Raw genomic sequence first — 70,837 nt, 5'->3', positions numbered from 1 at the left:
ATTTTAAACAAGACTAACTCTAAACTCTAAGTGATGAATGGATCTTGGTGTGAATGAGACATGAGATGGATGGTGTATGTGTGAGTGATGTTAATCAGAACTCTCGTATCCGGAGAAGCAAGTCTGAATGATGTTGTGATGGTTTGCTCTTAAGCTATGATCAGAGTTTGATTATAAACACATGAGACGCCATTTTGTCGCTCTACACATACCCTTGATGAGACCTCCGTACAGATCCAGAATGCCAGGTCCTCGGACCCCCCTTTCGGTACCGGAGCCGATGAAACAGTGTCAGCAGTACGACAGACTACTCTTTGGATTGTCTCCAGGTAAAAAGCGACAGTTGGTTGACAGCGTCAGATGGACCTGGAGGGTCAGTGAGTTCAGCTTTTATTCTGAAAGGAACTGTTGCTTGGTTGGTAAAATGCAACAGATTTTATCCAGCTTGTCGTTGGTTCTAGGAAGTCCGGGTGGCCGGTCCGATACTTCTCTTAGAATGCGGTGAACTGGCTTAAGATGGCGTGGGGACTGGTTTTATCAATCTGGATGTTTTGATTTCTGGTCGAATCAAAGTTGGCAGATTTATAAACACCACAGAGACTATGACACGCTTCAGAAAGGAAGGTTCCGACTGGATGAGTAAAAGCAGTGTGTCATGCGTTTACATTACGTGTCATCAGCATGTCTAGTGCAGCTAGATTAAAGTCAAATTACTTATTAAAACTTACTAATCATAACATTGTCATTTCACAGATTGGTCCACATTATTATTGGACTAGCACTTTGTTTGATTAGCTTTATTAAAAATAGAGTTCTTTGATTTACTAAAAAGAAAGAGTCTTTTGTCTTCAGTCTTCTCTTAAGCTGGAAAGGAAGCAGTTTAGAAGCAGATGCATGAGACCTTGAGGCTTGAGGGGGGGGGGGGGGGGGGAATGGCTTTTAGGTGGAAAACGGTCATTTCATTCTGTTACATATATATTCTGTTGTTTCCACAAGTACCAGCTTCCTGTTTACTAAATTGAGACAATCTGTAATTTATCTTTCAGTTGGCAAGAGAAGTAAAAGCCATGTAAACACAGAAGGAAACGGTTGAATCCATCCTTTGGTACATTTTGTAATATCTCTGATTTCTTCTTTCCAGCTTCTTCAACAACGTCGTAGGAATAACCGACCCTGACCTCTTGATCCCACCGTCTTTCTGTAAAAATGCAGAACTTGAGAATGAAGAGGAGACAGTCACCTTCTTTAGCTTGTTTTAAAAGATTGTCCTCAGAAATCTGGTGCAATGTGATGAGCACTGAACATGAATCTTTGCACTAAATCATCACTTAAAATAAGCTGTAAGCTGGATAAATCAGTAAATAATCATTTAGAGTTCATTTCCCTTCTGCTGCTGCTGATTGAAGCTAAATGTTCTTTATTGTTTTCCTGTCACTGAAACAATAAAAAAAAAGTTAACAGGAATTTAAAAAAGTTCTGGATCATTAGTTTAAGGTTAGAAGTTTAGTTTAAAACATCCTAAAAAGACAAACAGCCTGTTCACTGATTGATGGCAGAATAATTTAAAATGCGTCCTTTTTCTTCTCAGTGTTTTTTTTTTTATCTCTGGCTTTATTCCTGACTAAATACACAGAAACTGATCAGTTTCTCTCATCCTCTTATCTGAAATAAGTCCAGAGAGACAAAGGGCGTTTCTCAATCAGTGCGTTTACATGCAGCCAGTAACCCTTTTAAAACCCGAATATTCACAATAACCCGGTTCCGCAGGTCCTTGTAAACACCGCCAAAAACCCGGATATGCTCATACCCGGGTTTTTAAAAACCCGGTTACTACACCTGGGGTAACCCTTTTCTAACCCGAATGTTTGGTCGTGTAAACGCATACCGGGATATCCCCATCAAAGCGTGTGTTCTGCGCATGCTCTGTTCGCAAGGAATCTTGGTCTTTTGAGTAGCGAGACGTCTTGTATGCGCCAGAACACCAGAAGTAAACAACAAGTTGGGAGCAACATGGCAAGTCGCGGCACAGCACCACACTTTTGGAGTGACGAGGAAACTAAAGCGCAAACAAACGCGGTCGCTATCTCTTCCGAACTGGGAAACATGTTGTTGTTTTCACGGATACCGGAACAAGAAGAACCGGAAATGACGCATATTGCGTCTGGACGTAGTCCATACGTCCTGACGCTACCCCAACGTCCGCATTTAAATCGGGTTATGCAAGTTAGGGGTAACTCTTTCTATTTATGCTTGTAAACGGGTTATTCTGATCAACTCAGAAACCCGAATACCGACCTTAACCCGATCATAACCCGGATATTGGCTGCATGTAAACGTACTCATAGTCAAGGAACCTTGCTTTGATGTCTTGGCCCCGCCCCGGTTGCCTAGGAGATATGTCATCAGGAGCCGCTGTGACATCCAGCAATGGTCAGTTTTTAGGTACAGTTTGACCATTCAACATCTGGTCAAAAAGGAGACACGAGACTGCATGTGTCCCCTTTAAATCAGCCTTCCTCCATCCCATCAGCTGGAGCTCAGAGTCTCTGCAGCTCTGAACACATGATAACGAAATGTCAACAATAATGTTCTCTCCTCCAGGTCCAATCTTTCAGGATTCTTCATGCCTCCATATAAGGAACACTCACAGCCCGGATTAGTTGCTAAATCGAAGAATGATTTCCTAATTCAGATATGAACTTCTAAAACTTACAAACTAGATAATCATTAAATAAATGTTTGTTTATTGCTACTTATAATAATTATAATATAATGAAATATGTCATTAATCTGTGCTCAATGATTGAAGGTTGAAATGAATGTTATGTCATGATTACAGTGATTTAAATGTGTTTCAGCATGTTTATATGAAGAGGTCATCACCACTCGCACTCACACAAGAACAAAGAAAGGTTAAGTTAAACTCATGACTCATAAATAATCTTTTACCCAGATCAGAGCATCCGGTATCAAAGAAGGCGTGTTTCTGAGATTCTTAGTAATATTCCTCAAACTTGTCAACCTCTGGTTGGCTACACAATCATAACATGAGAACATTAAAACCGGATCACTCTGGTGATTCATCAGTTCTAGAGAAAGCTTCAGACTGGCCATCTGAAGCAAAACCCTCTTTAACTCATCAAAGCTTTGACACGTCGTCAGTAGCGGTTTTACCATTAGGCATAGGTCGGCAGCCGCCTGGGCCCCCCTTGTGTTGCGGGGGCCCCTAGCCCTGACCGCCGGCACCCCTCTGTTAATGCCACAATATTCTTATCACCAACCTGGCGCCGCCGACGGGATTGGCCATGCGCACTTCTCATTACCATAAAACCATTCAAGATATCATTAAAATTCTTAAAGTGTTGAAAAGATTAAAAATGGGGCTTTTTGTGCATATACAATACATTACGGTAGCCCCGGGATTCCCCGTCTTGAGCACAACGAATCACAACACAGATTCAGAGACGTGCTGAGTTTGTCATCCAAAATGCTCCGTTTTATAACTTTTGAATGGCTGATCAGGTTCAAAAAATTCCAACTGTTCCTAAAAGTACAAAATAGCAGCTTTCCAACGATCTATCGACCCTTTGCACGTGACGTCACGCCACTCATGTGACCGCCCCCTTCCCCATGATGGACGGCAAAAAGACCGTTTACACCTGTAGAAACTCAAGTGAAGCTAGTCAAAACAAGCCAGTTTGTAGCTTTTTATGGCTTTTATTGAGTTGATTTGACAGTAAAATGGGTTTAGCTTGCTGCGTGGTCGGCTGCACTAACAGACGAGGATGTAAACTCAACTCGTTTTGTTTTTTAATAACTCTGATGGAGACTGAGGACGGAGATGAACTGCAGCCATCAATCAAGCGGACTAGCAGCCCTCAGATTTGCAGCGAGCATGTTTTTACTGGGTAAGATTAACGTTCATTTATTTCACGAGGAAGACAGGGACAGGGAAAAATGTGATGTGTTTATACTAGTTATTGATAATCCTGATGGACGGGTATTTCACCACGGAGGCTGCGCTCCATCCACTGTAGTGTAAAGCGGGACAATTATTAACAATATTAAAGCTCCGGTGTACGATTACGTGTGTTAAAATTACGTTATTTATTTATATGAGCGTCTGCATTCAGAGAGCTTCTCATTCCGGTGTGAGAGCAGCAGCTGAACCCGGTAACACCACCAACAGAAGCTGGTAGGGATCCGGACTTTTTAACAATCAGCTTTGGTGTGAAGTGAAATGCTGTTTATAACATAAAGTTATAAATCCAGAGGGGTGAGTTTAGGCTAAGTCAGCAACGTGTTTACATCGCGACAGCTGCAGAGAGAACGTAAGCTAACGCTGGTAAGCTAGTTAGCATACCGCTCTCTATGAGCCCCGCTAGATGCACTACGTCTTCTGGTAACTGAACTGGGCATGAACTAGTGGAAGGAATGCTGGAGGAGTTTTGTTTTTGTTTTGATCGCAAAAACAATTTCAGGCTCTACTTTTCTCTTTGTTTAGTACTCGTGTCGCTCACTGTTTACATGCTTATGCCGTCCAGCATGGTGGACCCACGTGATTAGGTGACGTTGGTGCAAAGGGTCAATAGCCTGAAGCAATCAGAGTTATGGAAAATATCGCTACGAGGGGAAATCCTGCTGTACAGCCTGATTGAAACGGAGCGCAGCGCCGCGGTGAAAGCGGATAACGGAACGGGGAAGCTAATTAGAATAAAAAGCCAGCATGAAATTATGGAAATGCCTCAAAGAAAATCAACACAATCTATTAGGTGTCCCAGAAGGCTTATAGCTATCTGAAGACTGACCACGAAGAAGGACAGATCTCCGATGAACCAGAGTATGAATGTTTGTTCACACTTTATTTTTTTATTTGAACACCCTCAACTATTTGCTAATTGTAAGATTCAGCTTCATTCCAGCATTATTTATCTTTTTACAATAAATAATTATTTTTTCTAAAACAAAAGTTTTTGGTGTAGCAGTGCACGGTGTGCAAGAGAAGCACCCCATGGCGGTGTGAGGTGTGCAGGACTCTGCCTGCAGCTGGAGAGAAACTGCTGGTCCTCCCACTACTCCTGCAGCTACTGCTGGTCCTCCAGCTGCTCATGTAGCTGCAGCTAGTCTTTTGCTGAGGACGAATTGGCATTGTTGATAGACTGACCAGAAAGAATTTCTGTGCCTAGTACCCATCCTAACTTGGACTGTGCCCTAAGGCAGCGAGTAGAGGATCAGTTTGACCCTCTAAGAGGTCCCAGCAGAGACGATGAGATATTAATTCTTAATGACCTGATATCTTTTTGGAGGCTGCAACATGGGAGGTACATGTTGATTAAAAGTATTTAAACAATTGAAAAGACTTTGTTTTATAGATTTTGGTATTTGAAGTTAAAAGAGGTAACTTTTTTAGTCTCTGTGGGGACAGTGATATTCATCTATTTGCAAGCATTTACCAGTTTATCTCATTGTTCTACATCACTATTAATAGGCATTTCTTTCAGTAAGTTAACTTGCTCATTGAAAAAACACAAAGCTGCCTAATCAGAACTGGTGATTATTGAATGAATCTTTGTTAAATAAAAGCAAGTGCTCATCTTGGAATTTTGAGAATCATTTGTTACTGCAGATTCATGTTGCTTTCTAATTAAATATCAACATATAAGTTGGCAAATCAGTATAGCAAGACTTCATTCATTGGCACAAAAGATGGATGCCATCAAGGAGAGAGTGGACGAATCAGCACAAATTGGGATAGATTAATGTCCATTATTGGGATTTTGAGAGGTTGAGGACCAACAAACTGAAAGACAGAGAGGAAATGATCTCTGTCTGGCCCCAAAACAATTTCTAATCGGAATCTGGCGCCCTTGAGCCTGCAAGGCTCCAACGAAAACTCCCCCCTCAGAAGATATGTGGAATGTGCCGTTGCTATGGCAACTCAACTCTGTCTCCTTTCCCAGCCTGGGCGGGACTGCGGGAAGGCCGCTGAAACGTTCCAGGGTCACTGCAACCCTCCAACCCTCAATGCTCCTGCCCCTATCCACACTGAAGTGACATGTGCTGCTTATCGTGGCTGCAGGAACTGAAGTGGGGATAGTCCCAACCCACCACCCCACCTAGTGGACACTTATGTTGTGTTGTCTGAAGTCTGTTGCATATCTGTCTGAGGTGGGGTTTTTTTTTTGCAGAGCCTGATGGAGGGTAACTCTGAAGTGCCTTTTTTCCCTCCACCTGAACCAATCCTCATGTTACCCTCTGACCTCTATTAAGGTAGCGCGACTCAGGGTTGTGAATGACCACAGTCACCAATTCTTGTCATGTGTCTTGCCCATGTATGTCTGATCTCTGAATTGTGTGTACTGAAACTCTAATTTCCCTCTGGGATTAATAAAGTATCTTTGAATTGAATTGAATTGAATTCAAGTGCTTCTGTACTGTAGTGGGCACAATGGGATTAATAAAGTATTGATTGATTGATGAACAACAGAGACTTTTTTCAAGAAGGTTGAAAATCGTTTCGGGATCATGAAGAAACTTGTAGAGCATCGTGTCTTGGTAAAGCTGCCATAAAATAGCCAAAATTAAGTTTTTATCGGCAGAATTTATGTACATAATAAATCTGCATATTTTGCAGATAAATCTAATTGACAATAGAATTACATTCCATTCAGTGGGCAAATCTTCCCATTGAGAGATTAGCAAATTACAGTTTAAGGAAGAAAGGAACTCTACAACAAGCAGAGATGTTTCATATACAGTGGTCCTGAGTCGGGGAACTTTCTGGAGTAGCTGGTCTGAAGATCTGACATCTCTGGGTGGAGCGTGGTGATGGAGAAGACAGAAAAAGACCTTCGGGAGCTTCTGCAAGACATACACCATAACAATAGTTAAAAAACAGTTAGTCAAAGTAAATCAGTACAGACATCTGTTGAGAGAAGATAAACTAGAGGCAGCCGACGGATGAGCTGGAGAAGAATGGAGTTGTGAACTGATAACTGGTTTTCTATCTGGACTCACTATGAAAGAGGACAGACGTGTGACGCCATCTAATGGCCACATGCTGTTAACTAATCATCAGGTCTGGCTCGGTGCGTTTCTGTCCTTTTCTACAGGTACTGGTCGTAAAATCAGAATATCATGACAAAGTATATTTATGACAGTATTCCATTCAGAAAGTGAAACTTGTATGTTGGATTCATTCATTATACACAGACACGGACATTTCAAATGTTTAATTATTTCCATTTTGATGATTATAACTGACAACTAATGAAAGTCCAAAAGTCAATATCTGTAAAAATTAGAACATCGATTAAGACCAATGCAAAGAAAAAAAGGATTTTTAGAAATGTTGGCCAACTGAGAAATATGAGCATGTACAGCACTCAGTATTTGGTTGGAGTTCCTTAGGCCTGGATTACTACAGGGATGGCATGGTCCTAAAACCAGCTACTGGACTGGATTATAGACAGTCGTGTCAAGTGCTGTACACGAGCGGGTCGTTTCAAGTTTGTAAATGATCACATTTGTATGCATGTTGGGGATCCTTGCTCGTCTTGGACACAGCCAAGGGGGTCCCAGCAGAGAGAATGTGTTATCCGTGCTTTGTGACCTTATATCTGTTTTGGAGGATGCAACACATGAATAATCTTGACTGAATGGGCTTAAAACACATTAAACACCATTAAAAGGGTTTAAATGATTGAAAAGTCGGGGTTGTTTTTATTGAATTTTGGTTTTGAATTTTTCACGAGGATACTTTTTGGAGTGTCTGCAGGCACCAACGATCATTATCTACTTGACAACATTTACTCAAACATGTAAAGAACATGTGAAAGGGTTCAGTAACAAGATGATCAGCAAGATCACATGGCCGTAGAATGGTCATTTAGCATGAGCTGTGAGCTTTTGCTGAACTCGGCGCTCTGGCAGGACTGACTAAAACAGGAAGTGAGTTCACTTTTAATGAAATGGTCATTTATAAACTTTGACCAATCAGATCTGATAAATGAGTGTAGGTGTTCACCAAGACCCTCAGGCACTCCCCTTTCTGTGATGCTTAGAAAGCTTATTTCACTTAATATATGGAGTAAGTCTGTTAAACATTCATTTGTTAATACACTGATGTTATTATGTGAACGTAACTGATAATTAATTGATCATTAAATCACTTTAGGTGGAACATTCATGGTAGATGACACCATGGAGGTGACCAAGGGCTTGATTTTTCCACATTGGCACCGCATCAGAAGGCGGTGGTCACTAACCTAGGGGTAAAGTTGGACGCAGAGCTCAGATTTGAGGCTCAAGTGAACGGAATCGTGCGATCTCGCTTCTTTCATCCACGCCGCAGCGAACATTAAGTCATGTCTGTCACGTAGTCATTTGGAAACTGTGATCCGTGCCTTTGTTACCTGCAGGCTGGATTATTGCAACTCACTATATGCGGGGCTTAGGCAAGCTCCACTAGCACGCCTCCAGGCGGTTCAGAACTCGGCTGCTCGGTTGTTAACATCTACCAGGAGGTCTGAACATATAACACCAGTCCTACGTGACTTGCATTGGCTCCCTGTCTCCTATCGCATCAGGTTTAAGGTCATCCTGGTTGTGTTTAAGGCTTTAAACTCAGGGGCACCTAAATACCTTTCTGACATCATCCACCGACATGTCCCGGTGCGTTCCCTTAGGTCAGCTGACCAGAGACTACTAACCGTGCCCAGGTACAGCCTGAAGTCTCGTGGGAGACGTACCTTTTCAGTGCTCGGACCAAGTCTTTGGAATGAGCTACCAGCCGACGTAAAGCAGGCCAAATCACTGGAGACCTTTAAAAGCCGACTAGAAACACATCTGTTCTCGCTGGCGTTTGGACATTGAAGTTGGGATTGCGTGGGCAGCGTCGCTTTGAATGTGTCTGGATGTGATTCTGGAAACAGGACTGATACGGATTGTGAACTTGTACTCGAGATTTCTTATCCTATTTTAAATGGTTATAGGTCTGTTTTATTGTTGTGCTTGTTATTGGTGTACAGCGCTTTGTTTGTCCGTTTTGGGCATGTGAAAGCGCTTTATAAATAAAGTTGATTTGATTTGATAACACAGAATATGATTGAAAACCTGTAGATTGAAAAATCCTTTTATAAGGAGTAAAAGTCTCTTCTTCTGCATGGACCTTGGAGTTGCAGCTCAGATAAGGGAGTCAGGAGGAGGAATTTATTGAGGCTACTTTCTGGATGTGCTGCCAGGGTTGGTTAAGCCTGGAATTGTTTTGATACAGCGAAGAAAACAACATTCCTATCAGAGGTAGCTGCTGGACACCCGATGGTCTATTTGACCTCTGACATTGCTGTGGTCAATAACCGTCTTGGCCGTTCCCAACGTTACAACCATATAAAGCCCCGTGGCCTCTGCGCTCCACTGGCAGCGGTCTCCTGGTTATCGCTGAAGTCTGGACACATGATCGTGGCGAGGCGTCTTTCCAGTTTTATGGCCCTCGCCTCTGGAACAGGCTGCTGGAGGGCCCCGGGGCCGCAGAGAGAAACGTCCATGTATTAGGAGCGGGCTCAAGACTCACCTTTTTAGCTTAGCTTTTATTTATTATGGTAGATTACTTGCTTTGCATGCGTATTTTAATTGATAACATTTTACCACAGTTTTATTGCACATCTTTATTATTGTAATATCCATTACATTTAAATTAATTAGTTACTTACTTACATTTACTATTATGTTATCTACAGTTATTTTTATATTTCAACTTATATTAAACTTTCTTCCAGTGGTTCCTCCGTGGGGGCCCTCTGCCTCGGGGGCAGTGGTAAACTGTTGATACCTGGGTACTCTCCGGGTAGTGCTTGGGTGGAGGTGGGGCCTATGCCCTCCCTCCCCTTGTCACTCAGTGTTGGTACCTCAGCTGCTGTGGTTGGCCTGCTGCTGCCGGGGCAGAAGGCTCCCGTGATGGCATTTCCTTGCCCTACCATATTTGGATCACCTGAACCCAGTTCTATATAATTTTTAATGATGTTCTTAAACAAATGTGTGTACAGGAGTTGGGGGGGTATGGTACAACTGTGCCAAATGCTTTTAATTGGTGTGGGAGGGATAAGAACGAGGGTTATGTAGAGTCATTTGAATCTGTAAAGCACTGTGTTGCATTATTTTGTAGGGGAAACTCTTTATAAATAAAGTTTGATTGGTGGGTTATAAATATCATTTGGTTTTAATTAAACTGCTAAATTGTCCCGGTGCGTCTTTTGAACATATAGCATTAGTAAATTGTGGGTAATCAGAATGCCCACTGGCATTATTGGGTTGGGAAATAAAAATTCCTCCGTTAAGTTATTTTATTTCCTGTGCTTGCCACACAGAGCTGGTGCTGTCCAGTCCTCATACCTGAGACACTGTTTGATGTTTGCTATTGTGATGTTTACTGGACTTTGTTCAAGAAGATTAGTGTGGTTTGGTCTCAAAAACATCACGTCAACCGCGCGCGTGTGTGTGTGTGTGTGTGTGTATGTGTGTGTGTGTGTGTGTGTGTATGAGGAAGCCTGGGCGTTGACTCAGATTTTTTATTTAATATGTTTTCTTTTAACGATGGGATCTGAATTATTCCTTTCTGCAAATAATTCCTTTAACCAGCTGGATTAAATTATAGGAACGGACATCAAGATTTTATCAGATGTTTTTTACTCTATCTTTAATTTTAGGTTTTTATATTTAGTTTCAGTCGTACCCCCCCCCCCCCCCCCGACTGAAACATGTTTTTTTTTTGGGGGGGGGGGGGGGTTCCCCCAGTCTGAGTTAATGAATAACAGAAACCAGTAAACGCTGCAGACTCTGGAACTCATGGGAGCAAGCGGGACATTCCTCTGCTGTGATGCGTTCAAGGACCTGTTTGTTAAACACAGCACGCTGAAAATCAGATTTTACTGAATTAGGAAATAAATGTGTTTAAGGAAAACTGAAGAAACATCAAAGGAAAAATTGGAAGTTGATCAGTGGTGGGGGTTATTTTATAAAAACTAAAGAATTTCCACTGATGGTGAAATGACAAAAGCTAACAGAACACCTGATAAAATTGTTAAAACTCACAGCTTGTCAGTGTCTAGCGGAAAATCATAGAAATGTACTTTTTCCCAACAGAAACATGTAATTGTTCCATTTTCAGAGTAGGACCTGAAAGCAGCTGGGTCAAGGGGTGGGGAAAGAGGAAGATGACACCAACAGTCTCAAGGCAACAGTCTCTTCCTGTTTTTGCTGCCAGCAGCTGAACTCTTAATTCTGTCTCTCTCTCTAGACCTAGTTCTTGGTTCTGGTTCTCTTCTGGTGCTGAGAAAGAATCTCTATCTTCATCTTTAGGTAAGAAACAAACTTCCAGATATTTTAGTTTAGTTTATGTTCTGCCCAACCAGACAAACTGCTGCTTGACTCTAGAAACCCTCTGTGTTCTGACAGGATTTCATCACTTCTGGTCTCTTGACCGGTTCCATCAGACCTTCATGATGAGCATGTCTCAGACTATGGAGACAGAGGAGGACCTGCTGACATGTCTCCACATAAAGTTCTACCACCCTCTGCAGATCTCTAAAGACCTTTATGGTTTACTCCCAGTGGGGACCAGGAGGAGACACTCAGCGGATGATCCAGTCAGACTGGGCCGGGACACCCAGTCCTGCTCCTACTCCCTGGTTGACCCGCGGGTGTCCCGCAAACAGCTGGCCCTTATCGCCTACCGTCTGCCCCAGAACCCAGACCTGCTGTTCTCCATCCAGAACCTGAGCCAGAGAGGGAGACTTTGTGTGAACAGCTCAGCTCTGGGATTCCTGGAGAGGATGGATCTCCCCGACAAGGCTCTGATCCGGTTTGGGGAATACGAGATGCTGATCCTGCGTGAGTCTGGGGAGGCCAAAGCCAGCTTTGAGGTGGACTTTGATGTGCTGGCGGTGCCTCCATCCAGAGAGACGTGCAGCTGTGGTCCTGTTTCCACACCAGTGATGGACACGGGTTTAATGAACCACATCACAGCTGAGATCAGAGGACTTGGACCCCAAGAGACCGATGAGACCCTGATCTGTCACTCATAACAAAGAATAACTTCTACAGTTTCATTCCAAAACTGAACTTGAGGACAGAAACGTGTGTATTTTCGTTCCATTTAGGTTCAGACAAGCTGACATCTATCTTCTGTCATGGCTGCATCAAGCAAAAAATCTGCGTCTTGTTTTCCTAACAGTTTCTCTTCGTACCGACTGACATTTTAGATAGTTTTCAATAAAAAAGCCTGCAGATATTGTCTCACTGCATCTGGACACGACGATTCACAAGTAAAATTAATTGGTTATAGTTATGAGATACTGTATTGTGTACGTAAACAGCTAGCGAGGGTCCGTCCGTGGACCGTGTGTGGCAGGAGAGGCAGTTAGCTAAAATTGTAATGCAAAAAGTTCCTTTGCCAAATTTATAAAGTCTACATACCTCTGCTTTGGGCCCGTTTTTTTTTCTTCCTCCTTCCTTCGCTTTCGGAATGCTGATCCCGATGGCTTAAGCCTGGTTTATGCTTCTCCGTCAGCTCCGCAAGGGACAGACACGCACGGATTGACGGAAGCGTTTAGCTCTCATACTTCTCCGTCTCCTGGAGAGTGTTGCAAAGCAATTCCCCGGCAGGACACCAGAGGGCGTAGCGCTGTTCTGTGGTATCCTGTCATGTATCGGTCCAAGATCGTGTTTATATTGTGTTTTTTGTGTATATAAGAGACTTTTAACACGGACATATTTGTCTCTCATTCTCCCACCTCTTCATGCGCTCCCCACCTCTAAACCCACGTTTCCTGTCATTTCCGTCCACAAATAAAACGCTTGCTGCGCATCTTTTCACTCCTCCAGTCACGGGAGAATTAAATGTTCATATTTTTAGAGTTTTTTCGCGAGGTATTCTTCAAGCTTCTCTGTGTCTGCCGCTAGTTATCCTCGGCCCTCTTTGCAATGGCGGCGCTGTAAACAACAGCGGCGTCCTGACCAATCACAAGCTTGCGTAATCCGTCTCGTTCGGCGGATGTAAAGTGGGCTCGACTCCGTACGTACTTGCGTGCCTGCCGGAGCCCTACGCAAGGACGGATAATGGCGTTGCGTGTCTCCGCACTGACGCAGACGGAGAAGCATAAACCAGGCTTTAGGTGTTCTTTTCATTGTAAAATATCAAAAGTTTAAACGCGACGACAACAGGATGTCCTTCTACAGTGCTGCCCACGCACGTGATGTACGGCACCCTTAACGGTCAAATGCATTGGAGCGGTGGCCCAAGCGGGAGCTCGTCATGCAGCCAGATCATTAGAATTTAAATATTGATTTTTAATTTCATGTCATTTCAGAGAGGAATTTTGAGTATGTAGAGAGTGCATTTCATATAACAAACATAAATTTAATAAACTTTTTTTTTTTTTTTTTTTTATTCTTTGTTTTTTTTTTGTTGTAATTTTGCTCCCTATCCATCAGATGGCGCCCCAGGCGGCCGCCTGTCTGCAAAGCCGGCCCTGGCGAGCAGAATCGAAAATTCTCGCCTGATGAGAGCAAAACGGAAGTCATAATACTTAGTCCTGGCAGAAGAAATGGCTCAGGTGCTGATATTGACCTTGGCCCATTGACCCCCTCTGAAAAGAAAATAGTAATTTGGGGATAAAAATTGACTCCTCACTTAATCTTGACACTCACGTAAATACAGTGGTGAGGTCCTGTTTTTTTTAACCTGAAACGACTATCCAGGATCAGGCCTCTGCTGTCCAGAGCTCATCTGGAGTCTGTGTTGCATGCTTTCGTCCTGTCCCGGCTGGACTACTGTAACGCTCTGTATGCCGGTCTGGCCCAGTGCACAGTTGCACGGCTCCAATTTGTACAGAACTCAGTGGCTAGGTTCCTGACCGGTACTAGATGCCGAGATCACATTACTCCAGTGCTGACCACTCTGCACTGGCTCCCGGTGCAATATCGAGCTAAATTTAAGATCTTAACTCTTGTTTATAAGGCCCTCCAGGGCAGTGCCCCCTCTTACATTACTGCACTTTTGCACAAGTATGCTCCATCTCGGTCTCTTCGCTCAGTCGAGCAGGGACGTGTGGTGGTCCCCCGGTCGAAATATCGATCGAGGGGTTATCGTGCATTTTCTGTTTTGGCTCCAACTCTGTTGGAATGAATTGCCATTGAGCATTAGGCAGGCGCTGTCCCTTCAAGTCTTTGAGTCTCGCCTAAAGACTCATTTCTACTTGATAGCTTTTCAGCGCTAGGGTTCATTGAATTGCCCTGACATTATGGTTTTTAATACTTCTTCTTTTTGACCAGGATGCTTGATCTTATTTTGTTCACCATTTGCTTTTCATTGAATAGTCTCATTCCGTTACCTCTCTGTATTTGTAATACTACTTGCTTGTTATTTTATGATTTTATGTTTTTATCTTGCTCTTATGCCCAGGTACTGGGAATGTTTTTATGATGATGCTGTTCAGCACCTTGGGCGTCTGATAACGTTGTGGAAGGTGCTCTACAAATAAAATTGATTGATTGATTGAACAAAGGCGCAGCGGATAGCGCGCAAACCTTGTGAGCAATCCGCTTTGCGGCGCTTCGAATCTGATGTAATCCTGTCTTTTGCACTTGAACCTCACCTTTAAAAAATGACAACGTGGGCTCGTTGATGATAAGTTTGTTTAGTATTCAGTAAACCTTAAATGCTTGTCTGTAAGAACAAATATGACTGAAACTTAGAAGTCCGTTAAGCAAAAAAGAACAATCACAACCGTAACAAAGCAGAACTTTTATTATATGGAGGTAATTTATGAAGAAATTGAGTCCATGTTACATTTTACTCATGCAAATCAGAATACAGCAGCATAATGTACTGTCTACAGAATAAACATCTAAAATAATTTAAAACAAATAAATAAACAAATCAAAGTCCTGTTCTTGTAAATCTACTGGCTGATTTCTCCAAACCTCATAAGGCTGGAAATACACTTGCTGTTTGCCGACAGGTACTCGTGTTTAAAACGGCTGCTTCGCATAAATTACACTGATGTGAAGCGTCATTTGTGCGCGTACCTCGAAGTTAATGTGACGCATTTAGGCAGAGTTGACAAAACGAGGGTTTTGGTCACTCCATCTCATGTTTAGTGGTCTTTTGTACTATGTACAATACCTCTGCTGTCATCTCAAAATTAAGCAGTTGCTGATCTCTTCTACTGATGCCATGTTTGTTTTGGTTGTACCCCCTATACCCGACTCTCTAACGAGTCTATCGTACTCTACTGTGCCCCCTAGCGGAATTGTCCAGTTCTCCAACGCAGTGCAGTGTCGTGCTGAAGCAAGTATGTGAACGAAGATGCAGCCCGCTGTCTGCGCCAATCAGAGGTTAAAAAGCAAGTATATTCCAGCCCTTAGAATGGATCTGAATACTGATGGCTGAACTCACTTCACAGATGGGTGACAACAGAAAAACAATCATCATGCTGATTTGTGCTACAAGTAAACCTGTTTCCATTTCAAGTCTCGGGGATGCAGGACGATCATATTCTAGAATGTGTTTATTCAAAAAACACACCATGATTATGCCACAGATGTAGAAATATACTTGTTCTTGACAGTTGAATGTCAACAGTGGGAGTACATTAATATGGTTTTCAATAAGCATATTTGAATCTTCGGCTGCATAAGTTGGTGGAGTTTAGATGATTAATTAGTGACTAAATATCCACCAGGGTCTTTATGGACCTGCTGGTAACAAAAGGTTGAAAATAGCGAGGACATCTCACTCAGATCGTCCTGTATTTATTTTCAATAGTTATAAGACAGAATGTGGACCAAAGCCTCTGACAAGTTAGGGATTTAGCTTGTCCACTCCTTTACAATAAACATGTACATTGGATCCTTCTGGTTGTTTTGGGAGAGGTTAAGATTTTCATTAGATGTAGGGGTCAATTAGCTAAGAAATCTAGAAAGACTATAGCAGAAACAAAGGGATTTTTCTCAGTAGGTTGGTCTGGCCACACTCCATAGCAGCAGACCTGATTATTTTTGTGTCTTGGAGCGCCATATTGGTTTTGTGAGCCATTCACAGTGCCATAACGGTTTGGTGGGGAAAATGTTGCTGCAACGGGGCGAAACAACAAAGATGGCGGCGTCTTTTTAAAACAGCTTGAGCATCAACTTTGGACTATTTAGACTTGATCTCTCGATTTACCGGTCAATCTATGTTCCAACCATCACCTATGGTCACGAGCTTTGGGTAGTGACCAAATGAATGAGATCGTGGATATAATCGACTAAAATGAGTTTTCTCCACAGGGTGTCTGGTCTCCCCCTGACCCCGGTTTCACACTGGAGGCATCAGAATCAGCTAAAGAAACGACAGCGGAATGTTTTACTTGAATTTTCAAAGAGGACCTTTTCACACCAGGCGTCTTGGCAGCGGCACGGACTCCTGGCTGTGCTCCTTGCTTGACTTGCGTGATCACTAAATCCCTTGAGACTTCTGCCATTCCTCCTTGCTTGCTTCGTGAGATCACAAGATCCCTCAAGACTTCAAAGGTCACTGTTTGTTTATGCAATCCACCATTAAACGAAAAAGAAGGAAATCACTTTTGATATTGCTGTTTGATGTCGTATATGATGTTGTTCCTCTCCACTGCCAGGATTAAAGTAGTAAAAACACACCGCTGCACTTCTGGAACCACGCTGGGAGTAAACAGGTCGTTAGGTCACTTGTATTGATGTAATTTACATAGATATAAAATTGCATCACTGCAATGGACTACTATTTAGAAAATTACAGGGAGGTTTTACACTGAAACCGTGTGTGATTTCATGTCTAGCTCCGTTAACTGCAGAAATTGTCACGTCCTAGAAGCAGTTTGCAGCACAAAGAGAACCTGATCCTATTTTTATGTTAATTTGTACCCCTGCTGTTAAGTAGTTCATGTTAACTTCCTACACTGACGTAGATCATAACGATGATGGCAGGAGTCAAGCACCTGCCCCATAACCAGAGGACTGCAGGTTCGAATTCCACCTGTCATGGTCATTGCGTCCTTGGGTAAGACGCTTCACCCTCCTTGCCTGCCAGTGGTGATCGGTGGGATGGGTGGTGCCTATGTATGGCAGCTTTTCATTTGTTAGTGAGGCCCAGGGCATGGCTATTGGAAAAGTAGGATGTCCAAGGAAGGTCCCACTTTTCTCACCTTTGATTGGCTAAAAGGGCTCTCCTACGATTGGCCATTGCACTTAGCAGCAAGCCATTGTGTCACAAATAGATAAGCTGACTTAAATTTTTGAAGAAAATGTGAACTTAGTGCTATAATAACCATTTTGTCCTTTTTTGCAGCATACAGGTTTTAAGTTTTTTTCCCCATAAAATACGAAAAACATAACATGTGAACACATAATAAATCTTGTTGCATTTGTCACTGTTGCACAGGCCCTTCTCAAAAAAAATTAGCATATTGTAATAAAGTTCATTATTTTCTGTAATGTACTGATAAACATTAGGCTTTCATATATAATAGATTCATTACACACAACTGAAGTAGTTCAAGCCTTTTATTGTTTCTAATATTGATGATTTTGGCGTACAGCTCATGAAAACCCAAAATTCCTATCTCAAAAAATTTGCATATCATGAAAAGCTTCTCTAAACGAGCTATTAACCTAATCATCTGAATCAACTAATTAACTCTAAACACCTGCAAAAGATTCCTGAGGCTTTTAAAAACTCCCAGCCTGGTTCATTACTCAAAACCACAATCATGGGTAATACTGACGACCTGACTGCTGTCCAGAAGGCCATCATTGACACCCTCAAGCAAGAGGGTAAGACACAGAAAGACATTTATGAACGACTAGGCTGTTCCCAGAGTGCTGTATCAAGGCACCTCAGTGGGAAGTCTGTGGGAAGGAAGAAGTGTGGCAGAAAACGCTGCACAACCAGAAGAGGTGACCGGACCCTGAGGAAGATTGTGGAGAAGGACCGATTCCAGACCTTGGGGGACCTGCAGAAGCAGTGGACTGAGTCTGGAGCAGAAACATCCAGAGCCACCGTGTACAGGAAATGGGCTACAGGTGCCGCATTCCCCAGGTCAAGCCACTTTTGAACCAGAAACAGCGGCAGAAGCGCCTGACCTGGGCTACAGAGAAGCAGCACTGGACTGTTGCTCAGTGGTCCAAATAGTGGCGGCTCCAGAAATTTTTTTCAGCAGGTTCTATGAAGGAGCCAGTCTTTTTATTGAGGGTGCTATGAAGGAAGTGGTCGTGTGTACCTATTGTTCTCTAAAACACCTTCAAAACTAGCAGATACACATGCGTGCACAACACCTGAAACCATCATTAATATACATCATAAACATATGAACAATCGCTGACTTGTCCATGAAATCATAAACACATACAGCCACACAGAAAACCATCTATAGTGTTGCAAGGTTAGCTAACGTTAGTGTTAGCATTTCCAGCGGCAAAACCCTGGACTGCTGCGGCGGTTGAGGGTTGACTCTCTTCATCCAGATCCGTAGGTTTTTGTGGGTCTGAGATCACTTTCAAACATTCATTCGTGTCTGACTGAACCCGTGGAAATGTGGGCAACAAACACTGATCCATTTTACCGCTAGCTCTACCTTTCACTCGTTCACAGGTGGAAAATGAGGTCAAAGGTTAACATCCATTTCCTGTTTTGGTTTAAGTTTTTACTATCTATATGATAATTTACTGAGTATTTTTGTTTTGTGTGTTAAATATTATCACATCCACACGTTAAATTAAAATTAATTGTAAAAAAGAAATAAAATAATATTTACGTGGGGGTGCTATGACTAATCCAGGGGTAGATATAGTGCCCCCCTGGCGCCGCCACTGGGTCCAAAGTACTTTTTTTGGATGAAAGCAAATTTTGCATGTCATTCGGAAATCAAGGTGCCAGAGTCTGGAGGAAGACTGGGCAGAGGGAAATGCCAACATGCCTGAAGTCCAGTGTCAAGTACCCACAGTCAGTGATGGTCTGGGGTGTCATGTCAGCTGCTGGTGTTGGTCCAGCTAGCTATCAGGAGATTTTAGAGCACATCATGCTTCCATCTACTGAAAAGCTTTATGGAGATGAAGATTTCATTTTTCAGCACGGCCTGACACCTGCTCACAGTGCCAAAACCACTGGTAAATGGTTTACTGACCATGGTATTACTGTGCTCAACTGACCTGCCAACTCTCCTGACCTGAACCCCGTAGAGAACCTGTGGGATATTGTGAAGAGAAAGTTGAGAGACGCAGGACCCAACACTCTGGATGAGCTTAAGGCCGCTATCGAAGCATCCTGGGCCTCCATAACACCTCAGCAGTGCCACAGGCTGATTGCCTCCATGCCACGCCGCACTGAAGCAGTCATTTCTGCAAAAGGATTCCCGACCAAGTATCGAGTGCATAACTGAACATAATTAATTGAAGGTTGACTTTTTTTGTATTAAAAACACTTTTCTTTTATTGGTCGGATGAAATATGCTAATTTTTTGAGATAGGAATTTTGGGTTTTCATGAGCTGTACGCCAAAATCATCAATATTAGAAACAATAAAAGGCTTGAACTACTTCAGTTGTGTGTAATGAATCTAATATATATGAAAGTCTAATGTTTATCAGTACATTACAGACAATAATGAACTTTATCACAATATGCTAATTTTTTTAGAAGGACTTGTATTGACTGAATCTGATGGCTCCAGTCCCCAGCATTGAGGTCAGCGTGTCTACTTTTAAGACTTTTTTTGGATAGACCTTACGGTTAAAATCTGATGTTAGCCCAAATCTGGACAAGTGGGGGAGTAGAGGGAGGTGGAGTGTACAGTCAGTAAAGACGACTCTCCCTTGCCCTGCCTCCATCTAAAAGGCTAGATTATCCAGAGTTATCTCTGTAGTTATGCTGCTATAGGCTTAGACTGCTGGAGGACACACTGGCCACTTTCCACACTCGACTACTTTCTTCTACCACTACTCTCTAATTTCCCTATTTTTGACACTTCAACTGTTAACTTTATTTTCTCTCTGAAGTGTTTTTCTCCCCAGAAGAAGCTGCACTGGTGTACTGCTGAGCTGTGGTGGCCTCATACAGGGGGCTGTCAGCTGGCACATTGCTGCCAACCACTTAACATTCTCCCTCTCCCGACATTAACATTTTGCTTTTGTTAACATTGAACATGCTACTACTAGTTTATGTTGAATTAGACGCATTCTAATAAAATAAAATATCTAATAAGAAATAATGTAGCCAAAGAAATACTACTTGGTATATTTTGTGTGTGGCTAAAGGTTGGTTTATGCTTGACGCGTGAGGTCCGCACAGCTCCACGCGGAAAAGTTGCGTCATTTTGCATCCTTTTAACAACCACGCCCCTCCACCGCGCCTCCGCACGGACCAAACTTTCCACACAGCGCACCTAGGAAATTTTCAAACCACGCGGACGGTCGGACGCAGAAAAACATGGCGGACCGGCAAGAACTAGTATGGCAGAGGTTGGTAAATACAGACATTTGTATGATTCAGCTCTCAGAGATCACCGTGATCAACATGTTGTTAATAATTCTTGGAGAGAAATAGCTCGCACTGTCGGAAAAGACGAGGACGCTGTTAAAAATGCTGGAATGCCATGTTGTAAACAGTAATTTCTACTTCTACTATGGTGTAGTGTTGGATGCATGCCGTAGAGCTCCATGCTGCCCCCTACAGTTTGGGAGAATATTGGCTCACCGCAGAGACGAGCCGCATGAACCATAAACGCTGCGAGTTGTGAAGCGCGTTCCATCCACGAGCCGCATCACCAAGCGGAAAGTGAACGCGTCAAGCATAAACCAAGCTTTATGGGGTGAGCATCTGCTCTGTCTTCTCCATCCCCAGTGAGTCATGGTGGATGGCTGCTTATACTGAGCCGGGATCCTCTGGAGGTTTCTTCCTGTTAACTCATTTACTGCCAATGACAACAAAAGTCGCCATTTGCATTTTTTTTACTGTGTGGGCGTCGGACGAGCCCCAGCAATGTAAGAACAAACATCTCGGCTCCAAAGCCGATCTTCATCCGCATACGTCACACATCACGTGATCAGGAAGCAGAACATCCATGTGTTAGATTGTTTTGGGCCGCTGCTGTAAAAAACAAGTGAGGCGCGAACCGGAAAAGCTTCTGCCGATCACAATTCAACAACGGATTACGAAAGAACGGATAAAGCTTGAAACGCGCTGACTCTTCCTGGCGTAGGAGGTGAGTCTCTTTGTTTTGGCGTCAACATCATCCAAGCGCGCAACGTTCTGTGACTCTTAAAAACAGTAAAAACGGTGAGGAACGCTGGCAGTGAATGAGTTAAAAGGGAGTTTTCCTCTCCACTGTTGCCGCATGCTTGCTTAGTAAGATAATTGCTGTAAAGACTCTGACACTAGTCAGTGACTCGATGCAACCTGCTGGGTTCCTTATATAGGAAACTTGTTACTGATTGGCTTAATGAACTCAACTGTATTAATGTTTACTGTGTTTAGGTCACTGAGATGACTCTTGTCATCTTATTAGGTTATATCTTAACTTTCATAAATGGTTAATGGCCTGTATTTGATATAGCGCCATCTAGCGTCCTGGAGCCAAGTGCTTTACAATGCAGTCATTCATTCATACACACATTCACACCTTGGTGGTGATCAGCTACATCATAGCCACAGCTGCCCTGAAGCACACGGACAGAAGCAATACTGCCATACACTGGTCCCTCTGAACACCACCAGCAGGTAAGGTGGGTTTCGTGTCTTGCCCAAGGACACGACAGCAACTTCCGGAGTGGGGGCTTGAACCTGGAACCTTCCGATTACAGAGCAAGCACTAGCCTGGAATAGGAACAGACCTGTAGCACACACCTGGGCAAAGTAGTAGTTTTATTATATTTCATGTATCAAGGTATCTGCAGGTTTAAGGTAGCCAGATTTAAGACTTTTTAAGACCTTTTTTTAAGGCCACTTTGACCAAATTTAAGCTATTTAAGCAGGGCAGCAGTAGCTCGACAGGTTGAGTGGGTAGTCCAGTAATCGGAAGGTTGCAGGTTCGATCCCGGCTCCGGACAGAGAATTCTGCTGTTGTGTCCTTGGGCATGACACGTAACCCACCTTACCTGCTGGTGGTAGTCGGAGGGACCGGTGGCACCTCCGTCAGTGCGCCCCAGGGCAGCTGTGGCTACATCGTAGCTCATCACCATCAGTGTGTGAATGGATGAACGATACACTGTAGTGTAAAGCACTTTGGAGTCCTTACTCTGAGAGGCGCTATACAAGTGCGGGTCATTTATCATTTTGATAATTAAATTTAAGCTTTAATTTTCAGCTATTGCCTGGAACCGGTGTTAACCGCGCCGCGATCGTGGGATTAGCCATCCAGTTACCATTAAACTTCCACTTCTCCATGGCGCACACTCCCACTAGCTTAACCAGCTAGCGTGCTCATCTAAAAATAGCTCCCTTTCACAACCAACTGCATGTGTACGGTTCCGCTTACGCCAACATCGTCCACAAAAACTGCTGAACACTAACTAGAAATTCACTAAAATCCTATAGAAATAAAAGAATCTTGTTTATTAGGTCTTTGGTAATTTAAGACCTCTGGAAACTGTATTTAAGGATTATTTGTCATTTTTAAGGATTTTTAAGGCCTTAAATTTGGAAAAGCTAATTCAAGACTTTTTAAGGACCCGCGGATACCCTGTGTATCTTGCACATAAGGCACACATTTGTTTAGCCTATGTATTCTACTTTAGTAAGACGACCTCAATGCTTGAAAGGCAACACGCTACGAGACCCATCTGCCGTTAGACTTGTGAACAGCTTATAAACACACAACCATGCTCGTCTTCTGTACTTGACATAACGTCACGTTATCGGCCATGTTACCATTACCTGTCTTTTTAATAGCAAAGTTTTATGCTAGTTTATTATATTTTATTCTACTTTTAATTATATTATTCATGTTATATGTAGCACGTTAGTACCGAAGCAAGTTCCTAGTTTGTGAATTGTTTGTTCACCGACAATGGCAATAAACCTTTTTCTGATTCTGACTCATTAATAGTTCCTAATGTTTTAGTTTCTAGAGCATGTTGCAGAAAATAATGATTACAGCATTTTCTTCACAAAGCTCTCTAGAACAGCTGTTCTGCTAGTGGCAGGACAGAGCCTTTAGCGAGGGAAGAGTTTGCTTGGTGGCAGGATGAAATGAAATAGCCAATCGTAAGAGAGTTCTTCTAGCCAATCAGAGGAGAGAAATGCAGGGCCTTCCTTAAGACATCCTACTTTTCCAATAGTCCCTCCCAGCTTTAATGGCTCGTTTTAACAGCAACAAATAAATGACAAGGATCACATCTGATCATGCATGCTAGTGATTTTCATCTAACAGAATCACAATCTAAAATTTTTATTGTTTAATATGATTGTTTTGGAACCCATCTGTGCAGTGGACCAGTCAGTTCAGACTACTAACCTAAATCTCTTTAAACTTGTTTTTTTTAATAACTAAACTCAACCTTTAAGCCACATTTTAACTGTAACACAAGTAAACTGTCAACAGATTGCGTCTGTACCAACCTCACCCTTGACTTACCTGCTCGCTGCGCAGGTCTCCATCAGCCTGTAGGTCACCCTTGTCATGAATGAAACACCTAAAAGGTCCTTTTTCAATCTCACACTTCAATGCGCTTTCATTTTTAAAAGGAGGGGGAATCGGCGGTGATTGCGACTGCCTGAATGTTTAGGAAGATTCTGGAATGATTCAGGTTTCCAACGGTTTTACAGTGGTGGGAGGATTGAAGCGCTGAGCAGTTTTACTCCATTTGTGAACAATCACTCCACAGATTAGTTTTATTGGACGTTTGACAAACATCGAAGACGCACTGCATCCATTTTCTAGTTGACAGCTACGTGCGTTAGTCTAACTCCTACATTTTATCAGCTTTATTTGCCACAGTCACGCTACAGAAGTTTGAGTTTAGAAAAAAACTTAATGATGGAACCAACGTGCATTTTACGTCAAAATCAAGTTTCGGCTTTATGATGCTAGTATCTAGCCTTCTAGAGTCACACACATCACTAAAAGTGACCAAAACGAAATAGTAGAAATAAAAGATGCCCAATTCAGACGTCAACCAATAAAAGTACAAAGTACAACAGCAATTATACACAAAAACAGTTAGGTGTAAAAATGTCCTAAATAAAAACAAATAAACCGACATCGTTGTCAAGAACGGTGTTCTTCTTGTGAGCGGCGCAGAGAAACGTAACGCGCTCAGCCAGACAGGAAGAGGATAGTCACGTGCATCAGGAGGCGGCGAGCGGCGACGGAGTCGGACAACAAGCCTGAAAAAAGAACAAATAAGACAAATAAGCTACTTGCATCTGGTGAAAGGGCACGTCGTTCCATCACTCATTTCGACTTTTTGTTTGACGTTGGGGCCCATTTCTCTCCCAGATAATCCGAGGAAGTGGACCATGCTTTGACGTGCGCTTTTGCACCATGACGCTTTCGTCTCCTTAACCCCATTTGCTCTAAAACACGTGCGAAAGTCGAGCTGCCTCTGCCATTAGAAGAACGAAAAGACATCTTATGAAGATCACTTTCTCTCAGATCTATTCTCACCTTCAAATGCCGACGTCTGGCTTAATAAGCGTAGCGTGTGGGCGGCGGAGGCAGCCGGTCAGCGTAGGGGTCTCTTGCACGTGGAACTCCATAAGCTGAACGCTCATAGGAGTAGCCATTACTAGCAGGAGGCATCGGTGTGCTAGGCGCCCTCCGGATGGGGCTGCGGTCTCGAGCGTAGTACGATGACGGAGGAGGAGGTGGTGGTGGTGGAAGGGGGCGACGCTCATACGGGTCAAGAGGCGAGGTCATAAGACGGTCTCTAACGACGGCTGGGGGTGGAGGCGGAGGAGGCGGGGCGCCAGAACGCTGGTCCTCATATGGGGGGATGCCATACGGACGGGCTCTATACTTCTCATAGTAATCTACCACACTGTATCTGACCCTCTCCCCTTCATAGGGACGCTCTGGATACAGAGCTCGTCTGGGGGGAGGGGGTGGCAAAGGAGGGGCGGGGTAACCTGGGGGCATAGGGCGGCCCCTCAAGTAGCCAGGTGGGGGAGGCTCATGCCGGTCTCCAGGGTAACGTGGAGGCCAGTAGCCGCCCCTATCTGGCGGGGGAGGAGGGTAGTCTTCAGGCTCTTCATATCTGGGACGACTCTTAGAAACTTGAACATGGATGCGTTTGTCTAGAAAGAAAGCAAATTTTAAATACAGACAAATCATTTTTGGTACCATTTGCATTTATTCACATATAATAGCCCTCCCTTACCTTGAAAAGCAGTGTTATCCAGACCCTTAAGAGCATCCATGGCCTCGTCATAGTTGGGCATGTGCACAAAAGCAAAGTTCTTCACAACGGCACACTCTGTGACCGTGCCGTACTCCTCAAACAGAGCACGAAGCTCGTCGTCACACCCCTTCTCTACGTTTGCTACATGCAGCTTGACTGAGCCCTGGTTCTTCCCATGGCTGGCCTCTACGTTGATGGGTGTACCATGGAGCTTGTGCAGGTGAAGATTCTTGATCGCTTTAGTAGCAGCCTTCCGATCCTCCATGTGGACAAAGGCAAAATTCTTGATGATGGCACATTCCGTGACCGTGCCATACTCTGCAAACAGCGCCTTGATTTCATCCTCTGTAGCTTCTCGGGGCAGATTCCCCACAAAAATTTTAACCATGGTTGAAAATCTGCAATAAAGAACCACAGAAGAAAGCACAAGTTGATTTTAAAATGTGTAGTCATGAATATTCAATTAAAAGGTATGCTCAGATCCTTAGAGCTATGCTTGGAACACCTATGAATGACTGGAGGCCAACTAAAACCGCTGAGAAAACGTTTATACACATGAATCAAACTTTACAAAAATATGAACTGTACAGGCTGCCAACTTTTCCAGAGCGGGTGTTGTGAAAGACACCGGCTCACCCGCCATCTGCTGGCCGTGAGAGCTGGGGGATGGGGGGGTGACTCTTCAGCGCGAGACCGATAAAACGATCTTTTATTTGGCGCGTAAGAGCGTGTGAAGAGGGTCGGATGCGTTTGTTTCAAGCTCAAAGCGCGAGAGTTGTCATCCCTGGCAATACAAGACAGCTCGGGGGAAAACGGAACGGATTCATTCGCATTTCGATCGCTAAACTAATCATGCCGGCCTGTATGTAGATTTAGTCAATTCAATTCAGCAAATCTTACCAAGTACAGTCAGACTGCGGAACCAAACTCTCAAACACGATTTAAAACTAGAGTTACGCCATAATAAAGCCAGTTTTTGATCTAAGATTTAAATAAATGCACTACCTCAAATCCTCATGGTGTGTGGTTTAGCTACATCTCCAGGCCGCGCTAGCCGAAACGCCGCGAAGGAATTAAGATACCAACCACAAGTCGATAAAGTCTTCATAAAAAGGCTGATAGGCTGATAATTATCGTGGATATGAATTCCTAATGCGTCTATGTTGCGTAAACGTTTATTTACCTCGTGTTCACGACGGAGCCTCCGAGAATGTGATTCGAATCCTTTCTGGAGAGTTCTCTGCGTGGACTTCCGGTTAGCGGCCTTCCGGTCACACAGCGCCACCCACAGGCCTGTTCTGCTTCCGCTTAAACGTGAACGTCTTCATTCCGCACTCGTATTCCAGTTCACAAAAACATTGTACAGATAAGATAAAAATTAAATGAGCGCAACAGCCAAATTATCATACCAACACAAACAAGAGACAGTAGTGTGAAAACAATATATGAATTATAGTAGAAGAAGAAGAAGAAAATATAATTTCTATAGCGCCTCTCAAGGTAAAAATCACGAGGTGCTTCAGAAAAACAAAAACAAAAATGTAAAAATATAAAAAAGGCATTTAGAAAATGTTTAAAAATATATTTAAAATGAGCAAAAATAAGCAATTAAGCAATTGCGATGGTCTCCTTTAAAAAGCAGCTGAAGACTCACTTGTTCAAGCTGGCTTTTGTATGACCTTCTTCACCTCTCTCTCTTTATTCTGCTCTCCCCACCTATTCCACCTTCCTCAGGATCCACTGATTTCCTTCTTTCCTGTTCACCCTCTCCCTTTCTTAACATTTTTTAATCACAATTGACTATTTCTTGCTCATTTTAAATATATTTCAATCATTTTCTAAATGCTTTTTTATATTTTTTGTTTTTGTGAAGTGCCTCGTGGTTTTTATCTCGAGAGGCGCCATAGAAATGCGAGTTTCTTCTTCCTCCTCTTGACAGCAGTAAGGCACTATCTTCACAGAATTGTTTCAGATGTTTGGTAAAGATGTCCATCAGTGATGTGGTGAGTATCATGCTGCATGCATGTCACCAATAGTACACACATTTAAAATCATATGATCTTTTATGGAACCATTAATAAAAGCAAGTCTATCAACCCTCTGGAGGCAGGCGTTGCAGATCTGCAACGTTAAAACCTACCTGGTTACTCCACAAACGTATTTCATGAGCATTTTTAAACTCAGAAGTACCCCTGAAGGACTTTTATCAAAACTTATTTTGAGCCTGAGAGGGTTAAGAAACTCAGCTTCGTTGTTAAGGCACTCAAACGGCATTTACAGAATCAGGATAACAAATTCCTTCTGGTTTTGTTTGGAGGTGCAGGGCTAGAGTACACCAATGAGTTACAACATCATCTGGTGTTCTGCCCCATATTATTCCATCTCAGTGGTTGACTCTCCAGTCCCATGAAAATAGGTATTAATGGAATTTAAACCTTTTAGATGCTGTTTCATTAAAAAGGTTTCCTACAAGCACAGAACATCACATCGATCCAGCAGCTGGTCCACAACAAGTCTGTGAGTCCTGTCAGCCTCAGACCACGGCAGTTGTAACAAATAACCTTTAAACTCATTTATCCAGAGTTAAGCTGCTGTATTCTGGGCTGCCTGGGACTCCATCATCAGACCACCAGGAACAGCGCTGCGGGGTCACCCCAAGGTCCCTCTTTAATTTATTCACCACCTGGTAAGATCCTGTGGTGAGTTTTATTAAATTCTCTTGGATCAAGAGAATAATTTTAAACTTTTTTTATTTTGTAAATAAAGTTCGAAGATTAGAACCACACCATCTTTGACCTTCTCGGGTGAATGGGCCTACAGGGTTAAGGGCTTAGCGACTCCTAGGGTGCCGTGCCCTAGGTGCCATTGTTGGGTTTTACTTAGTTTTCTCCATACTGTCACATCTGCACACAAGTCCCATCAGGCCACATCTGCACACATGTCCCCTCAGGCCACATCTGCACACAAGTCCCATCAGGCCACATCTGCACACACGTCCCCTCAGGCCATATCTGCACACACGTGCCCTCAGGCCACATCTGCACACACGTGCCCTCAGGCCATATCTGCACACACGTGCCCTCAGGCCACATCTGTACACAAGTCCCCTCAGGTCACATCTGTACACAAGTCCCCTCAGGTCACATCTGCACACAAGTCCCATCAGGCCACATCTGCACACACGTCCCCTCAGGCCATATCTGCACACACGTGCCCTCAGGCCATATCTGCACACACGTGCCCTCAGGCCACATCTGTACACAAGTCCCCTCAGGTCACATCTGTACACAAGTCCCCTCAGGTCACATCTGTACACAAGTCCCCTCAGGCCACATCTGTACACAAGTCCCCTCAGGCCACATCTGCACACACGTCCCCTCAGGCCATATCTGCACACACGTGCCCTCAGGCCACATCTGTACACAAGTCCCCTCAGGCCACATCTGCACACAAGTCCCATCAGGCCACATCTGTACACAAGTCCCCTCAGGCCACATCTGTACACAAGTCCCATCAGGCCATATCTGTACACAAGTCCCCTCAGGCCACATCTGCACACAAGTCCCATCAGGCCATATCTGCACGCAAGTCCCCTCAGGCCACATCTGTACACAAGTCCCATCAGGCCACATCTGCACACAAGTCCCCTCAGGCCACATCTGTACACAAGTCCCCTCAGGCCACATCTGCACACAAGTCCCCTCAGGCCACATCTGTACACAAGTCCCATCAGGCCACCTCTGCACACAAGTCCCATCAGGCCACATCTACACGCAAGTCCCCTCAGGCCACATCTGCACGCAAGTCCCCTCAGGCCACATCTGCACGCAAGACCCATCAGGCCACATCTGCACGCAAGTCCCCTCAGGCCACATCTGCACACAAGTCCCCTCAGGCCACATCTGTACACAAGTCCCCTCAGGCCACATCTGCACACACGTCCCCTCAGGCCATATCTGCACACACGTGCCCTCAGGCCACATCTGTACACAAGTCCCATCAGGCCACATCTGCACGCAAGTCCCCTCAGGCCACATCTGCACGCAAGTCCCCTCAGGCCACATCTGCACGCAAGTCCCATCAGGCCACATCTGTACACAAGTCCCCTCAGGCCACATCTGTACACAAGTCCCCTCAGGCCACATCTGTACACAAGTCCCCTCAGGCCACATCTGCACACAAGTCCCATCAGGCCACATCTGCACACAAGTCCCCTCAGGCCACATCTGTACACAAGTCCCATCAGGTCACATCTGTCCCCTCAGGCCACATCTGTACACAAGTCCCCTCAGGCCACATCTGTACACAAGTCCCCTCAGGCCACATCTGCACACAAGTCCCCTCAGGCCACATCTGTACACAAGACCCCTCAGGCCACATCTGTACACAAGTCCCATCAGGTCACATCTGTACACAAGACCCCTCAGGCCAAATCTGTACACAAGTCCCCTCAGGCCAGATCTCCGGGTTGTACATCTCACACACCCACAGCACTCAGCCGGCACTTTGAAAGAGGAGCGTCGGCTGTCTGCAGCGACTATTGGCACATAACCTCACAGTTCCACTTGTTTTGGACTATTTTATTTTAGCCAATGAAAATAAATAAATGGTCAAATTGTATCTAAATAATTATGAATTTTGAATGTTGTTATGACTTTGAAACTAATGATTTTTAATTCATTATGATAAATGTTGGACTTCTAAACATGGTTTTGAAGACTGTAATTTAACTCTTAAACTAAAAATTGTAACTTGTGTTAAATCATCAGGACTTTTATGACTTTCAAACATACAAATTTCATTTTGTATCTCCCAATTATGAAACACATTTAATGACAATCTTTATTCTTTTGGATAAACTTTAAAGGATGTACTTTTGTTCTCCTCCAGTCCAATAAACAAGCTACATGAAAACGTGCTTTTTTCCCTGAACTCCCATGAACCTTCAGAGACAGAGTAAAAGTAAAAGTCAATAAGTGACCGAAAATTCCCCGAAGGTTGACTTCAGAGGTGACGCAACCTCAGCTGAGTTCCTGTCAGCTGAGCTGAGGTTGCGTCAGAAAGGGGTTTTTGTTGTGCTGCATTCAGGGCCTACAGTTAAAACTCGGTTAAAAGATGCGCCGGCCTCGCACAATACACAAAACAATAGAATAAACTATAAAATCTGGTTCTATTTTGGTTTCGTTTGTAAGATTATGTAACTGGCAACACGAGTAAATCTAATAAGTATTCATTAAGTCAACATCAAGAATGCTGTAATCGTATTAAAGACTGAAACGATTGTTCCCAGAGTGCACATGAACGCAGCAGCGTTATCGTGAAGATCACATGTGAAGAAGAGTCTGGTTTACGAGCAGCAGGATCTCAGTTATTGTTGAGAGCTGGACTTTGCTGTGCTTTCGTGGACCGTTATTCCGGAAGTTTTTTTTAAACGCTGAACATTCAGGTAAAACTTGTCTTTTTGTTTTTGTTTGTATGACCAGAAAAACTGCTGCTTGACTCTAAAAACCCTCTGTGTTCTGACAGGATTTCATCGCTTCTGGTCTCTTGACCGGTTCCATCAGACCTTCATGATGAGCATGTCTCAGACTATGGAGACAGAGGAGGACCTGCTGACATGTCTCCACATAAAGTTCTACCACCCTCTGCAGATCTCTAAAGACCTTTATGGTTTACTCCCAGTGGGGACCAGGAGGAGACACTCAGCGGATGATCCAGTCAGACTGGGCCGGGACACCCAGTCCTGCTCCTACTCCCTGGTTGACCCGCGGGTGTCCCGCAAACAGCTGGCCCTTATCGCCTACCGTCTGCCCCAGAACCCAGACCTGCTGTTCTCCATCCAGAACCTGAGCCAGAGAGGGAGACTTTGTGTGAACAGCTCAGCTCTGGGATTCCTGGAGAGGATGGATCTCCCCGACAAGGCTCTGATCCGGTTTGGGGAATATGAGATGCTGATCCTGCGTGAGTCTGGGGAGGCCAAAGCCAGCTTTGAGGTGGACTTTGATGTGCTGGCGGTGCCTCCATCCAGAGAGACGTGCAGCTGTGGTCCTGTTTCCACACCAGTGATGGACACGGGTTTAATGAACCACATCACAGCTGAGATCAGAGGACTTGGACCCCAAGAGACCGATGAGACCCTGATCTGTCACTCATAACAAAGAATAACTTCTACAGTTTCATTCCAAAACTGAACTTGAGGACAGAAACGTGTGTATTTTCATTCCATTTAGGTTCAGACAAGCTGACATCCATCTTCTGTCATGGCTGCATCAAGCAAAAAATCTGCGTCTTGTTTTCCTAACAGTTTCTCTTCGTACCGACTGACATTTTAGATAGTTTTCAATAAAAAGTCTCAAAGAAACCCTGATCAGACAATTTTATTTCATTAAAAAGAAAAGGTTTTACTCATGAAGTCCGACGTGATCCCATTCTGATCCTTGGCAGCTGTACTTTTAATCTGACACATCTTGTCCTGGTCCATATTCAATAATCCAGCTCCAGTTTCTGTTTCAAAACATCCAGACTGGTCTGATGATGTGAGCTGAGCAGGGTATGACGTCTGCTCAGAACTTCTTTAGTAGATGTCTGACAGTCCAAAAAGTCATTGAGAAGAGTCCAAGTTGGGCACAGGGGAAAACATTTAGAGGAAGTCACCCCCTACCAGATTCTTACTCAACTCCCACTTCCTGTTTGAAAAATGCAACAAATGCTGTTGCCTAGCAAACCGAGAGGGCGGAGCCGCTAACAAATACACACACACACAGGCTCACAACGACATTGTGACATCATATGGTACCAGCTAACATTCTAGGGTACCTCTTAGCCAATAGCGATGGCAGATTTAAATTCAAATGCAGTGCAGTTTTTACCTGACAACGGCACAACACTGATAGTTTTAGGCAGAAAATTTCAATTTTACCTAAAATGCACTAAAGTGCAAAACTATTGACTACACGTGTCTGCAGCACGATTAGACACACATTTATATAGTTTATCAGAAAAAAGTTGATTTGGGGGTGACTTGCTCTTTAAGGGATGCTGTTGGATAAGTGATGATTAACCAACCACTGAACAGCTTTCGATGCACGCCCACCAACCATATAGAATAGGATAGATTTCTCTTACAGTAGAAACATAGAAACTAGTATATTATCTCTAGATGCAGAAAAGGCTTTTGATAGAGTTAACTGGAAGTTCTTATTTGCAACTTTACATAAATTTGGTTTTGGGAACTTCATCATAAACTGGCTACAAACATTATACAGTTCACCAACAGCACGTGTCAGGACGAACGACCAAATATCAGCTAGCTTCTGTCTTCAGAGGGGGACCAGGCAGGGATGCCCACTCTCCCCCTCACTGTTTGCCATTTTTATCGAACCACTAGCAGCAGCAATTAGGCAAACAACAGGTATTAAAGGGATAGAGTGTAAGAAAATAGAACATAAGATCAGTCTTTATGCAGATGATGTTTTACTCTTCCTCCGGAATTCTCAATCGTCTCTCTCCCATTCAACAGAACTGATAAACTCTTTTTCATAAGTTTCAGATTACTCAATAAACTGGCTAAAATCCACAGTTCTACCAATTAATTTCTCTTTTGTCAGTTTATTTAATACACAATTGGAGTCAGGGAATATCACATACCTGGGAATTAATGCCTCTCCCAAGTTAGCAGATCTAACCAAACTAAACTACATCCCACTTTTAAAGAAAGTGGAAGATGATCTTGCAAGATGGAAATCCTTACCAATATCACTCATGGGGAGAGTTGTTACAATTAAAATGATGGTCTTACCCAGAATAAATTACTTATTCTCAATGATCCCAAACAAGCCACCAGCTGACTGGTTTAAATCTCTGGACTCCTCAATTACTAAATTCCTTTGGCAGGATAAACCTCCACGAATTAGCTTAAAAACGCTTCAGAAGACCAAAGACAGAGGAGGACTGGATCTACCCAACTTTTATTATTATTTCTTAGCCAACAGGCTGCAATATATACCAAGATGGTTGCAAGATAACCCACTAGATGAGACCTGGTTAGATATAGAACAGACACTTTGCAATACCATAGAGCTTTCAGACTTACCATTTATTAGCTCAAGCATAAGAAAACATGAAGGCTTCAAAAGTATTAGTATCAGCACCTCTCTGAAAGCATGGTAGGAGTATCTTAAAATGACAGAGTCTTCACTAGTACCATGCAGACGCACACCTATCTGGAACAATCCTGACATTTTGCAAAAGAATAAAATGATGAACCTTCCGGACTGGAAAAATAAAGGAATCCTATACCTGGAACACATATATGTTGGTCTGCAGCTGGTTGATGCGCCGTACCGGCAGCTCCCATTGGAGGCTTCAGGATCCCGCCCAACCCTGCCTCCCCATCGGTCTCTGATGTTGTATTTGTGCCGTTTGTGCTTCTATGTCAAGTTTTTTTTGTATGTTACTCCCCGCTGGGTCTAACTCTGCTATGCCTTATTTTTACCTTACCCCCAATTATCCTCATGTAACTCCCTTTTCATCTATCTATTAAGGTAGCGCGACTCATGTTGCGAATGACCGCAGTCACCAATTCTTGTCATGCGTCTTACCCTTGTATGTCTGATCTCTGAATTGTGTGCACTGAAACTCAATTTCGTTTCTCTGTATGTCCTGCACATGTGGTAGAAATGACAATATAAACGACTTTGTGACTTCATCCCATTTAATAGAATAGTCTCCCAATTTGGAATAGATAAGAATAGCTTTTTACAGGGTATCTGCAGGTTTAAGGGAGCCAAATTTAAGACTTTTTAAGGCCATTTTGACCAAATTTAAGCAATTTTTTTTACTTTAAGCTATAATTTCCAGCTATCGCCTGGAACCGGTGCTAACCATGTTGCCAACGTGGGATAAGCTATCCAGTTACCATTAAACTTTCACATGCCCATGGCGCAAGCTCCCACTAGCTTAACCAGCTAATGTGCTCATTTAAAATAGGCCCCTTTCACAACCAACTGAATGTGTACGGTTCCACTTACGCCAACATCATACACAAAAAATGCTGAACACTAACTAGAAATTTATGAAATTTTTTATAAATAGGACCTTTGGAAACTGTATTTAAGGATTATTTGTCATTTTTAAGGATTTTTAAGGCCTTAAATTTGAAAAAGCAAATTTAAGACTTTTTAAGACTTTTTAAGGACCCGTGGATACCCTGTTTTAAGAATACCACCAAATTAAATCTGTAGGCAAAGAAAATTTTAAGCTCAATAAAGTAGAATTAAAAACACCACCAAGGGTATTAGACTTCTATAATCTCAAACCCCCAAACTACTGTCTAAAGTATATAAGACACTGTCCAAAATAGACGATAGAATAGCAATCCCTATTGAAAAATGGGAGGTGGATCTATCAGTTAGCTTTGACCAGGACTTCTGGTCTCAAACTTGTTTAAAAACTTTTAAAATGATCAGACACTCCAATTTACAATTAATTCAGTACAAAATTCTACACAGAGTACACTATACAGGTCATCGGATGTTCAGGATGGGGTTTGTGTCGTCTGACACCTGTACACACTGCACAAACAACGTTCCTGACAATTACATTCATGCACTGTGGTCCTGTCCACCTGTCCAGGAATTTTGGGGTAGAGTATGTGAAGACCTGTCAAAGTGTCTGAAATGTCATATCCCAACTTCCCCCTCTCTTTGTCTACTGGGAAACCTGGACGATGTCCCGATTGCAACATCTTTGGTTCACGTGGTTCTGACTGCCATATGCATCGCTAAGAAAACTATCCTCTCAAATTGGAAAAATAGAGAAAGTCTCTACATTAACCAGTATAGAAATATTTTGTTAGACCATATAACACTTGATATGGCCTCTGCTTCCACTTCAAATCAATCTCTCTGGGCTCCTTTGATCGGTTCCATCACACAGCGATGACGGGGGACCATTGATATTGTCCTGCGGGATTGTGATCCGGGTGAGGGGGTGGAGGGTCTGAGTTTGGAGTATCTGGATGTTCCCTGGTGGTGGGTTCACTGGGGGTGTCTGGGACTGGGGGGCCATTGCCCCTCTCTGGAGGTGCTTGGGTTGCCTCGGGGGGGGGGGGCTACTGGCAGTTGTGAGTGGGGCCCCTTGGAGGTCTTGGCGGTGGCAATGGGTCACTGCCCGGCAGCTGCATTGCCCCTGGGTGGGTCTGGGTGGGGGCCTGGGGGTGGCCGGCCCTGGGGGGGGATCTGGGCGGGGCCTTGGGGGTCGGGTCCTGACATGTATGCTGCCAGGAAGAAGGCAGGAACAGGCAGCAGTGCCTGACTCGGGTTCAGGGGCCTCGGGTAGACCTTGGCTGCTCTGCTGTTCCATCACAGGGGAGGGGGAAGTCCAGGAGGGGGAGGACCCAACCTTACCTGGATGTTCAATGTCTTATATAATCCAGAAGTTGTGCAAATGAAGGGATGGGCGTAGATATTCTGCTGGGGTGGGGCTGGGTTGGTGCCCTCGGACTCCGTGAGGCCCTGTAATGCTGCTGCTTTGGGCCCTGGCAGGATGGACTGGGGTCTCCATGCCCTGGGTGGTATTTTGACAACAGAGGTGCCTATTGGGCCCAGTGGGGGAGCTGGCTCTCTGGAGGGCTAAGCCCAACCAGCCATTCCTCCCCATCCCCACACATTTCTCTCCTCCTGCTCCCTACATTATCACACAAACATGCACATAGGACCTTGGGGGGTGGACAAGTAAGGGAGTGCGGGTATGGATCCCATTTCCGCATTCCTGTGGCAACCTGCCCCCCAATTTTATTTGCACCCTAAAACACTTCCACCAACGACATTCCACGCAAACACACACTTAGGGCCTTGGGAGTGAGCACATTCAACGGCATTTGGCAGGGGGATTTCTCAGCCTCATCCCAAGTGTCGGTGCCCACTTCCAATTTAAAACTGCACTTAGACACTGAGGGCTATGGGTGCAAGTGGGGTGGTGCGGTGGCATCAGCTGGCATAGGCCAGACGATTCCCGCACTGCCCGCTCACCACAGCCATGGAATACACCTCATCAACACGCACTAACACCAGGCGGAGGGAGACTAGGGGTCTTGGCACACCTCTGTTGTCGCTTGGCTTCCCGGGGCTGGAGGCTAGGAGGGAGATCTGGCCGTCCGGTTGGGGTCTGGGGTGGTGAGTTGCTGTGCTCAGCATTGGGCGGGGGAGCCTGCTCATCAGCACCCCAGCAGAAAGGGTTGAACTCTGGGAACCGGTAATGGTTGTACCCCATGTGCAGCAGTACCGGGACCAGAGTGAATAGGGTGTGTATGGGGAGCATGAGTGGGTGTCCAGCGTGAATTTTTGTAAGTCTTTGGTTGTATGTGTATGTGTGAGCATGAGGGAGGGAGTGTGTGACTGTGTTTGTGTATGACTGTATGTGTCAGGTGGGGTCTTGGACTCCTCCCCTCTCCTGGGACTTCTTGTGCTACTACACATCTTCGCCTACCCTCCCCCTGCCACACCTGGTGTGGAGTGTGGTGCCTTGGTCTGCCTGGGTTGTGGCTCCCAGGTCAGGGAGTTTAAGATTTTTGGAATCTGCCTGACCATTCCCAGTGGCTGCCTGCTGGGATCTGGGTCCCTGGGCTCTGCTGGGTCCCTGGCGGGGGTGGTCGCCCCTAGGTCCCGAGCTTGGCCGGCTAGGGGATGGGAGGCTGCTGGCGGGCCTGTGGGCTTGCCGCCGATATCTCCCGGGACTCTGCCGGCTGTGGCCCCCCGGGGCCATCCTCTGTGACTCTCAAGGAGGCAGGGGCTTTTCTGGTCAGTCTCCCTGGGGTTCCTGTGCTCTGGGGCAGCTCCTGGATCTCTGGGACTTGGAGCTCCTTCCGTCTCCAACACATCTTTAGAGGGCAGATCTGTGGTCCCTCACACTCTCTAGTGGACGCTCCTATAGAGAAACCTTACATAAACAAGCGCGTGTACACACACAGGTGCTCACATGGTGCTCTCATAAGTATGGGCTTTGGCACGTTCAACACGTCTTAAGACTATGGTGGGCACTAAATGCACTGTGATTTATTATCGTGATTCTTCAGTTAAACAATGTTGATTACATATTTCTTCATCAAGTTGATGCAGTGATAGCTTGATCTTGTTGTATTGTTGTTGAGTCCCTTTTTTTTCTTCTCTCTTTCTGCAGGTCTAGAAGCAGACTCTTGTTCATTATTGTTTATTTTTATTTTTGAGTCCTGGATCAAACCATGTGACAATGCTACCGCATCCGCTCTCTCAATTAACCACACTTCTCGTGCATCTGGCCGAGGTGGTGGAACGGGCATGTTAGTTTCCAACAAATGGAAATACAGTCAGTTGCTACCATCACTAAATACAACTCCTTTGAATACCATGCCATCCAGGTAACTGTACCGAAAAAATTGTTTTTGGCTGTCATATATCGCCAACCAGGTAAACTCGGAGACTTTCTTGATGAACTTGACACCCTGCTCTCCTCCATTCCTGAGCACGACTGTCCCACAATGGTCATTGGAGACATGAATATTCACCTGGACAATCCCAGCTCATCAGGCTTCCTGTCACTAATGTCATCATTTGATTTAACACTAGAACAAAGACCTCCAACTCACAAAGCTGGAAAATCACTTGACCTCATTTTCACCAGAAACTGTGCCATAGACACAATCTCTGTCAACCGCTGCATCTTTCCGATCATTAACTCATCGGTTTCAGCTCGACTCTACAAGGGACGTCCACTGCTTCCTCCCCAATGGTCTCATTCTGCCGCAACCTCCGCAATCTGGCACCCAACCACTTCTCCTCTCTTGTTGCCTCCACTCTTCCATCTCCCAGCACATTCTCTGCTCATGAAGTGAACGATGCCACCGAGTCACTCTGCTCCACACTCTGCTCTTGTCTTAACTTGTGTCCTTTAGCCACTAGACCTGCTAGATCCTCTCAGCCGTACCCTTGGCTAAATGACACCCTCCGGTCTCTACGCACCAGTCTTAGAGCTGCGGAACGCAAATGGCGCAAAACAAAAGATCCTGGTGATCAATTGAAATTTCAGGAATTACTGTCCTCATTCTCTGCCAGCATCACTGATGCAAAGTAAGCTTTCTACACTGACAAAAGTCTCAGCTCTACTGACTCTCAGAAACTATTTTCAACATTCAAAACTCTGCTCAGCCCTCCATCTCCACCTCCTACCTCCAATCTATCAGCTGACACCTTTGCCTCATTCTTCACTGACAAAGTAGCGGCTATAAGCAAACAGTTTACTCAACTGGCCACTCCTGAACATTCGCTACCACAAACTCCTTCTATCCCAACCATCTCAGGCCCTACTGCTTCATTTTCCTCTTTTTCTCCTGTCACTGAGAACTGTGTCCACGCTTCTCACGTGCAGCCGCCCTACTACATGCCCACTCGACCCCATTCCGACTAAGCCGTTGCTCCTACAGTCGCCGCAGCAGTCACACAGGTGATCAACGCTTCACTGACTTCTGGTACATTTCCCACCTCTCTCAAGCATGTTCAGGTTAAACCGCTGCTAAAAAAAACATCTCTTCATCCAAATCATGTGGAGAACTACCGACCTATCTCTCTCCTCCCTTTTCTGTCCAAAATCATTGAAAGGGTGGCTTTCAAGCAGATCACAGAATACCTCTCACAAAACTGTCTGCTTGACCCTTACCAATCTGGGTTCAAAAAGGGCCACTCCACTGAAACTGCTCTGTTAGCAGTGACGGGATCCTTAAAAGAAGCTAGAGCAACTGCCAAATCCTCCGTGCTTATCCTGCTCGACTTATCGGCTGCATACGACACTGTCAACCATGGCTTTCTTTTGTCCACACACTCTAGCATGGGCATCACAGAGAAAGCACACGCCTGGTTTGAATTGAACCTCACAGGACGATCATTCAGTGTATATTGGCTTGGACAATCCTCTACCGTGCACCATCTCGCCACGGGAGTCCCCCAGGGCTCTGTACTAGGACTTCTTCTCTTCGCCATATACACCACCTCCCTGGGTGAGATCATTCGATCACATGGCTTCTCCTACCACTGCTATGCAGACGACACCCAGCTCTATCTGTCATTTCCACCGGACGACCACACTGTCTCTGCACGAATATCAAACTGTCTCTCTGACATATCAAAATGGATGAAATCCCACCATCTCCAACTCAACCTCTCTAAAACTGATCTACTTGTCATCCCAGCAAAACCATCCTTACAGCACAATATCTCAATCCAAAATGACTTCCTATCTCTGGCTCCTTCAAAGGCAGTTTGAAATCTGGGTGTTGTGATTGATGAACACCTGGCCTTTTAAGATCATGTTGCCTCTGTTGCTCGTTCATGCCGCTTTGTGCTGTATAACATACGAAAGATCAGACCATGCCTAACACAACATGCCACCCAGCTCCTGGTGCAATCTACTGTCATCTCCCGCCTCGATTACTGCAATGCCCTTCTAACTGGTCTTCCAGGCTGTACTGTGAGACCTCTTCAAATGGTCCAGAACGCAGCGGTGCGTCTGGTCTTCAATCAGCCAAAAAGAGCACACGTCACCCCTCTGTTCATTGAGCTCTACTGGCTACCGCTAGCAGCACGCATCAAGTTCAAATAGCTAACACTAGCATACAAAGTCCAAGACGGTACGGCTCCCATCTACCTGAATCCTCTTGCAAAGGCTTACGTCTCGGCCCGGCCGCTCCGGTCATCACAGGATGGTCGGCTAGCAGTGCCTACACCACGCTCAGGACAATCCAGACTCTTCTCATGCATCGTTCCACAAATGTGGAATGACCTTCCAAGCACTACCAGAACAGGGGCTTCCTTTTTGACTTTCAAGAAACTCCTGAAGACCCTGCTCTTCAGAGAGCATCTTCTAAACTAGCACCCTCCCTGCACCCGTCCCCCCTCTCTACTGTCCACTCCTTGTTCCCTCCTCTCCATGACTGATGTCAAGTTGTTGTTGTTAGCCTCAAGGGCAATATGCCGATTATCACTTGTAAGTCGCTTTGGACAAAAGCGTCTGCTAAATACATAAACATGAACAAACATTTTTACCAAGCAGATCAAATGAATCTACTGACCACAAAAATAGCCTAGCATGCTCTGCGCTGCCCAGCGACGGAGTCACCAGACCAGGGGTTATGAGCGCTGCAGCGGCAGAGTGGGTCAGGCACGAATAAAAGACCAAAATTACCAGAGTATGAACGGACAAGATTGACCGCGTGCTAATTACATATTTTTTGGGTGACACCCCTTTGAGAATGTTCTGCAGGGCACAGCTGCCTGGAGCGCAAGAATAATCAGCACTCTGCACCTCCGCTCAAAAGAATCCCCGCTGCGCTGCGAGTCCATATAAATAATGTAATGTAGGTAGAAACTGGATCTTTTTTTGGACTCCCTCTGGTGTGTTTCAGGGGAGCAACCTCTCAGGAGAACGGGGTTCCCATAGCTCTCCTGTAATTTGAACCCTTCATCCGAGTCCGGATCGGGAAGTAACACTAGCTCCAATCGAGTCTGAAACCACGTGACTGGGACAGATTTTCCATCACGTGATTGGATCTGGACATCCCTGATTACAACATTTAAGCCTGCTTAGTGATATTCTGGTTCTGTATTTGTGTGCGCCCCATTTTTCTCTCTCCCTTTCTGCAGATCTAGAAGCTGATTCTTGTACACGCTTTGCTTATTTTTGTGAACTCTCCCCCCTTTCTCTTTAATTTCCATCTTTGTGTGAGGTAACTTTGTTCTGAATTAATTTATCTGTTACTTGTGTTGATAACTTTTTAAAAATAGTCATTGAAAGCTTTCCATGAGCTAAAACCTCTGAAAGAGGACTGCTGTGTGGCACTTTTCTCTGGACCGCCCTTCTGCTGTTAGAGAGGCGAGATTGGCCATGTGGTGCTGCCTTCTCTTCAGAAAATGACTTAACCAGTAACATGTCTGACAGCCGTGGCATCAGCGTGAGTGCTGTACTTCTGTGTTTAGCCTGGTCTTTCAGGCATCTTCTTGTTCAGGCCAGGCTCGTCATCCACCAATCTCAGCCTCCTGTAGAAGAACAGAAACGTATTTAACATATTTGCATCAGTAATTTCCAAAAGTCCAACTGGACATTCAAATGTGCTTCATATCATGTATGGATGCGGGAGGGGCTAAAACCAGGGTTCCCCACTCTTTTTTGACATGATCGCGTTATTACAACTAGGGCTGGGTGATATTATTTTCATATCAGGATGTATTTTGAAACAAATATGATACGGTTCCTATACCGCTATATCGATTTTATAGTTGTGCAAAGATTGTCTTTCACTATAGGGAGCCTAAGTTTCCTCCCTTTCTGGTCGGCTCACGGGTCCCCGGAAGAACGAAAAAATGGATGCAAGTCAACAGGGCTAAAAGAGCTTTTTACTAATCCTTACGCCCTGGATCGCACGTACGCCGCACTGTAATTTAAAGAGCAAGTCACCCCCTACAAGTAACTTACTTCACTCCCACTTCCTGTTTGAAAAATGCAACAAATGCTGTTGCTTTGCAGACCGAGAGGGCGGAGCCGCTAACAAATACACACACACACAGGCTCACAATGGCATTATGACATCATCATGTACCAGATGACATCATAGCATACCTCTTAGCCAATAGCGGTGGCAAATTTAAATTAGAATACAGTGCAGAATTTTTCCCTGAGGACGGCGCAACACTGACAGTTTTAGGCAGAATATTTGAATTTTAACCAAGATGCACTGAACTGCCAAATTATTGACTACACGTGTCTGTAGCATGATTAGACACTCCTTTATATAGTTTATCAGCAAAAAAATGTGATTTGAGGGTGACTTGCTCTTTAAATGAAAACTAATGATGGGTGTTTTGACCACGCCAGTCACGTACTTTGAGATTTATCAGCTTGTAAATGTTTGTTATTTGAATGACCACACACCAGAAGATTTAACAGATCTTTAAAGAGCAAGTCAACCCCTACCAGAGTCTAACTCCACTCTCACTTCATGTTTGAAAAATGCAACACATGCTGTTGCCTGGCAGACCGAGAGGGAGGAGCCGCTAACAAATACACACACACACAGGCTCACGACAGTATTGTGACATCATAATGTACCAGTCATAGATCATACATCATAGCATACCTCTTGGCCAATAGCGGTGGCAAATTTAAATTAGAATACAGTGCAGAGTTTTTACATGACAACGGCACAACACTGCCAGTTTTAGGCAGAATATTTAAATTTTAACTAAGATGCACTGAAGTGCCAAATTATTGACGACACGTGTCTGCAGCACGATTAGACACTTGTTTATTTAGTTTATCAGCAAAAAAAAAGTTTATTTGGGGGGGTGACTTGGGCCTAGTCCACACGTAGCCGGGGTTTTTAAAAACGAATATCCGCCCCTCCAAAAACTTGCATCCACACCACCTCGTTTAAAAAAACTCTGTCCACACGTACCCGGATAAATACGTTGTTAAGGACATGCCAGACCTGTAGGCGGCAGTACTTCCCCCGTTCTTAACCTCGTCCTTCGTCTGTGGTCTTCCACAAGGAGCAGTAATTCCTCTTGCAAAAACAAACAAGCAGAAAGCGCTTGGACAATTGATAAAGCGAGCGCAGCTCTGAGGGCATCCATGATGTCGGCTAGTGTAAACACAGGTCGCACACGTGATGTCAGCATTTTTTTGTCGTGGAAAGTGACGTTGCGGACCTTAAAACTCCAGTTTTGTCTGTCCACACGCAGACACCCAAAACGGAGAAAACGCAGATCTTCACTTTGGCCGGAGTTTTTAAAAAGATCCGTTTTCGTGTGAAAAAAACTCCGTTTTCGTGTGAATGACAGGCCAAAACGTAGAAAAATATCTACGTTTTGGCAGATCCCCGGCTACGTGTGGACAGGGCCTAGATCTTTAACTGTTTTCTGTTGGTCAGTTATATTGCTGAAATGGACATACAAGTCCTAAAGCTTCCTGCTAGTTTGATTGACAGCAACGGGCAGCTTTCTCCACACAGTTTATGCAAGACTTAAACTCTAAACGGGAGACTGCCAAGAATGCGGGACATGAGTTTCAATTTAGGGGACGTAAGAAAAGTCACAACAACGCAGGACTCTCCCGCTCTGGTCACCATAGTGACGACACGCTACAGCTCTCCGTCAATTAACAGAGAGAGGGAGAAAAACCTCTCACTCCATCTACTGCAATACAGCAGCACTCTTAAACCGCAAGTCGCTAGCTCTGGCCCTTCTTTGGAGGAATAAATCTCAACTTGAGTGTGAAAAATTGGTAAATCTAGCAAACAAAGACAGATGGACAGACTGGGAAGCAGAACTGTTCTAAGCTATTTGATTGGTTGATAGCATCACCTGGAGCGCTGTGAGGGCTGAATGCAGAAACGATCAGATCAGATCAATTTTATTTATAAAGCGCATATTATATGATGGGAGGTCAGAACAAAGTGCTGACAACACGGACTGTAATATTTACATAAAGCCATTTAAAATCCTTAAAGGGACTTTATGGAGTTTTGAATTTTTATGCTTGCGATTGCCCCCTCAGGCCAAAAGTGTAACAGCAGCTTCAATAGTAGGCTCGTGCACGAGGCGCGCATGCTGTACGTGCACACTCCTTAACGAAAATAACAGCTGAGACAGTCGTGCGTGTGTGTGTGTGTGTGTGTGTGTGTGTGTGTGGGGCCCGGAGGACAGAGGACAGGAGAACACACAGCTAATTAATTAAATAATGTGGTTCTGTACCTTTCTCTTCAGCACAGCCGACAAAGGTTTATGATGGGTCAGTCCTCCTGCATGCTCAGATCATTCCCTTCCCTTGCTTGAAAAATTGTTCCAAAATGAAAGTTGACCCCACATCTTTTTTATCTGTGAATTCAATGCCGTTCGGCGAGTCTCAAATAAAAATGTGGGCATTTTACTGTAAAAAATATACCATTAATGTAAAAAATAAACTCTAAATAAACTATGTTCACATCCAGAATCGAACCCAGGTCTTTTGCAAGAGAGTCTGACGTTTTACTAAGTGAGCTAGACTCTAGTAACATTCACAGTATCTGTAACATTTATATCCTTGATGACAGCTGAAACAACGTCAAACCAAAGAACGGTTGGGAGTGAAAATGGCTATTTTGTTGCTAATTAGCAGGAAATATCTAGAAGAAAGTTCTACAGAAAGTAGCTAAGGGTCCTCAGAAATGTAGCTAGCTTTGTCACTAGGCTTTAGGAACAGCGACAAAGTGGCACTACCTCTCTCTCTGCTGCTAAAGCTACGGATAGCAAATGCTACGGGCGATGCCTGAGCGTGAACGCGCATGAAGCAGCCTGCTCGACCCGAGCATCTCTCTTTTTCTGTGATTTTACAGAAAAACAGGCAATCACAGTAAAAATGCCAGGGCTCATTCTACAGGACCAGGGCATTGCAGGAGAACGTATGAAGAAGACATTTATTATTTCTATACATGTTTTGACTGTCACACTTCCATAATGCCCCTTTAAAACAGACAAGATCAAAACACAATTAAAAATTAAAATAAATAAAATTAAATAACCCACACAAGACAGAGTCTCAGACGTGTCAAAAGCTTGCAGATAAAAGTGTGTTTTCAGGGCGGATTTTAATGATGACAGCGAAGTTGCCTGACACACACCCAGTGGTAGGGCGTTCCACAGTGCAGATACACATATTGAGAACGCTCGTTCTCCCCTGAGCTTCTTCCTCGACCTCGGGACCTCTAACAGTAGTCGGTCCGCTGACCTGAGGCTCCGGGACGGTTCATAAAAGGAAAGAAGCTCAGAGAGACATGGTGGGGCAAGACCGTTCAGTGATTTAAAAACAAAAATTTAAATTTTAAATTTCACTCTGAAAGTCACTGGCAGCCAGTGGTGGGAGGCCAAGTAGGTGTTCTGTGATCCCGCCTTTGTGGTCGGGTCAGCTCTCTGGCAGCAGCCTGCTGCACCATTTGGAGATGCTTGAGGAAATGAAAGCAGACCAGCGCTGCAGCCCGACAACCACCGAACGCAGCTGAAAACAGAAATTCACGCCTACAAAGTTTACCCGTTTGTATTTATTCACATGGAGGAAAATAATGTTCCAGGACGACTCAAACATTTCCAGGACATTTTCCATGACTGGAAAATTGGCCTACCATTTTCCAGGTTTTCCAGGATGTGCAGGAACCCTGAAAATAGTCTCTCAAAGGTACCTACATGCATTAGGACTATGGCTGCACAATATATCGTAAATATATCGTTATCGCGATAGCAACATACACAATATGCATATCGCAAAAACAGATAAATATCGCAATGAATGGTCAGCTCAAATGTTTGCTACACATAATTCATTCTGTCATTCCAACGGAAGCATGATGTTTTTTTAACAAATCAAACAGAGCTCTTCACCCATTTGGCCAATTGGGTGCACCCAAGGTCATAGGTCAGACGCTCGCCCCCGAGGCGGACGGCAGTTAATTTTGATGGCTAGCAAACACCTGAGTTAGCTTTGTTCTGCTTTTCCCGGGATCCACTGACCACCTTTTCTTGTTTGCTTTTTCCCTTTCCTCACATCTTTTGCTTTCCTCATTTTTATGATTTTTGTTTTTCTTTGCGTTTGATTATTTTAGTTCCTGAGTTTTTATTTATCGCAAGTAATATCGTCATTGCAATATCAATCACTGTTATCGAATATCTCAGGCTTTCCTAATATCGCGCAGCCCTAATTAGGACCATGAAAATGACGGGCGAGGACAAACTCCTGTAGTTCTTTATGTATTTATGAAATTCACTAGTCCAGAGCGAATCAAAACACGTCAATAACTTGAAGTTATTGACGTGTTTTGTGGCCAAAGGCTTTTGTATATTCGTAATGCTTCCTCCCTTGATGAAATATCTTCTTTGTAATTATTCCAAGTTACCTTGTTGTCATGCTTTTTTGTAAAATATAACCAAACTTTCGAGCATTTGTGCCGCTTAGACGCCATATTTCCTGCTTCCAGAAGCTACGCAATGTGCTCGGTGACGTCATTCGCGTCAACTGGAATTGATAAAGGCAATCGTTTGCAAAAGTATCGAACGATTCCTAGGAATTTAAACAATGGGAACCAGTTCTCAACAAGAAGCAGTTTTCGATTCCCAATGTTTCACTTCACACATCCCTTTGACACCACAAATTATGGCTTTTTTATAGCACAACTGTGTGTGTGTGTGTGTGTGTGTGTGTGTGTGTGTGTGTGTGGTGGGGGGTCTTATGATTTGTTTACTTACATCATCAGACTGCGGTTAGAGTCTCTGGGCATCTTGGGAGGTCACCGACTCTCTCTAGCTTTTCTGGATGTAGTTCTGCACTTTTCTGGTTAAAACAAACAAGCATATGATGTTTATTATGTATAAATGTTTATAGCACACTCCTGTGGTTCTCAGTTAACATCAGTGGGCCCCTGGTGCTGTGGAAACTCTGGACACCTATATATGATGCTTACTAGCAGTGGACTGGTGTGAGCGTAACCACCTTCACTTGAACACCAGTAAAACAAAGGAAATGGTGAATGACTTCCAGAGAAACACTCCTCACCAGTAAACATCCAGGGAGCAGATATTAAGTACCTTTAAGTACCTGGGTGTTCACCTCCACAGCAAACTGAACTGGTACCAAAACACAGATACTCTGTACTAGAAGGGCCAAAGCCACCTCCACCTCCTGAGGTCCTTTGGAGTTAACTCCTAGCTGCTACTACCTTGGGGGTGGGGGGGTGGGGGGTGGGGGGGGTAAAAGTCTAGAGAAGGTATATAAATACAAAGCTTGTGACAGTGTGGGCGTCCTGTCACAGTGTCCCGATTGATGATGCGCCCTGGCTAATTGGCCAGTGGGATGTCCCTTTGGCTGACTGGTTAGAGCGTATGACTCTCACCCGGGAGTCTGGGGATCGAATCCCGCCCGGGCCCTCGTTTATCCACCTTGCCACATTTGGCGTTATTGGCAGGATCCATGTAGTACTGTCAAGTAGGTCCATGGATGTGAAGTTTGTGGCACCCTGCGCGGGAGCACGAGGACGTGGGGTGACTGGTTAGAGTGTATGACACTCACCTGGGAGTCTGGGGATCGAATCCCGCCCGGCCCTCATTTCTACACCTTGCCACATCATTTTCCCCTCTGGGAAGGTAGTCATTTTCCGATCCATCTAAAAGTCCCATTAGTTGTCACACACACACTGATGTGTGAGTGAAATTTGTTCTCCGCATTTGACCCATCCCCTGGGGGAGCGGTGAGCTGCAGGCACGGCCGCGCTCGGGAACCATTTGGTGGTTTAACCCCCCAATCCCACCCCTTAATGCTGAGTGTCAAGCAGGGAGGCGTTGGGTCCCATTTTTTCAAAGTCTTTGGTTTGACCCGATCAGGAATCGAACCCTGATCTCCCAGTCGCAGGGCAGACACTCTACCACTAGGCCACTGAGCTGGTTTCGAAGACGGTATTAAAATTTTTCATATCGTTACATTTTTTTGGTCAACCTTTTTTCCTCTACACTGCTACTTTATTCTGAAAGCATTTACGTTAACCATTTTCCACATCGCAGTTTGTTGTTGTCAGAAAATACAGAAGCCGCCACTCTGAGTGTCCCTAACAGCACATCATGACTTTACCATAAAGACGATTGTGTTTTCTTAACAGCCCATAAGATCCTTTACTTCCCATCCACGGAGACAAGCCTGAGAGAAAAGACAAAGCCAACAATCCCTACATGTTCACTCTGCTTCCAAATGTGAAGAAACACATAATGAAGAGAAGCAGAAGAATGAAATGACTGTTTACCTGGTTTCTTAGGCATCTTCTGAAGAGAAATGACCAGCGGGCTCCTCCTGTTTCTAGTTTAACAACCTACAAAGAGCACAAACACTAAGAACACCAACACTGCAAGCTGGCTTTAGAGGTTTCAACACAACGTGTGAATGACTAGGGCAACAAAAATCAGACCTGATGCAAAAAATAATGAAAATGAAGCCTTTTAAGTTACATCTCCACATAATAAAAGTAAAGTTTAGGTTTTACAGAAAACCACTAAATGACTCAGACAACTTGGAAAATCTTCAGCCATGTGCGAGGTAAAAAGCAAGACGAACCGGGTCCGTTGTGTGTGCTCTGAGGCCAAACAAGTACCAATAATAGCAATCTAGCGAGACCGCGGACACTGTATGACCTCAGGTAACATCTTAGCTACAACTAGACGCTTTAAATTGTTCTTTGGTGTTTTTAAATATAGGAGGGACTTGTTTTTAAATGTTAATATCGGGTGTTCCAGTCAGACCCGTTGCCTGCTGTGACACAAAATGGGTCACGTAGAGGAACTCAGTGACCCATCAAATAGTTCTGTGGTAAAAAGCCACCTTATTGGAAAATCGAAACATTTACATACAACTCGACCGTGTAGCAGAAGCCCATCTAAATTCAGAGCGGGTTCAATGAGTGAGTGGCTAAGCGTGACTAAGGGTGACACGTGGTGGGAAAATGTCGCCGATAGAGCTGAAATTTCACGACGTCAACACAAACACAAAACCTGGCGGGACCATCACAGATTGGGTTTCCTTAAGTCTGGGTCACTGGCATGGTTTGATGAATCCCAGGAGAACAGTACAGGCCTTACTGATATGTTCCCACGGCGAAGTTGGTTTGGAGCCGTTACGCTGTTATGTCAGGCCTAAAACATACAGCTAGGGGTGGGTTGTATGGCAAAACGTAGGGCTGGACAATATATAATAAATATATCGTTATCGCGATATCAGCTTGCACACAGATAAATATCACAATGAATGGTCAGCTCAAATGTTTGCTACACATAACGCATTCTGTCAGTCAGACGGAAGCATGATGGTTTTTTTTAACAAATCAAATAGAGCTCTTCACCCATTTGGCCAATTGGGTCGGTTCTCATGGGTCAGAGTCCCGCCCCCGAGGCAGACAGCCCTTAATTTTGATGGTTAGCAAACACCTGAGTTAGCTTCGTTAGCTCTTTTTGCCGATTCTGCTTTTCCCGGGATCCAGTGAGTCCCTTTTCTTTTTCATTTCTTTTTCCCTTTCCTCACATCTTTTGCTTTTCTCCTTTTAACGATTTATTGAATTTCTTTGTTTTTGATTATTTTTGTTCCCGAGTTAAGTTTTTATTTGTCGCAAGTAATATCGTCATCGCAATATTAATCATTATCGAATATTGTAGGTTTTCCTTATATCGTGCAGCCCTAGCAAAAAGAAATCAATTTATTTTTACAGTAACGTCCCCATCAAGATTTTATCACCATCTAATTTTAGCTGGTTTATTCCAACCATTGTTGAATAATGCAAATACACTACGTGAAAACGCATCAATAAAAAAAAAAAAATTTTAAATTGCCGGTACTTCCTTGTATATATGTCGATGGTGCCAACACATGGTAGTTTATGTTTATGTTTATGTGCTTAGCAGACGCTTTTATCCAAAGCGACTTACAATTTTTTTTAACATATAGGGCATGTTGTGGTCTGTGGGGGAAACCGGAGCACCCGGAGAAAACCCACGCATGCATGGGGAGAACACGCAACTCCACGCAGAAAGGCCGCAGCCGAGTTTCGAACCTGCGACCTTCGTGTTGCGAGGCAACAGTGCTAACCACTGTACCACCATGCAGCATGGTAGTAACATTAATGTCTGAAAACTGCTGGTAATTAACTTAGCACGTTGAGATTTCTTCTGTAATGGAAAGTGCATTAAAAATAAAACGTGTTAGTATTATGATTGTATTAGAGCCCTGCACGGGCCTAAAATCTGAGCCCGTGTCGGGCCCGGCCCGAGGGGGTGGAGCCCCAGCCCGACCCGGTCCGAAAAGTTTTTCAGGATTCTCTGGCCCGACCCGAGCACGACTTTTTATTTAACCTTTCATAATGTTTTAGCGTGATAGAATGCTCAGCATTCTGATTATCTGTGTAAGCGTTCTGCAGTAAAACGAAAGAAAGAAAAACAGCATCAATGCAGCTTTTTTTTCTAACATCGAGCGTATTTTTCGAGCGGCAGATGAAATTTACAAACACTATATTAATTGGATGCGTTTGTAAATTTAATCTGCTCTGAAAAGGCGCTCTTGTGCAATTAGAAAAAAAGCAGCGTTCTAATTTTCTAACTGCAGAGCGGCAGATTAAATAAACGCCCCCAGTTAATGTAGCGTTTGTAAATTTAATCTGCCGCTCTGAAAATACGCTCTCCAGTTAAAAAAAAAAAACAGCAATGAATGCTGAATCTTTTTAACTGCAGAGGGAATTTATTCACAGAAAAACAGAATGCTGCCATTTTCATGAGAATAAACGAATGGTTTCTGACATCAAAGTGGACATAAAATGGCGTATTAGAACAGGGGCACATGTTTCAGTCAGCAGTTAGAGAATTCGTTTATATCGGCGCGTTTATAAACCACACACATCTTAACTGAGCTAACGGGTGCCGGTGCGTGAGAAGCAGGCAGGTAATGCTGCGTTCAAGTGTTTTTTATGAATTTGATTAAAAATGAAGGTGCCCGGTCCGTGTCCGAGGTAATTACACAGTCGTTGGCCCGAAGCTGACACCCAGGCAGAGGGTGCCTCCTCCCCTTGACTGTAAACACCAACACCCAGTCTCTTTCTGTAGCAAGTAGAGGTTGACCAATATTGGTTTTTCAAGTGATGATACGATGGCAATATTTAGGAGTCATGGTCAGCCGATGGTCCATGGCCAATATCTATAGAATTTCCACCTTATTTTCATGCTAAAATCAGTTGATGCACAATATTTCTGAAGCTGAATCGGTTTTAAGTGAATTCACTTTGTGCACTGCTCGATGTCAAAGTCAGACACAGAAAGTTATGTAGATGTTATTAATAAATACTAAAGTACATTTAAATCAAATTCTAATTTCACCGGCCGCTTGTTAAAGACACTAGCCTGAGGCAAATTTCCTTTCAATGACAAGTGTTAAAAGTAATAATACCACAGCTGGCAAAATGGTTGGATTTCCATGGCTGGATTTTAAAAACACAATGTTTAATATTTTTACTTGTTTATTATCAAATTCTGTGTATCACCTTCACAAACTTGTCCTTTTCATTAACAATCATCACCAAATTCTATTCAAAATATTCCTTTAAGCTTAAAATGTCACATTTTTATACACATAAACTGTGGTCAACGCGCCATCTTGAAATATAGCTGTTTAAGACATGTTGCATTTTTGCTTTGACGTGAAAATTCTCTTCCTCCCTCTAAACGTTGTGAATAAGTGGCAGCTGGTTCTCTCCCTGGCAGCCGTGCTGGTGTGGGGAAATTCTTCTCCCTCCCCGTGGGTTGCCTGCCCTGCTCAAACGACATGGAGCACAGCAGCGAGAGGACAGCAGCTGCAAGTGACTGATCAATCCGGTTCTACACATATTCACAGGACACAAACAGAAAGCTCTCTGATCCCCGAGAGAGATGCTGCAGGATTAAATGTGATGGCTAAACCATCCAAACTACATGAGTGGACGGTAGAGAGGGGGGACGGGTGCAGGGAGGGTGCTGGTTGAGAAGATGCTCTCTGAAGAGCAGGGTCTTCAGGAGTTTCTTGAAAGTCAAAAAGGAAGCTCCTGTTCTGGTAGTCCTTGGAAGGTCATTCCACATTTGTGGAACGATGCATGAGAAGAGTCTGGATTGTCCTGAGCGTGGTGTAGGCACTGCTAGCTGACGATCCTGTGATGACCGGAGCGGCCGGGCCGAGACGTAAGCCTTTGCAAGAGGATTCAGGTAGATGGGAGCCGTACCATCTCGGACTTTGTATGCTAGTGTTAGCAGTTTGAATTTGATGCGTGCTGCTAGCGGTAGCCAGTGGAGCTCAATGAACAGAGGGGTGACGTGTGCTGTTTTTGGCTGATTGAAGACCAGACGCACCGCTGCGTTCTGGACCATTTGAAGAGGTCTCACAGTACAGCCTGGAAGACCAGTTAGAAGGGCGTTGCAGTAATCAAGGTGGGAGATGACAGTAGATTGCACCAGGAGCTGGGTGGCATGTTGTGCTGGGTGTGGTCTGATCTTTCGTATGTTATACAGCACAAAGCGGCATGAACGAGCAACAGAGGCAACATGATCTTTAAAGGTCAGGTGTTCATCAATCACAACACCCAGATTTCAAACTGCCTTTGAAGGAGCCAGAGACAGGAAGTCACATGACTGGAGTATTGTGGGTACCCCTGAATTTGGACACAAGCAGTCAGGCTCAGAGTGCATCACACATCTAAAACTGTCCAGTTCACTTCTCCATCCTCAATCATTTTGAGATCAAATCTGACAATTTTACGATCTTGTCAACATATTCAAATTTTATTTCACCTCGCGTATCTCCGCCCGGTGTAATAATCTCAACCATTCAGCACACAAAGCCATCCGGTACAATCCTGTACATTTAGAAAGACTATTTTCTACTCCAAACATGAAGAAATCCCAAAGCAAAGTACAAACCACAAAGTCCTCATTTATCAGCCTACAGATCTGAGCGGAAGTTGTGCACTGGAACAATTTTATGAATTGTGTGTTTAGCATTGTGTACTAGTGCATAGAAATTTTCCTAAATATAAGAGCAGCACTGACCATGCACACAAACAGCATCTAGTGGTAGAATAGGGGAACCCGTGGTCTCAGCCATTACACGTGTTACTCAACTACAAGTTGTTTTACCCAGTAAACTATTTGGGTGGGAAATCAGCTTTATTGCATAAGATGTGTTAGACCCTATAAAAGACATGTGTGACCAATGGGAATATGGCATTGTAGTATGGCGGATTTCGCAGAGCGTGCACCCTGAAGGGAACGTGTCCTCCATTAGCGTACTGATCTGATTCCTGAAGGTGATCCTTCTGGAGCTATGCCATGATATGGGACCCTTTATGTGGAGCGATAGACAAGCCACACAAATCCAATTCCAGTCCATATTCAATTACAGACCACTACAAGACCCCCCAGAACCTTCTCTGCTCCCCAACATACACACGTTGCCAAGGTAACCAAACTGAACGATCACTCAGAAGAAGCTTCACTCTGTCAACATTTCCAGTCAACAAAACTAACTTCAATTAGTACATGCAAACAACTCCTTCAATCTAAACTGTATTTATTTTTGTCTGAGATTTACAACCTCTGCTTCCTCAGCCAGCACCTCAATCTCACCGTCAATACTTTGTTTCCCAAGAACACAGGAATCCCCTCCTGAGCCGAGGACGTAGTGTGTCCAAATATGGTCAATTGAGGGCATTTCTTTATGTGAATGACTGAACAAACACGAGCCACTGGGTATGCGCAGGTGGAATTTATCAACAGACGATTGCGTGAATGCGTACGAGCGGCCAGCGCATGTTTCACAATTCAGGATTTTGGCTGTTCATGCGAACATTCGGATGGAATAAAGGACAGTTCCTATTAACGTTTGATAAATGAGACCCCTGGTTTGAAGTGTTCAACATGGAAGAACTTGACTCTCCCACACAGCTCTGACATCAACACCATCGAGCATCTTTCGAATGAGCTGGAACGGAGACCAGTCTCTTCCAACAGTGCCTACAGAAAAAAAATGGGCAGATTTCCACAGAAAAACAACAAAAAGCCTTCAAAGATTTGATATAACAGTTGCAAACAAGACCAAACTCCATACTCCAGAGTATCAATCTGAATACAACAGATTAGGGATGTAAGAAAATGTCGATTATGGCAATATATTGTGATATTTTCCCCATTGATATTATATCAATATTCAAAGGCTGTGTATCGAAAATATCGATATCGCAATATATCGTGATATTTTTTCTTGCGAAAATGTATCGATATTCAAAAGTCGTGTATCTAATTTTTGGAAGAATTTACATGGAAACATTTGTGTATTTTCTTTTCTTGTGGTGCAATTCAAACGCCGACCACTAGTAGGCAGCAGTGTGTAATGGGTTTTGTTTCTACCATTGAAATGTAAATCCCTCTGTTATGGTTAAACATGTTAAGTATCAGTTTGGACTGTTTATTGAATTTTCCTATAATTAATTTAGTCTAAAAAATCGCCAGTATCGTCTGACTGAATGTATCGCAATATATCGTGATGTATTGTATCGTCTCCCCTGCATTGTAATACGTATTGTATCGCCAGAATTACACCAATACACATCCCCACAACAGATTCAGATCGGGCAACGGTCAAACCTGTGTCCATGTAGCACGGCACTGACTCATAACCTCACAGCAGAGAATTCAGAATATTTTAAATCTACATTTGCAGGTAGAGAACCGTCAGTGAAGACAGTAACTTAGTAAATCAAAAGCACTACGCCAAGGCTAGTCTGCTCTGCTGAATATTGACGTCAACACACTCTTTGCCCAACGCAAAAATGAATCATATCACAGTTAAAATGTCAGTTTTGTTTTGAGTTGTTTATTAAAAGCCTTCAAATGAAAAGCAACTTAAAAGTGAACAAAAATAATACAGGAGCGGTCTGAAGATCCTACTATCGCAAGAAATTTTAACACAAAATGAAAAATAAAATAACCCCCCCCCCCAACTAAAAAAAGATCACACTGAAATTTTTGAGTTTTTGCCAACAAGTGCCGCAAATCCTAAGAGTCTTGTACGTCCTCTCGCAACAAGTTTTATCAGAGAACTCCTGAACTGATTATTAAATGGTAACGATGGTTCTATAATAACTCAACAAGCTTACTTTGAATAGATTTAACATTTGAATTTGAATGAAATCCCTTTGTTTGAAAATTATATGGGCTGGATATCTGAAACATCCTACAGAAGCCATGGTCTACCCGTGTAAAAAGATTCACATCACAGTGCAGCTTGGGTGGTAAACAGCAGGCTGTTGCGTCACAGTGAAATAGCATCAACACCTTTGCTGCTAAACATTTTAAAGAGAACCTGAACAGTTAAACAGGCTAAGAAAAGTAAAAGTTATCAAAACCCAAGAAGAACCATGAAGATGGATTAGTATGTTTTTAGTGACCGGGCAAAATCTTCCAGAAAGTCTCAGGAGAACGCAAAGCAATCCGCCATAGACGAGGTGGGTGTAAAGCGCCATGTGTGTCAGCAGACGACGACAACGGTGACGATCTTGTCATAGTCTAAACCTGAAAAGAGAGCACACCACACATGTCAAGGAGCGCGTTTTACTCAGGGTCCGCGCAAGTTTGGCTGATTTTAAAGCAGAAAAGTTGGAGGATCTTAGCAGCTACGCCTGATGATTAGGTGTTGATTTGATGGCTGAAGCAGACCTGGAGGTATTTTACTGATTTAACGGATGGAAGTGATAAAAGCTATGACTGTATCTCAACTCAGGTCTCAATGACTTCAACAAACATTTGTATGCTTTAAGCTACTTTTAATAATCAGATGTTTCATTTGGTCTCACCTTGTGTTGCGCTCTCTTTTTAATAACCTGGGAAGCGAGATGATGGCGGCGGCGGGGGAGGCACTCTCTCCGACAACACAGCCCTGGGCCGAGGAGCTGCGTACGCAGGAGCCCTGGACACTGGAGACAGCCGAGAACGCTCATAGGAGTACCCATTACCAGTGGAAGGCGTAGTCGGAATCAGCACCCTTCTGATTGGACTCCGGTCCCTGACTGTATACGGTGAAGGAGCAGGGAGAGGCTGCCGCTCATACGGGTCAAGAGACCGGACTCCGACACGCGGTCTAGCCAGAGTAGGCATAGGTGGCGGAGGAGGGGGAATGGCACTCCTGTCATCGTAGCTCACAGAGGCGTAACGGGGTCTGTACTTTTCATAGTAATCCAACCCCGGATAGGAAGCTCTGTCCCCATAGCCACGGTCGGCAAAGGGAGCTCGTCTCGGTGGAGGGGGTGGCGGCGGAAGGGGAGGAGGAGGAGAATACGCAGACATGCGACTTCTGTACGGGGGATCGTGTCTTGGTGCTGGATAGGGAGGCATATAATAGCCTCCTCTACCTGGAGGCGGATATTCTTCCTCCTCATAACCCCCCCTTGGTCTGCTTTTTGATACCTGAACGTGAATGCGCTTTCCTAAGAGAAAGAAAAAAACTGTTGGCCCTCAGTCTAAAAGCCTTTAAAAAACACGAATAATGGTGGAAGACTCACCCTTGAACTCAATGTTGTCCAAGCCCTGCAGAGCATCCATGGCCTCGTCGTGATTGGGCATGTGCACAAAGGCAAAGTTCTTAACAATCGAACACTCACTGACTGTGCCGTACTCCTCAAACAGCTCTCGCAGCTCGTTGTCGTAGCCCTTCTCAACGTTGGCTATATGGAGCTTGACCGGAGCCTGGTTCTTCCCTCTGCTGGGCTCCACATTGATCGGTCTGCCATCCAGCTTATGGAGATGGAGCTCACGAATGGCTTTGGTCGCAGATTTGCGGTCTTCCATGTGGACGAATGCATAATTTTTGTACTTGGCACATTCGGTCACAGTGCCGTACTTTGCAAAGAGGGATTCAATGTCATCCTTCTCAGTGTTCTGAGAAAGATTCCCAATGAAAATCTTCACCATTTTTACTCCACTTTCCTGGAAAATAAATAAAATGATGAGTCCGGGCAAGTAAACACAATCAGTTACATGGTGTCCTATTGGTTTAGGTTTGTTTCCTACAAAACGGGTTGTCCTCCAATCTTTCTTTTAACAAATTGTATTTTAAGTAAATAACTTAAAAGAAAAATGTTGATGCATCTGTCTTTTGGTCCACTGTAGCAGTGCACATTCACACTGATGGCGGAAAAATTACGTGTGTAGAAAGAAAATTACACGAACCTGATTTTGTTACTTTGTGACAAAAATACCCTGAAATTAGTACGTATATGAGCAATAATTAGTACATTTTGGCAGGTTTAACACACCGTGTAGACTGGATTTCTAGAAAGACTTTTGAGCGTCTGGACACGGTCTTCACCGGGGAACACATTTCAACGTAACACCATAGCACGCAAAATGGAAAGCTTTTGATTGAAACGCCAATAAATACAAAACAATTATGTTTATTTACAACTTTATTTTCTCTATCATTTAAACGGAATAATGTTTGGTACAAAACACGAATAAGGCGAAATTTCTAAACATTATCGAAGTCATTTGTTAGCACTTCCTGGCTACTGAGAAGCTAACGCTGGCGGCCAAGCACGCCATTCAACCGCACCGGTCAATAGAATAAAGCCTGTTATAACTATCAACGAATAACTATGCACGGATTAAAGGTAAATCAAAGACATCGAAAATCAGAAGAATAACTCAATCAAACTCACTGTGAAAATAGCAAAACAGCAAAGTCAAAGAAAGCAACTCCGTCTAAGAGATGTCGCTAATACGACAGGCGGTATGCGCACATGTAAACACCTGATTGGACGGCAAACATGTCAATCAATAGTAGCTGGACGGTGATTGGTTGATTTGTGACCACAACGAAAAGGCTGGCTCTGTGCTGTGAGGAGTTTCCTGTTGAAAAAGAAAGCTCGGGTTTACTTTGCTGTTTTTCTTACAAAGGTCAGTGAAATCAATAAAGTTATGTAGCTCAAAAGAATGCTAGAAGAACTCCATGTATGTTTTACTTTTAAATGTTTCCCCGAAATCTTCTCCCCCGTCTCATCCTGTTTAAAATCAATCACTTCTTTTTTCCCCACATTTCATTTTTATGTTTATTAATCAGCCTTAATTTGACCCTTATTTCTAATCGCCAGCTGACCTGTAGTTTTTCTGTGAAGAAAAAGTCAGGGTGATCAGAGCAATGAAAACATTCAAACCTCTCAGATGTCAATCCTCCTAGCCTAGAAATCTAGACATACAGTAGCAGGTCGGTATTGCCACGCTCCACTGGATCCTCAGCACTGAACACTGCAGATCAGAACAGTCTTGTGCCTTGCCAATCACAGCGCTCTATCGGTTTGGTGGGCGGGTTTGAAACAGCTTTGGCAGGATACCACAGAAAAGCGCCACAACCTCTGTTGTTCTGGCGGGGAATTGCTTTGCAACACTTTGCTGCCTGCACAGAAGTTCACATGTGAAAACATTTGTGACGGTCTGTGTGTCCAAGGCCGGATTAGAATATGGGCAAACTGGGCACAGGCCCAGGGGCCCACAGCCACAAGGGGGCCCACGCGAGCAGCAGTCTTTTTTTTTTTTTTTTTTTTGTGCAGCAGTCTTAACGTTGGAGGATAAAGTTAACAAGTAATTAAACTTGTGCCAGCATTTTCTAAGTTAACACACATTTTGTTTAACAACGGTAGTTTTTGCATCTTTACTGCCTGCTTCAGCCCTCTCCCCCCTCCCCCTGAGCAGAGGCCGCAAACTCACTGATGCGCCTGCAGCCTCTCAGAGTTCCTGCTGCTCTAAACATCGAATTATTTCATTTTCTGTTCCTCACTTCTGATTACCTTCAATGGTGTCTGTTTGTTGCCACCAGGTACAAAAACAAACTTGGTTTTTATGTGACTATTTTTCTGTCCTGCCTGTTTATTATCTTCCTGCATCTCCTCTCAGTCCTAAAGAGAAACTGCTACCTGGGTTCATATATATTCACCTCATGAGTTACCTTTGAACTGCAGTTCTAAAAGATCTACCGACCGCAAAAACAGCGGCACATTGTGCCCAGGCGCCCATGCAATGATAATCCGGCCCTGCGTGTGTCGCTCCATTGCAGAGCTCACAGAGACGTATAAATCAGGCAAACAAATTGGGATTGTTTTATCACAAAATTTTTTTTAAAATGTGTGTATAATCTTATTTCTCTCACTGATGATTTGTATTGGCATCCATTCCTGATCACATCCTTGCATCATGTGACCGGAAGTTACCCATTTAGGGACACCTGCAAGATTTTATTTAGTCTCTTATGCCCTAAAGGTCGCATATGACCGTAGAGCGCCAGCAGCTCATCCTTGCACAATAAGACTCAAACTACTTAGACTGCTGTTTGTCTTCCTTACCTCATATTGGAGAAAAAGAAACCGCTCCAGAAACACATGTGCAGAAACAACTTCCTCAGTTATTTTTGTATTAAGATTGGTTTTGATGAGGAAAAAGTATATATTTAAATAAAAGGGCAGTTATCTTCCATTTTAATAAAGATTTTCATCACCTTTCTAGATGTTTCTGTCTTAAGTGGTGTAAGTGTTTTAACATCCGAGTAGTTTAGCTGACTAAAGTTTTGTTACAGTAAAAAAAGGCCTGCAAACAAATAAATACCAAACAATGAAAAGTCCTTTATTGCCATCAGAACATAAGACCAGAGACAAAAATCTGACAGTGAGGAGACGACTGTACACACACACTCACACACACTCACACACACACACTCATGAGGGATACAGATACATTAGGGAATACAGTACTGAACACAATGAGGTAAAAAGGCAATCAAACATACTAGAAAGAGCTTCATTCACTCACACACATGCAACTGAACCAAGGTACAATACACCAGGGCTAGTTCATCCTCTAAGAACATACAGGTGAACATACAGGTGAGCAGAGATGTACAACAGCAGCATCGGGGTCGTCTAGAATCAACCACACGGCCAGCGTCAGTCTCTCAGAACCTTTGGTCATGCACAACAAAGTTTAACACCGTCTAAAGGGAACCGTTCCCTCCCTGACTACTGAGAGAAAGACTATTGGAGATGGGGAAAACATTGATTCAGTCACAAATAAAGTTGTTCTCTCTCCAAGGCAGAGTTTCTACATCAGTTGGACATTCAGTGTGTAAATTAGCAGCAATTCTAGTGAGTGAAGTGACAGCTTTGTAAGTCGGATTAATAACACCCTTTCCACATGCGCTGGACAGGCACCACCGACCATTCAGGAAATAAACGCCATGCAGGTCAAGAGGAAAAACAAACCAAACAACTCACAAGACAAAGAAATCAGAGCTTGTCTCCACAGAGGTTGATTTCAATGTTTTATTTCAGACTTTCTAAGATGTGGAAATGGCAACAAAAAGAAAAGTGAGAGCAGTAACCAAGACAACGGTAACAATATGAGCAGAGAGCAGTCCATCTCCACTGCCAGGTAAGAAACACCCCTCTCCTTTAAGGTCTCACTCCTGTCCTGGACTTGGTTCTACACGGAGGACCCGGTGGACTTCTGCTGCCTGGTGTGTCATGTGGCTCTCATTTCATTTGAAGCTGTCCCAATCCCAGTCTGCAGTCCCCTGGCCCTCCCCCTCTCTTCCACTAGCAGCACCCACAGCAAAAAAAAAAAAAAAGTAAAAAGACGGTGACCCTCTTGTGCGTTAGGAGCCGCGTGCTGCTGCGGTTTCTGAGTTTACCAGTATGGCTGGAAGCTAGCCCCAACACCACCTCGGACTTAAAGAGGCACGGCGTCTAATTCTGTAGTTCAAGTCGGCCGTCTGTCTGGTCTGGGCCCGTCCCCCGTCATCAAAACGTACAGCTGCAGCCCTGGACCCTCAAAGTACCCACACGCAGCAAGACGAGGCTGCACACAACCCATCGGGTCAGAACACCCAGGGCTTTTAGGATTTTTGTAGCCAACTCGTACGCACCAGCACCGACCCAATGCCGTCCATTCTACATGGAATGAGGACAAGCGGCTTGGATTCAGTAATTTTGGCACTAGACCTCCTCGTGTTGACCAGCCTCGCTGTTTTACTCCCTCGTGAGTCCGTTCCTTCCTCTAAAACAAATGAAAACCAGGAAGAGTACTTCTCCCACACGTCTTCCTCTTTGGAAACAAAAACAACCTTACTGGAAAAACTCAAGTTTTTTTTATTTCAAATTCAAGGCACAATGTCTGTCAATGTTGCGATCTGCCCATCTTCATGCCCAGGTCCAGCATGTGAACCTTGCACTACATCGGCTATCGGACCGTCTGCCCACACGCCTACGGCTCACGGCTCTCTTGTCAGCACTTAACACAGAGACGCATCTGTTTTGGTTGAGAGAGCGACCGCCAAGTCCAAACCAGCGATAAACATGAACAGAATTAACACCAACATAGGGAAAGACACAAAATAGACAACCGTTTAAAAAGAAAAAGAAAAGTCTCGTCCTGTTTCTTGTGTTTCAGTACTTTTAGAAATCAAGTTGTACCCACCAGCTCTTTTTGGCGAGCCGGTCGTTTTTAAATAAGCACTAAATACTGATCGATAGAATAGCATACGCCGCTAACGAGTGTAGATTTTAAGTAGATGCGTTTGTCGTTTTTTCCCGCTCTCGTATGAACTCGGGTATTTTGTCAGGAACTTTCAATCGTCTGTTTAAGGTTTACGTTAATGCAAGCAGGGACTGAGTTTGCCATGGAGTCTTGCTTGAGACTTGGGTTCACCAGGGAAGGGGCGTCGTCTCTTTACGAGACCCCGTTGACCAAGGTCAGGCTTTCGCTGGCCGAGGTCACGCCTTTGCTGGGAGAACGCTTGGAAGGCGTTCGCTCATCCTTCTCTGCGCTGGTGCCGTTCTCCTGTGGACAGAAAACAACCAACAAGCAGACATTAGTTTGGTTCAGTAAGACAGCGGTCCAGCCGCAGGTTTTGGACCGTACCTTGGGTTCGGCGTGGTTGTCTTTCTGAGGCAGGTTCTGCCTGCTCTGGGATTCAGCACGAGATATGTAGTCAGCAACAGTCACTGGAAACATTTAGCTCTGTTAGCTAAAACAATCACCGAAGGAGAACTTGTTCCAAATAGGAAGACAACACAACGGTGAACCCACCAGTTTCTGCCGGTTGTCTCTCACGGCTGGTTGAACCTCCTTCTGGGCGGCCGCCACGGTTACGGCGGCGGCGGCTCCGGTTGCGGCGCTGAGGTCGGGCTTCTTCATCTAACAGTCAAAGACAAAAGGATCCCCTTGAGTGCACCAGCTGGTCCTAACCCCAGTTAGTCATAATTCTTGTGCCAGACTTGGTCAAGTCAGACATAATTAGCTTTTATCTAAATATTTACTACAGTTTTATTTCTCCTTTTACATGATCAGATGTTTTATATGATTTTATTTATTACTTATTTTCTAACTTTTGTCCCTTATATTAGCTCTTTTATTTTCATATTTTTACTCATATTAATCCAGTGTTTCCTCTGTAGGGGCCCTCTGCCCCGGGAGCGGTGGTCGATTGTAGCTTCCTGGGCGCTCTACAGGTGGCGTTTAAGTAGAGGTGGGGGTCTATGCTTCCCCTCCACTGAGCGCCCTGACTTAGTGTGGAAGACCTGATGCTGCCGGGGCAGATGGCTCCTCTGATGGCGTTTCCTTGCCTTACCTTACTTGGCTCATCTGGACTCAGCCAAAACTTTTACTTGTGTGTGTGTTTGTGTGTGTGTGTGTGTGTGCACGCGCGTGTGTGTGCATATCTGTTAATGTTTTTAACCTGTTATGGGAATCTGGGGTCATTTTGTAAAGCACTTTGTTTGAAAAGCGCTTTATAAATAAATCTGACTGATTGATTGATAATGACTGGAGTTGGAGGCGAGTGCACCAACTGAGAATTGGACCAGTGCCTGGTCGACTCGTGTGCGTTCACAAGGATACAAGTGTTGCTGCCTGACAACGCAATGGCCGCAACGCAGCGAAGACGGAAGAGGGAGGCAAAGTTCCACAAAATGTTATAACACAAATATTAAGACGTTTATTTATATAGTACTTTTCACAGACATGACACAAAGTGCTTCACAAAAAAAATACAATAAACAACAAAACATTAAATAAAAACAGCATCACAATAAACTATCAATCAGAAAAATGAGCCAGAACTAGAGCTAGGAGACCGAAGGTGGGTCGTAACCAGTGTGGGGAGGGTGTAGGAGTCCGGAGGGTATAAACCAAACAGCAGGATTTGTGAAGTAAATTCCATGCTGTCGTTCTTTTTTAAAACACAGGAACAGTTTCGTTGCTGGTTTTGTCGCTACGTTTCGTCCGCAGCTGCAAACTTCCTCAGGCTGACACTGATGGTGGCGTCACTTACGTTGTCGCCCTCTGCTGCCCGCTCTCCCCTCTCCGACGATGCAGTCCCATGCTCGGTCCAACGTGTAAACTCCATCGTCCCTGTTCATGGTCCCACATCCACGTCTCTTTATCTCGATAGCTTCTTTTATCCATCTTTCGTATTTTTGTTGTTCAGTGTTTATGATCCTTGTGTTGTCCCAGTCCATTACATGGTTTTCTCTTGTGCAGTGATCTGTTACGGCTGATTCTTTATTGTGCTTTCTGCTTCTTCTTTTGCTGCTCTTGTGTGTTTTCGACTTGTTTCTTTCTCGCACTCCTTTCTGTGTTCTATTGTTCGTGTGTTGAGTCGGCGTCCGGGTTCTCCTACGTATGTTTTATTGCAGAGTTTGCACGGGATTAACGGAGAAGGAAGTGACGCCACCATCAGCGTCAGCCTGAGGAAGTTTGCAGCCGCAGACGAAACGTAGCGGGACAACAGGTAAACAGAACTGCTCCGTGTTTTTAATAAGAAATACAGCATGAAATTAGAGATACGACACAGCAAGAACACACCTAAGGTGTGTAGTAAAGCGTTGGATAAAGAACTAAATGAGACAAAAAGCACTGTTTGGAAGATGATCGCAGCTGCCCTCGATGACGAGTGTGACAGCTGAGTGTGAACAGTCGAGGAGGCGAGAACAAAATGGAAAGATGTCCTGTCCTGTTATTTTCATACAATTTGTTTTAAATCAACTTTGAATGATTATTTAATGTTTATTATATTTGTTTTTTATAATTACAAAGTAATGTGACATTACTTGTGTCAGACGGGAGTTGGATGTAAAATACAGCAAACAATGGAAGAAGGATATTTGGAATAAGCCAAAACTTAGAAATTATGTACAGTTTAGAAGGGATTATAATACAGAATTATAACTCAAATGTAAGTTAAGAAGAAGACAAAGATCGCTCTGCGCTCAAATGAGAACGGGCACCCTCCCTTTGGCAGTGGAAGTGGGACGATTGAAAGGAATACCTCGGGATTCTCGTCTGTGCGAGTTTTGTGATTCCAACGTGGTTGAGAATCCTTTCATGGTTCCATGTATTGTGATTTGAGAGTCCTGATTTGATTTTATCCAGTCGAAAAATCCTGATTTATTTTGGAAGCAGGAAGCTGAAATTATGAATTGGTTGTTTGAAAATAATATTTTTGTTTTAGCTGAATTTGTGGAAAAGGCGTGGTAAAGACGCCAAAGTATTCTATACCCCATATGAGAAATACGAGGTCATAGTTGTGTTGGTTTAGCAGTGTTGTGTATTACTCTGCATCACACAGCCGTGTTATGATTTATTGAATGTTGTAATATCTAATAAGCCCGCGTGGGCTGGGCACCCTTTATGGTGTATGACACTTAAATAAATTAAATCAATCAATCAAAATAATATAATTATATGAACTTAATCATATACCAATAAATCCAATAACTATTGCTTCTAATGTTTGTGATTATATAGCCGTTTAACAAGTCACAGCTCGACAATGGTCTCTGCCTTACTAGGACCGTCCCGTCCTCGGCACGAGAACGCTGCATCCAGGAGAGTGATCGGAACAGGTCCACTAAATGTGGATTATTATTATTATTATTATTATAGACCTCACACCAACAACGCTCTAATGAATTAGTGCTAAAACAATGGAGCTAGCCCATCTTTCATCAACACACAGGAATTAACAGATTCATTGGCTCCAGCTTGGTGAGTCTCTGCTGAATTACCAGTAAAATACACCATTTATAAATAACACAATAACTGCATGTTAGTCATCACCTACATCACAAAATGCAGTTAATATTATTATCCATCCGATCTGACCGTTTTCCAGAGTAGTTAATGAGTTGTACTGGTGGAAGGCAGAAGACAAAGTGGTTCCTAGCAACTGGGTATAATTCAAAGACTGTAGAAAAAATGATAATTGGTACGGTGTCATTCAGAAAACTAATTCTGAGACTTGGTGGAAGAAGTAAAATGCAATCAACTGAAATATAATTAAAATTTTAATAGGTTAAAATGCTGTGAATGATAGTTTAAAGTATTAATAATTTGTATTTCTGCACATTTCTGTGTGGTGCCATTTAAAATCAAACATCGTTTTTGCAGCAATTAAGTTAAACTAGAAGAAGGTAAAAAATAGGCGGTTCATTCTTCTAAGTCAGGGATTCCCAAAGTGTGGTGCGCGCACCCCTGGGGGTGTGCGAGGTGAAAAGTGTAATGGCTGCGGAGCTCAGAGAAGTCTGTCATATGTCACCATCAGCGTAGAAACTCATTTGTGGGCGGGCCAAAGAAAAAGTAAGTGGCTCCAATAAATGTAATAGAAAACAAGTATAGTTTTGCGCGCGTGTCCTCCGCATGTGCCCTAGCTTCATAATAACAATGCGCCGAGCTTCAGCGCTCTGGCCTGAGCACGCCGATATGTTCCGTATTTGATCATTTTTAACGGTGTTGGAGAAATCTGAAGGTGGCGAGTCATTCTGGCAGATTGTAATTAACACCTGTCTCATGCAGGTGTTCTGACGTTGTAAACCTCACACACAGAACATTGTGGATGTAACTAAATAACAAGAAATGATTCCCATTCAGGCTATTAACAGCGCGCTGAAGATCTGAAGTTCAGAGTGCATCTGTCAGAGGTCAGACGTGTTCCAGCGGAACCACGGCTCACGGGTGCACAAGTGAGCACATCTGGGCTGGGCAGAAGTTTAAATAGCGCCAATAAGGAGACGCGGTGACTGGAGCGGCTGTGCCGCGCGCACACACACAGATTCAATAAGCGCACACGCTGCTTTAACTCCGGTGCGCCGTCAGACTGAAGGCAGAAATGAACGCTGCCTCCACCGTGATAAAAACTTTTAAGAGGTTATTTTTCATTCAAGGTCAAATTAAGATATTAGCTTCTGGGATGAGTCGGGTCCGCTCCAGCCAGTGACTCCTCATGAACCTGACCACAGCTCATGTTACTGCAGCATTTGTTATTCCAGTCCGCGTGGCAGCGGATCGCAGATTCAGCCACACCATAAAACAGCAATAAGTCGGTCTGAGGTAAAAGTGAACATCATGGCTATATCTTGTCCCCTATAGACATTTGATTACGCACAAGTAGGTGATCAGCTCAGGTTTACGCAGAGCAGAAGGAAGGAGAGCGCTCTGGTTAAACGTTCCTACTCTAAGAAAACCGTTAAATTGCATTGTTGATGTGCTACCTGGGCACTCTAAATATTTATTTAAAATGAAATCAAAGGAAATTGTAATGGTATCGAATGCTTATTAATTACTATTTAAAAAATGAAAGTGATGGGGAATTCTTTTAACCCTGTCTGTTTAGCTTGACATCTGTATATATAAAGAGCCATGCCCCGATGTGGGGGCTGGGGGGGGGGGTGCGTCGACATGGTCGGGACATAGAAGGGGGTGCGCGGCTAAATAAGTTTGGGAACCACTGTTCTAAGTAATATTTTCACCATGATTATTCATACATTCATAAATGTTAAAGTTTCCAACTAAATATTAATATCACAAGCCAAATATTTAATTTAGACTTAAATGTTTATTTTACAAATTAAATAATTAGGTCACACCAACATATTTAGTTTGTAATCTGAATATTTAACTTGGAGCAAAACATTCGCTTTACAAACTAGCTGCTGTGACTCAATATCCACATTGTGGGACATAAGAATTATTCTATTCTATTCTATTCTATTCTATTCTATTTATTTTTGCATGTTGGTGCATTTATTTTTGAAAAAACAAGACGGTTATTATTATGGTCAACTTTTATACCGGGGTTTACCGCTACACCGGTTACCGTGACAACCCTAGTGCCAGGTTAGCGTCTCTATCTGCACATGTAGGCTGTTGCTTATTACACGCTCATGAAATAATTGTGGGCTAGATCTTGCAACGTATTCGCTAGTCCTCACTTCCTGGACGTAGTGGTTGAATGTAGGGACGTCCCGTTCCGATACCGACATCGGCCCAAAAACCCGACATTAGCAGTGCGTTCCGCTGTAAATTCCATTCCAGCAGCTCCCAGATCCAGCATGCTAAGTCCACGCGATCAAAACACTGTGTGCTAGCAAAGCAGCAAGGAACAATGCTGGCCAGGTTGCTGTATTTTTCGTTAAAAAGTCAGAAAAAGACAGTTTGGCTCAGCGCAGCAGTCGTCATGCACCGGTTTGCTGTGGTGGAACAGAACCCGGGAAGATTAACACGTCCAACACCACCGCACGTTTCTTCCCTTATGTCCCTAACCTCAGCTGTTCACATTTATGCCAACAAAGCTTAATAAATAATTGTTCCATTTTTTATGCTTCCTGTTGCTGGCTTTTGTTTTCTGTTTGAGTAAAATCACTGGATCAAGCCCTGTATACATTCCACACTATACTATAAATAGGTAAACGCATGTAGGATTTGTGCGGATATCGTATCGGACCGATACTGAAGGCTGCAATATCGGTATCGTATCGGAAGTGAATACAGTTGTATATCGGGACATCCCTAGTTGAAGGGCTTACGCCTGAGGGGTGCACTCGACTTAAAGAGCTTAGCGTAACTTTCAAATCTACGTCACGACCAGCTGGTGCACTCCGCTCCCGAAGTCTAGTCTCCAGTGTGTCTTTATTTTAGAGTCAGTCTGACGGCACGAAGGTCTCACCTAACCCGTTCTCACTAGGCCCAGCCGGGCTGTCTGACTCCACAGATGCATCCATCAAGCTGGGCTCCTGGTCGTTGCGGCGGCGTCTGGACCGTCTACGGCGGTCTCCTCCCATACCATCGCTGATGTCTCCTTCAGCCAGCTCTCCCTCTCCCTCCAGCAGAGAGTAGGGGTTGCTATCAGGGTCCCTCAGAACTGGACACAACAAAAACATCAAGACTCACCTCAGACAGGTTCAACATCACAGTAAACATAGAAAGAACCTTCAGTTGTAGTTTACGCTGCGAGCTTTGGTCCTAGTCTGTCTCCACGCTCCGTTGTCATCAGTGGGGATGGGTACCTTTGACATTTGAATTGATCCAGTACTAATTCCCGGTACCTAGGAATCGATACCGGTACTTAACGGTACCAATTTTCGATACTTTTGAGTGTTTAATATTTTAATTCTCTTTTATAATTAAATATATATTTTTCTCAATATATAACCATATTTGATAAATATCACGATAAATAACTTACAAATTTTGTATTTTAACATCGTCCTTGTAGTTTTATAAGCTGATAATTAAACTGAAGCAAACATCTTTACTGTGAACTAAATTTACTGTGTATCTTCATTCCTTTTGCCGTCCTTTTTACTTTGATTTTTCCTACTGGGAAGTTAGAATTTCCAAGGAGAAAGCGAACGCACCGTTAGCTGATAACAATGGTGGCAATGGAAGCTAATTTATCAAGCTTAATAGTGAAGGATTGTTATTACTATACAATGCACTGATTCTGCCATACTTAAATTACTGTGTAGAAATCTGGGGAACTGCATATAGAACATATACACAACCTTTGTTTGTTTTGCAGAAAAAAGCAATGAGAATTATAGACAACACTCATAGTACAGCTCCATCTAATCCATTATTTATAAAATATAAAGTAATTCAATTTCATGATTTGGTCAACTGGAGAATATTGCATATAATGTATAAAGCAAATAAAGGTACATTGCCAAAGAATATTCAGCATATATTTGAAAAGAGAGATAGCAGTTATTCGTTGAAGGGATTTGAAATCTTCAAAAAACCTAGATTTAGAACAAGAATGAAGGAAATGAGTATATCTGTGAATGGTGTGAAGTTGTGGAATTGCCTGGACAGAGAATGGAAAGAGTCAAGAACTCTAAAAGTGTTCAGTCTACACATTAAATCACGTGTGTTGAGTGGATATGACAACGGACAATTGATGTGGACATAATAATTAACAAATGTGAACAGTTACGGGACTGAAAGAACTGGTGAGGGACTGCACAAATATAAACTGATATTTAAGTTTAAAAAGGGGGTAGAAATAATAAGATTTTTCTTCTATCTGCTCCCTTTCATTCAAATATATATTGTGTTTTCATGAATATTGTTTAGTATCTGTTGTGTTATTTTTTATTGAATGAAATAAAGATAATTAAAGCTAACGTTATCTTAAACAGTTTATTTAGCTGCTGGAGCAGATTAAAACGATGATGCCTCACACTTAGATCGTTGTCGCTGGTTTCATCTTCACCCAATCACCCGTCACATTTAGTAAAGTGAAGCCAAACTTTAGAGCTCGTTCATGTTCTTCTAGTCGGAAAGTCGGAGTTTCGAGGAGAAAGCGAACGCACCATTAGCGAAACGGAAGCTAACATATCAAGCTAACGTTATCTTAAACATTTTATTTACCTACCGGAGCAGATTAAGATGAGGATGTCTCACTTAGATCGTTGTCGCTGGTTTCATCATCACCCAGTTACCATCACATTTAGTGAAGTGGACCCAAGCTTTAGCGTGCGTTCTTTCTACCATGCTGCTCTGTTTACAACTGGCTCGCAGCGACCGACGACATAACGCTCTTGTGCATGCGCAGCTGTCTAGGCAAGTTCTCGTTATGAAGGACGGGTACCGAAACGAGGCACCGTTTGAAATGACGTGAATCGGTGCTCGGTCGGTACTATGGAATTCGGTCGGTACCTTAAAAAGTACCGAATTCGGTACCCATTGCTAGTCATCAGCTTCATAAACAGAACTGTTGTGCTCCAGCTTTAGGAATGTAGGAACACTTCTCATATCAATGATCACATCTATCGTGGAAGCCGTTTTGAACATGAACCTCACTCCTCCATCTGGAAGTGAACGTGGCGTACCCGAGCTGATGGAGTTGGAAGGCTTGGATCCAGACCCACCACGACCACGACCTGAGTTGGTTCCTCGGCCCCTGCCGCCCCGTCTGGAGCCTCTTTCATCACTGCCGATGCCGCGGGGTCTCTGGTCTCTCTCGATGACATCCTCAGACTCAGAAGCATTGGACTGTTCAGAGTTTGTTCCTGCGTCAGACAGAAAGGTCAAACCCAAACCTGCAGCGCTGGGTTAGAAACACGCACAAATCAAACTAGAACAGGTAGAACTTCCTTCCTTCTCACCGTGTGCGGGGTGCTGGCTGTTGGAGGCTCTCCTCCCTCGGCCACGGCCGCCGTAGGTCCGAGACGTGTGGAGCGAATTGCTGCTGTCGTCTGTCTGGTAGCCTTTCTCCCGGTCAGCACCGGGGACCCCGGGTCGGTTTAGAGGAGGTCGGTAACCAACCCCAATCTGACGGAGCTGCTCATCGATCTGGAGACGCTCGAGGCGCAGCTGCTCCACCTCCTTCAGGACACCATGAGAAAGTATTAACGTCTTCATTTGAACATCAGAATAACACTGGACAACTGTTTCAGCACGCTCACGCATTTAATGGTCGAGTTGTTCATTTTTGGCTTGTTGTTCACCTTGTTTACCACAGGG

The 70,837-nt window shown here is 43.9% G+C and overlaps 7 protein-coding genes across 9 annotated transcripts in view; 4 read left to right on the top strand and 3 right to left on the bottom strand.

Annotated features, from left to right (window-relative positions):
- Positions 1-1,464, top strand: part of epdl1 (ependymin-like 1) — a 23,459-nt gene extending 21,995 nt beyond the window's left edge. The window contains exon 15 of the mRNA XM_070549809.1: positions 1,142-1,464. Coding sequence (XP_070405910.1) covers positions 1,142-1,259 — 118 coding nt within the window. The 3' untranslated portion in view covers positions 1,260-1,464. The remainder of the gene's footprint in view (positions 1-1,141) is intronic.
- Positions 1,465-11,235: 9,771 nt separating this feature from the next.
- Positions 11,236-12,476, top strand: LOC107384788 (TRAF-interacting protein with FHA domain-containing protein A). The gene is made up of 2 exons (XM_015958240.3): positions 11,236-11,355; positions 11,452-12,476. The coding sequence occupies exon 2, from the start codon at positions 11,496-11,498 to the stop codon at positions 12,078-12,080; it is 585 nt and encodes a 194-aa protein (XP_015813726.1). The 5' UTR covers positions 11,236-11,355; positions 11,452-11,495; the 3' UTR covers positions 12,081-12,476.
- An 11,383-nt stretch (positions 12,477-23,859) lies between these two features.
- rbm4.3 (RNA binding motif protein 4.3) lies at positions 23,860-26,710 on the bottom strand. The gene is made up of 4 exons (XM_015958239.3): positions 26,590-26,710; positions 25,386-25,804; positions 24,674-25,302; positions 23,860-24,393 (listed from the first exon to the last, which is right to left on the bottom strand). Exons 2-3 carry the CDS (start codon positions 25,792-25,794, stop codon positions 24,695-24,697), a joined length of 1,017 nt encoding a protein of 338 aa, XP_015813725.1. The 5' UTR covers positions 25,795-25,804; positions 26,590-26,710; the 3' UTR covers positions 23,860-24,393; positions 24,674-24,694.
- Positions 26,711-28,344: 1,634 nt separating this feature from the next.
- On the top strand, positions 28,345-29,916 carry LOC139068958 (putative uncharacterized protein ENSP00000383309). The gene has a single exon (XM_070549807.1). It carries the CDS (start codon positions 28,345-28,347, stop codon positions 29,914-29,916), a length of 1,572 nt encoding a protein of 523 aa, XP_070405908.1.
- An 805-nt stretch (positions 29,917-30,721) lies between these two features.
- Positions 30,722-31,770, top strand: LOC107384805 (TRAF-interacting protein with FHA domain-containing protein A). Its single transcript, XM_070549752.1, has 2 exons — positions 30,722-30,852; positions 30,933-31,770. The coding sequence occupies exon 2, from the start codon at positions 30,977-30,979 to the stop codon at positions 31,559-31,561; it is 585 nt and encodes a 194-aa protein (XP_070405853.1). The 5' UTR covers positions 30,722-30,852; positions 30,933-30,976; the 3' UTR covers positions 31,562-31,770.
- Positions 31,771-41,327: 9,557 nt separating this feature from the next.
- On the bottom strand, positions 41,328-57,821 carry LOC107384785 (RNA-binding protein 4.1). 2 transcript variants are annotated; one of them, XR_008560518.2, is made up of 7 exons: positions 57,709-57,821; positions 56,554-56,977; positions 55,849-56,478; positions 48,244-48,309; positions 48,075-48,140; positions 46,700-46,784; positions 41,328-41,467 (listed from the first exon to the last, which is right to left on the bottom strand). XR_008560518.2 is itself a non-coding variant. In XM_015958237.3 (4 exons), exons 2-3 carry the CDS (start codon positions 56,960-56,962, stop codon positions 55,868-55,870), a joined length of 1,020 nt encoding a protein of 339 aa, XP_015813723.1. In that variant the 5' UTR covers positions 56,963-56,977; positions 57,709-57,821; the 3' UTR covers positions 54,850-55,567; positions 55,849-55,867. The 2 variants fall into 2 exon arrangements, 1 of the variants encoding a protein (XP_015813723.1); XM_015958237.3 differs by lacking the exons at positions 41,328-41,467; positions 46,700-46,784; positions 48,075-48,140; positions 48,244-48,309 and adding an exon at positions 54,850-55,567.
- A 3,708-nt stretch (positions 57,822-61,529) lies between these two features.
- fxr2 (FMR1 autosomal homolog 2) overlaps positions 61,530-70,837 on the bottom strand; it is a 29,225-nt gene continuing 19,917 nt past the window's right edge. For both annotated transcript variants that reach the window (XM_015958235.3, XM_015958236.3), the window contains exons 12-17: positions 70,480-70,699; positions 70,204-70,383; positions 68,037-68,231; positions 62,123-62,230; positions 61,955-62,037; positions 61,530-61,873 (exon numbers count right to left, since the gene is read on the bottom strand). In XM_015958235.3, coding sequence (XP_015813721.1) covers positions 61,763-61,873; positions 61,955-62,037; positions 62,123-62,230; positions 68,037-68,231; positions 70,204-70,383; positions 70,480-70,699 — 897 coding nt within the window. In that variant the 3' untranslated portion in view covers positions 61,530-61,762. The remainder of the gene's footprint in view (positions 61,874-61,954; positions 62,038-62,122; positions 62,231-68,036; positions 68,232-70,203; positions 70,384-70,479; positions 70,700-70,837) is intronic.

The sequence above is a fragment of the Nothobranchius furzeri genome, chromosome 3 (assembly GCF_043380555.1).
Source record: "Nothobranchius furzeri strain GRZ-AD chromosome 3, NfurGRZ-RIMD1, whole genome shotgun sequence".
Taxonomy (NCBI): domain Eukaryota; kingdom Metazoa; phylum Chordata; class Actinopteri; order Cyprinodontiformes; family Nothobranchiidae; genus Nothobranchius; species Nothobranchius furzeri.
This window is presented reverse-complemented; position numbering and strand designations above follow the sequence as displayed.

Bases quoted from the DNA above. Each gene is read 5' to 3' on its own strand.
- LOC139068958 (XM_070549807.1), top strand. From the start codon at position 28,345: ATGTCCCCTCAGGCCACATCTGCACACAAGTCCCATCAGGCCACATCT.
- LOC107384785 (XM_015958237.3), bottom strand. From the start codon at position 56,962: ATGGTGAAGATTTTCATTGGGAATCTTTCTCAGAACACTGAGAAGGAT. The intron at 56,479-56,553 runs GTGAGTCTTCCA...TCTTTCTCTTAG, and splicing joins GGACAACATTGAGTTCAAGG to GAAAGCGCATTCACGTTCAG.
- LOC107384788 (XM_015958240.3), top strand. From the start codon at position 11,496: ATGATGAGCATGTCTCAGACTATGGAGACAGAGGAGGACCTGCTGACA.
- LOC107384805 (XM_070549752.1), top strand. From the start codon at position 30,977: ATGATGAGCATGTCTCAGACTATGGAGACAGAGGAGGACCTGCTGACA.
- rbm4.3 (XM_015958239.3), bottom strand. From the start codon at position 25,794: ATGGTTAAAATTTTTGTGGGGAATCTGCCCCGAGAAGCTACAGAGGAT. The intron at 25,303-25,385 runs GTAAGGGAGGGC...CTTTCTTTCTAG, and splicing joins GGATAACACTGCTTTTCAAG to ACAAACGCATCCATGTTCAA.